This window comes from Hylobates moloch, unplaced genomic scaffold (genome assembly GCF_009828535.3).
Source record: "Hylobates moloch isolate HMO894 unplaced genomic scaffold, HMol_V3 SCAFFOLD_3, whole genome shotgun sequence".
Classification (NCBI taxonomy): domain Eukaryota; kingdom Metazoa; phylum Chordata; class Mammalia; order Primates; family Hylobatidae; genus Hylobates; species Hylobates moloch.
The window spans coordinates 122,719,256-122,791,344 of record NW_026652278.1 but is presented as its reverse complement, the minus strand read 5'-3'; positions in this window follow the sequence as shown (position 1 = coordinate 122,791,344).

The following is a 72,089-nucleotide window of genomic DNA, read 5'->3' as shown; positions in this document are numbered from 1 at the left end:
ATGTGAATTAAAAGAGCTATGACTTTACACTCCCATGTAACAAAGACATCGCTATAGCAGCAGACAAGTATCCAATACTAGACAGAGATGTTTTTCATCGCCAACTGGCGACAGTGGCTAGAGAGGGAGAGCTCAAGTGCTACAGGACTTGTCTAAGCAGGATACACAAAAATCCTAAAGTTTTTTCAAATTTGGAAAAAGTAAAATCTCTTCTCAACTTTTCCCTACTAAAGGCTGACCAACTCTGGATAAAAGGAAACTTTGGTACTTTTTAAGTTTGCCATTCTTATGCGTTTATCCTTTCTTCCGCATTCACTATACTGCCTTTTTAGGGGCAAGGTTGGAGTAAGGAAGGAGTAGGGCAGGTAAACTCTTACTTGACTAGCACATAGGTAATTCAGTGTTGTTTTACTCTGGATAATTCTAATTAAAGCTCATTTTATCTCAGGTTCTCTTGGGTGCTTCTTGCAATTATGTGAGTGTAGCAAGTGTGTCTTCTGGCTTAGGTAGTGTTTCTTCTTGAACTGGCTTCTTAATATTGCCCCTCAAATTCTTTAGTTATTGATGTACTCAAGCCTTTTTGGGTGTGGGTACCATCACGCTCTGATACCATTGATACCATCCAGATCACAGTTATCCCTTTTAAAGCAACTATAGGCTGATATTGGCATTGCAGATAAGCATCAGGTATTTCAACCAGTTCTGCATAATCACATAACATTGACCTCCTATCCATGGTAGAGCAGGTAATTTGCAAATGTAACCATCTATCCTCTTGCAACAGGCTCATTCCATAAGCATCTCACCCTTTACTTTTTCACTTTTTTCAAGAGAGTTAGCCACTAGCTCATAGTTTCACATATGCTGTAGGACACATACAATATCTTCAAAACCTAAAATGAGGAGTCACTACTCAGCAACCCTCTCCAACCTGAGATGGAAGAATGTTTCTAAAAATAGCACACTCTCTTCAAAGAAACCCTCCAGCTTCCAATAATCTAAACTCTTGCACCATCAAATTGTTGATGGATTAAGAATTGCAAACTGGTTTTAAAGATCTCTTTTAGTATTCTGCATAAATCATGTAATAACAATTTGGAATCTAGAAGCCCATTTATTTTATTTTTGGGTTTTTCTGTGGCCTAAAAATAACAAAACAAAACAAAACAACAACAACAACAAATAAAAACCAGAGTGTCATTTCGAGATGCTGACACCAGAGTAGAAGGATGTCAGACTAAACATTCTATAATATTTCCACACTGGAAATATGGATACTAAGGTGAAGAAGATTTATGTATATCAGGTATTAAATTATAAAAATAAGAGTATCACAGACACACTCACCAAATCTTTGTATGTTAAAGTTTGCTTGGAGGAAACCATTTAAATCTTGAGAAATCAAAATTTTGAACCAAACCTTAGAACCACATAGCATAAATATATAACATAGGAAGAGTTATCATTTGTTGCATACTTACTCTATGTCAATTTTTATTTGCTAATTTGGTATATTAAAATGATTTCATTGAGTAAATACTACTGTCTTTACTCCGTGTGGAAAAAAATACATGAAGCTTAAAGAAATTATTCTTACTATGTCCATTAAAACATAGCTGTTAAATGTTGACTCTGGAATTTGACAACAAAGACTAGACTTTTTCCATTTTCTACTTTCTGACTTCAAGAGTTGTTAGAGAAGGTCCTGATAAGTTCTAATGATATTAGATATATTGTTGGTTATGGCTTTGATAAAATACAATAAATATATGTTAGATTATTGAAAGGAGCAAGAATGGTTCACATTTCCTATTTGCCCTCTGAAGTTGTTATCTAAAGGAGTTAATAAAGTTTTCCTATGACATATCTATAATTATAACCTTAAAGTCAAAATCCTGATTTCCAATAGACTTGAAAATATACAGCTATCTGTGTCCTCTAATTTCTACCCTTGTGAGTGATGGCTTTGCCCCTATAAGACTGCATCAAGAAAACCAGTAGCCAGAATATAGGAATACACCAGGTTCTGAATAGCTAGGTTACAGGAAATGTGTGTTTATTTCATATTTACAAATCAGCATTACTAACATTATAAACTGAAGAACAGTTTTCATCTCCTTGGTATTCTGAGGCCCATTTATGTAAGCTGAGATTCTTTTTTTGTTTTTTTTCAGGTTTAATTATTTTATTCTATTCTTAATTGGCAGATAAAATTGTATGTATTTATCTTGTATTCAAAACAACAGGTGGTTTTGAAGTATGTGTTTTTTTATTTATTTTGCATATGTAAGCTAAGGATACTAATTATAGTTATTGAAAGTATCTGGGGGTTTTTTAGGCATGCTGATACTTAAATAAGAATGTGGGTGACAGATTGGGGAAATAGGTATATTTTTAGGTATGTTGATACTTAAATAAGGATTTGGGGGAAAGGATTGTCTTCTTTCCTTGAGGAAAGGAGACAAATGATTTGGAGTAAAGTGTCAATGATTGGATTTATAATTATAAAAAGCATTGTCAATTGCACTGCTAAACTCTGTTTATATTCTCAAGAAGAGTGTGATGTGAAACTCTACAGTTTTCATTTCAAAAAGAAATCAAGTAGAAATTTTTAGATACAGTATAGTTTCTGTTGTTTTTATTTGGCCCATCACCAACTTCTATTGAAAAAAAAGTGACAGATGCCAGTGAAGTTGGAAGCACCTTTAAAAACACCAAGTCCTTGAGGTTTATGTTTTATTGTCCCAGTTGTACCTGCAAACTATGGGAATAGCTAGGTTAATTTTTTATTGAGTTTATTCTGGAGGGGATGGCCTGAGTAAGACATAAACATTTTTATTTGTTTTTAAGAGATGATACGGTTATGAATTTAGAACTGATTGAGAAATTTCAGCCTACAGATGCCTGAATGTATTTTCTTTCCCCTCATAATTACCATTATTGCCACCATATTATACATTAAGCCAAATTTTCTAGTTTCTTAGCTGAAACTTATGTGAAATTAACACACTTTTGGAAGTGTTTGCCAGTTAAACTGGCCTCTATTTAAAATACTGTCAAATGCAATTTGTCCTAGTAGAAAAATCACAAACTTTGGATTCAGCCCAAGATTGATCCAAATCCCAGCTCATCCATTTACTAGTTGAATGAGCTTCATCAAGTCCAAAATCTCTGAATCTCAACTTTCTTATCTCTGTAATTCTCGTGAGAGTTAAATATAATATATGTGACTTGATGGGTGACTAGAGCATCAATAATTGGAAGCTGTGATAATTTTGAATATTGAGTGACTCAATTTTATTCTTTATTTGAAATTGTTTGGAGCTCCAAACCTTAACAGTGAAAATTATTTTCCTGACAAAACTACATAACGAGCAAGATTGACTCAAAGGCCTGTCTTTGCACCGTTGAGAAAGGAACTTCTGGTTAGATAAGAGACTCTTCGTTGCAACTCTAAGAGGACAGAGTTCATAAGTGACTTGCATTGCCTCAAAGGTAGAACAAACTTTCTGTTTATCATAAAATAAAATGAAAATTAAAGATTTAAATAAAGGCAAACATTTTACAAGATAATACTTTATTGAGAATTAGTAGGCATAGAAAATAAGTGTTTAGACATTTTAAGCAGACCACCTGAGTTTGACTTCTAAATGACACTTCTTAGCATTGTGCTCTGTAATTTTAAGTTACACACTTAAATGTTCTATGCCTCAGTTTCTTCATCTCCAAAATCAACAAAAATGAAATAGTATGAAGAAAAAGTCAGTTACTACTATAAAATCTTACACTAGTATTTTATTCCATATTTGTCAGTAGTAAATGTCCAATAAATATCAGCTATTATCACATTTGATATTTTATTTTTCTTATGTTTCTATCTATTTCTTCCTATTGTCACCTGTCTCCCAGCCAGAATTCATGATATAGAAAATACTGGTAAACTGGAATGTTAGTGATCATAAAAGCACAGCTTCTGGAGTATTAATTTGTAATGTTTCTATAATTTATATACAAAGAAATGACCATTTATGAGTTTATTCACTATCTATGGTGGTGTCAAAGTTTTTCTTTGTTAATTAAATGTGTTATTCAGATTTTTTTAAACCAGAGTGACACTTTATTCTAATCTTACTGTAAGACTGGAATATTTTAAAATTTTATAGAGTAGTCGTATGTTCAATTCTTGTTCATCGTATTTGCTAGTAAGATGAACACACTGAAGAACGCAGCCATGAAGAGAGGAGATGGGTAGTGGGTGCACAGGGAGAACCACCAACTCCTCCTCACCTGGTACACGTTGCCGTCTTGCCTAGTGTTCATGTGTTACCAAGTCATTAGGAGATTTTTCCCTCTGAGTTTCACTGCCCACTACCTAACTCTTTATTCTCATTAAAACTTAGAGTATGTAATAAATTTAGCATCAAAATCTATCCTCCACTAATGATAATGAGTGTAGAAGGCTTAATAGTCATTCCTAAGAAGTTATGTTTACATCTTAATCCCTGGAATATGTGACTAAAACCTTATATAGCAAAATGTATGACCAAATTAAGGATCTTGAGAGGAGGGGCTTTTCCTAGATTATCTTGGTGGCCCCACAATTCAATAAGTGTCCTTATAAGAGTGAGGCAGAGGGAGAGATGACGAAGAGAATAGAAGGAGACAATGTGACCAGAAAGGCAGAGATTGAAGTTATAAAGCCACAAGACAAGGAATGCTAGCAGTTACCAGAAGCCGGAAGAGACAAGAAACTGATCTCCAGTGGAGCATTTGGAGGCAGTGTGAACCTGTTGACACCTTGATTTCAGACTTCCTGCCTCCAGAACTGGGAGAGAATACATTTCTGTTTTCAGCCAAGGTTGAGGTCATTTATTCTGACAGCTACAAGAAACTAATATGAGTGACTGGATAATTGAAGAACTTTTCTTTGCTAAGACAACAATGAAAGAAGATTAATTGATAAATATATCAATTTATTTCATAATAGGCCATTTTTAAAATAATGACTTCAGACAAAAAACTTGTATTTATTGTTTAAGTGGTGTGTTTCTAAAGCTAATATATCACAACAAAAAGAAAGGAAGTGTGCATCACGGCATATTTAAATGCATGGAGAGTGTGTGTGTGTGTGTGTGTGTGTGTATTTTATCAGTGAGAATGATACATGAATATAGGAATGACTATAATCTTCAATTCACAATAACCAGAGGGCCACTTTCTCACTATGTAGCTGTTTTAAGTGCAGTTGTTGTGGCAACAGAATTTCTAGGTTACTTTAAAGGAAACAGCGGTTAAACTACTGTGAGTGTTCATGGAATGTTGAGAATATAAATACAACTAAAATTGAAATTTGGAGAGCATTCCAATGACCACAGGATTATTGATTTTTATTATCACTTTCCAAACATTTTGGAACTGCCGTGAATAAACAAACACTTAGTATATAAACACCCACTTGCATTAGTGGCAAATACCTCCAGAGATGTTAGGGATATGTACAAAGCTGAGTAAATAGACAGAGTGCAGTACTTTTACATGCTTAGAATCTCAACAGAACATCTTTTGGATGAAAATATGTAAAGGCATACTCACAGAAATAGCAATTACAATAGAGTATGCATCAGTGAAATACTAGTTTAATTGAAATATTATGTGGCTTGCAAGAATGTAATATGTTTAGAAAAAATCAAACAGGGTAAAAGCAATATGTCTTCCTATTATTTCAAAAGGTCTTATGAGGAATTTAGGAAAATTTAGAAATTGAAATAAGTAAGCATGTTGATCCCAGAACAATATTTTAGGCAAATGATTAAGGCAAAATACACACACATATATGTGTGTGTGTGTATATATATATAGGTACATGTGTAAATGCACATATTTTGAAGATAATTCAAATGATGATTGTAATGAATGATAGAAAAATTTTCCTTATATTTACCATATGAAAATTTCAACGCAGGGAAAACCGTGCTGAGTTTTAAATAATCTTACAGATTTGTCTTCATCTCTAGAATGAGAGTCATCTTGGTAGCAATAGAAGTAGATAGAATTTTTACCTAATGGGAAAATATTGATCTGAATATCAAGAACGTAAACCCTGCTTAACTCAACAACATGCGACTCAAATAACAAAATAAGGCTGCAGAGCAAGTAATACGACTCTACCATTACAGATATGAGTCCCTTCTTTCCCCCATAAATATCTCATGCTTTCCTTTTTCTTCTCAATCCTTTTGCTACTTTTCTTTACACTTTCATTTTCAATTTGTGAATTTTTTCATGCTTCATTGAGAAAATATAAATAAACCTAATATTTCTTCATTTTCGTATCATCATGTTTATACTCTTATCTATAGACTTTCCTTTACTGATACCTATAATCTCCTATGAATGATCCAGTCTTACTTCTATTAATGTTTAATCTCTTCCTTTGTGCTTTGGATCTTGTTTTCTTGACTTCTCAAGGACACCTCTTCTGCAATTCTTTTTTCCTTCATCCATGTCATTCATTTACTACTCTCCACCGGATTGCTTCCATATGATACCCACATACTATACTACCTTCTATTTTAAAGAAAAGCAAAATAATTGCCTTTACCATTCTGAGTAAATAACTGCTGCCCCCATTTCTTTGCTTTACTGCATGAAAAAGAAATCTCTAGAAAGAATTTTCAAAAAGTGCCAACATCAAGACTTTGTCTCAACCCACTTAAATTAGACTGCTCTCTCACATTTCCACTTAAATGACTATTCTAAAAATCATCAGTGCTCTCCATGTGAACAAATCTAATAATATTTGACTTTTTATCTTACTGATATTCTCAGAAAAATTTAACACAGTTGATTATTTTATATTCTTAAAATACTCTGTTAATTTTGGCTTTTATTACAATGCACACCTAGTTTTCCCTAACACTTCAGTAACTCTGTCTTCCTTTTCTTCTTTTCTAGCTCCTTCTCCTTTGATCGACATCTAATTCACACTGTAACTCTCCTCATGCCATTCCATTCACGGTTTTAAATAACATGAGTAACATTATGTAAAAAAAATTATATTTTTAAGCCCAATCTATTCCTTGAATTCCAGGGTATTTATATATTACCACTTAATATGCCCCAATTAATGAGCATGTCAAACTTCACATACACAAAATTAGCTTTTGCTATAAAACTCTACCTTAGCAGTGACCACTTCTCTGCATATAGCATTCAATTTAGCTAGATTCTCCAGTCAACAACCTAGGGATCATACCTGATTCTTCTTTTTCACTTAATCCCCAAATCCCTTTGCAAAGATTGAAGAGGTCTTGATATTGAAAGAGCCCACAAGCATACTTCCATAAGACTTTAATGATGACAAAGAGACTGCAGGCAAACACTGGGGGCCTGAGGGATATCCAGGCAGAAATTCCCTAGGGTCTTTCTTATTCTCACAAGGATACTCTTTTTCTCTAGATTGAACTGGCAAGATTTATATGACAAATTATGATTTCAAAATAGTCAAAGGCAGGATTTCCCAGTAGGATCTTTTCTTTCTCGTTGTTGATATAGCCAAACTAGACTGTCAAACCAATCAGTCAGGTGAAAGCCACTCAGGCCTGGGTGTTCCCAGAGAATATCAGACTACAAAAAGCACATCATAAATCATCCACTAGTTATTCCGTTAGTTGTCTTTATCTTTGCCAAATGTCAAAATCAGACATCCAATGTCCCCAGAGATGACCATAAGGCTGTTCCATTTCACTGTAAAATAACTCTTTAGTATATACCCATCTTGCAGAAAATTCTGTTGACTCTGTCTGTAAAATATATCCCGGTATTACCTGCTAATCTTAGTCAAAATGCCAACCTTAAAAATTTGGATAACCACCATAACCATGTAATTTATTCCATTTTACACTAATTTCCCCAGTCTCGTAATGCCCTCCACACATTTAGCAGCAATTGAATTTATTATTATTTTTTTTTTTTGGCACAGAGTTTTGCTCTTGTTGCCCAGGCTGGAGTGTAGTGGTGCAATCTCGGCTCACTGCAACCTCTGCCTCCTGCCTCCCAGATTCAAGCAATTCTCCTGCCTCAGCCTCCCAAGTTGCTGGGACTACAGGCACGTGCCACCACACCCAGATAATTTTTGTATTTTTAGTAGAGACAGGGTTTCACCATGTTGGCCAAGATGTCCTCGATCTCCTGACCTTGTGATCTGCCTGCTTTGGCCTCCCAAAATGCCGGAATTATAGGCGTGAGCCATCACACCCAGCCTGAAATATTTTAAAATAAAAATTAAATCATATCTCCCCTCCCATTAAAATACTCTAATGTACTTCCACCTCACAAAATAAACATTTGTCTTGTTTTTTTTAAATATTAAGATAATTATTAGAACAATCCTATGACAGAGGTATTCTTATTTCCTCTATTCTAGTGTTGATGAAACTGAGCCCCAGAGAGGTACAGAACATATCCAGAGTCACACAGGTTGTAAGCATTAGAGCAAGGAGTTGAATACAGGACATCTATCTCTGAAGATCATGCTATTTACTACTAAACTATGTTTTCTCTTGATAATGTGATTATACTTATATAAAATACGGTTTTCATGCATTCTTCATATACAGTGGAGTTATAGGGGACACTAGTTTGAATGCTTGAAAAAAATAAGGATACTCTGCTTCTTTTCTTAATGCTTAAAACTGTCTAGTGAAATTTTATGTCTTAATCAAGCTAGGTCTCACAGGCACAATAATATATGAATTTTACAATTTATTAGAGAAACTGGAGCTTCATTTTAAGCTGAATTCCCTTCAGAGGCAAATAATAGGCTATGGTTTTGTATTTTTAAAAGCTTATGCTATCTGAGTGCCACTACTGTTCGTCACTATGAATAGGGCATGGTTAAGCAGACACCCTGTCATAGTTGAAATACATGATCTGCTTTTTTTAAATGTACTTCTGCATCTTTAGTTTCATCACATCCAATTATGAGATTATATCTTGCCATCGAATCATTCACCATTCTTGTCTCTTGTTCTTTAGGTGAGATGACAACCAAGACACTAATATTGTAAAAGTCAGTCATGGAACAAAATGTAGAAAAGTTCAATAAGATTTTGAAATAAAATGAGATATTCTCAAAACTTAGTGAGGCAAAGTTTTTTTAAAGCCACTTTTTTTGCCCTTTAAAGTGTTCACATTGTGATTTAACCACATTATTACTAGGCAAGATAGGAGAATCTCATTTGATACACTTCATTGTATTTTATATTAAAATTCAGGGATTCTGAGGCTTTTAATGCATAGAACTGTAGCAGAATTTACATCTTCTACTTTAGTAATCAGCCATGTTATTGTCTGTTACCCTTTTCTGATTCCAATGTCAGAAATAATACTTCTATGTCTCACACTGAATTCATATGTGACTTAGGGTACAAATGAAATATTGCACATTCTTTTTTTAGCAGATATAAAATAAATAGAACTCAACCAGAAATGTAATTAATTGAATATAATTTAATAACACTAGCAACATTTCTCCTTAAAATGTTGACATACTATATTATGACAGAGTCTTTGTGGAAATACATATAACCTTCCTGGCAAACAATTAAGATAAAACTTTATTTAAAAAAATTACTTCATTTTACAATTGTAAAATGCTCACTCCTGGGAAATGAAATACACACTTTTCAAAACAGTTTTCATTACATTTGAATAATGAAAATTATGAAGTGACTGCATAGTTCTAGAAATGTATACTTGCAAATAAATAAATTCTGATTTATCAATATTAAAGCATCTTTGGGGTAGGATGAGCATAGTCAAATAGGTTCTTTGTGGTGTAAGAAACACTAGCACAGTCCATCTTTATTTTATTTTTTTCCTCTTGTTACAGACTAGGTCTCCCTATGTTGCCCAGGCTGGAGTGCAGTGGCTATTCACAGGTGCAATCATAATGCACTACAGCCTCTGACTCCCGGCCTGGAGCAATCCTTCCACCTCAGCCTCCTGAGTAGCTGGAACTACAGGCTCCTGCCACCATGGTAGGCCTATTTTTGAAGAATAAATATTTTAAACATTACGTTATGACTTTTACGTGATTTTAAAAGTTGATTTAAAAATTCTACTGTGATATATTATTGGAAAACTACTTTAAAAAATAGTAATAGTGATTATCCTACCTGATATCGAAACTCTAAATTTATCACAATTAAAATACAATGGTATTGGCTTAGGGATATATAGACATACCAGTGAACAAGTAGATCCAAAAATAGACCCACATAGTAAAGTTGGCTTATGATATTTGATATTTCAAGCTAGAGAAGGATAGATAAGTTAGAAAATACTTGCTTGCTAACTTGGAATCAATTTTGAAAAATTAAAGTCCCGACCTACATTATACTCAAATGTAACTAAATGTATTTCTTATGTAAATGTTTTAAAACACGTTAAAATAATTATCAAAAATCAGGAGAATACTTAGAAATCATTTTGAGTGTCACAAATCTTGTTAAGCAAGATAATATTTTATGATTTATAAAGGAAAGACTGCATATTTAATTACATATAATACTAAACTTAAGTAAAGCAAAAAGTTCTCTAAATCAAGTAAAAAGGCAAGTGAATGACTGGATTAATAGTATTTTCAGCATATGTAACCAAATAGCTTTTAAAATTAATAAGAAAATAAAATTAGCAATAGAAAAATAAGGAAAAGCATACAAAGAAAAATGTGACACGTACACATTCATAAACACATACAGACATAATAAATGCAGATTATCAGTTAAGCATGTAAAATGAGCAGTTTTGGTAGTAGCAGGGAATATAAACTTGAAAAAATAAAGCTTTATTCTCTCTCCTAGGTTAGAAAACATGCAAAAGATTGTTGATATCTAGAGCTGGAGAATGTGTAGATGTGTGGAGTAAAGACAGACTTACAATAGCAGGCTTCTGAATTTATAAGTGTATTGGGTTTTGGATGTAGATTTCTCTATTTTTCCCAAAATTTTAAAAGTCTATAAACTCAAAGAAGCAGTCTTTTCTAGCTGAACGAATATATATGCATAAAGGAAAATATAAAAGACTGATTACTACGAAAACAAATTTTCGAAACAACCTTAATTTCTATCAAAAGAGAAAAAGTTAATTAAGCCTTAACACATTGATAATATAAAATTCTATGCATCCTGGAGCCAGACATGGTGGCTTATGCCTATAATCCCAGCACTTTGGAAGGCTGAGGCAGGCGGATAGTTTGAGCCCAGGATTTTGAGACCAGTCTAGGCAACATGCCAAAACTCTGTCGCTACAAAAAATACAAAAGTTAGCTGGAAATAGTCATGCACATCTGTGGTCCCAGCTAGTGGGGAGGCTGAAGTGGGAGGTTCACTTGAACCTGGGAGGTCAAGGCTGCAGTGAGCCATGATGGTGCCACTGCACTCCAGCCTGCACAACAGAGTGAGGCCCTGTCTCAAAAAAAAAAGTAAGTCTGTGCATCAATTTAACATGCATAGATTAAGAAGTAATGATATGGACAATCTCAGCTATATACTGATGAATGTAGAAGACATAACACATTTGCATTGTGATCTGATTAAAATGCAGCAGCATGTTTGCCTCAGAATAGGTCTGTTTGTGCAATAAATGCAGAAAAAATATAAGTACAAATTATAAGCATAGAAATATTTGCATTGCTTATTGTTTAAGACGTGAATAATTTCAGTAATCACCTCCTATATTTGCAGTTATATGTTTTAGTTCATCCAGGAAAATCTGTGAATTATCATTCATGCAATTGTGTAAGCACTAAGTTCCTCAATATTTTATAATAATAATTTCTAAACATCAATTGTTTGTTCTGTGACAGGCATTGTACTGATAATTAAATTTTAATTCTCGTATTCTCCGTTAAATAGGTTCCACTATTCAGATTTTGCAAGTAAGAAACTAAAGCTGAAAATGTGAAGTAACATATTGAAGGCCATACTAAGAAGTGGTAAAGTAAGAATGCAACCTAAGTTTTAACTGGCTTTGAAGTGCACCTGAAGAATGCCCTTGACATTATCCCTTACAATACCTGTCCTCAACTTTCTTTTCTTTCTTTCATATCTGTCCTTTCACATTTTTTGAAAATATAAACCAAAAAAAAACAGAGAATTCAGTAAATAAATTGCAGAAAACTAAAAAAGTCAGTAAATGATTTCAGAATACTGTCTTAGAGACTTTTCACTTTTATTTATATTGAATAAACAATTCATTGGATAATATATACAGCATGATATCAATTATAAGGTGCATACAGGCACATGCACAAGCACTGCCATCACCACTTCTACCCAACTCTATGCATTTCTTCCTATTTATTTCTCAGTATTTATTTATTGCGTATCTATACTGTTTATTTTCTTCAATGTTCTTCAATTACATGTGAAATATAAATGAGTAAATACATAGATAAATAAAAATATTTAATTTTTACTTTTAATCTTTCTTGAATTAACACGTTAATCACAAAAGCTCTCATATATGGTTGAAATCAACCCTCAAATTTGTATATTTCTCTTCTAGTTATATGTATTTGTTATCTGTTTGATAATTATGAGCTTAAGAATTCAATTTCTCCGTATGTCATTGTGTTCTGCTTTTAAAGGATACTCAGGTAGGTAATTAATACATTTTTTTCTCTAACCTTCCTGCTCTATTATATTTATTAAAATTTCTTCCCCAACTAACTGCCTAAAACACATAGACTCTCTTTTTGCTCCATCTATTATTTTTTATGTTTAAAATTTTTTATGTTCTCATATTCCCCCTCTTGATTACGCCTCCATGCCAGAATACTAAACATATTGAGAAAACTCATATTTGGTATTTTTCAGCCAGTAGTTTAGAGAGTGTTAGGATTTATCATGTGCAATTCAGTATCACTTCTTTGGTGATTTCCCTGTATGGTGTAAGTAAGTTTTACCTGCATTTCAGGCAACTAATATTCACTTCAAACCCATTAGGTTAGTTGTATACTGTATATTATCATTTTCTGCTGGGATAAAAATGATGCACAGAGAACATATTCTTGTTATGGGCATACAGAGGCTTCCAGAGTACAATACATACAATTTTTAAACGTAGCTGACTTCATCATAATGTGTAAATCTCTACTTTTATAAATTTATTTATTACATAGAAATCCTACTTTTAATTAACATATAAATCTTGAATTTTTTGTAAAATTACTTATATTTTCAGTATAATTAGTACTTTTTGTTAAGGAAATTCCATAATACATAAGAATTTAAAAGACACCCAGTGGCACATCTATACTGGAATTCATTTGAATTTGTTATCTACATTATTTGTTAATGAAGAAAGCTTGAAGCATCCAAAGACTAGAACAGAAGGAAGAAATACCAGTATAAAGATATTTTTAATTCTTCTTTCTGTAGTTTTTCTGTGTTCCTTCCTGGCCTTGTCTTTACTTTTTCATACTCTCAAACACACTCAAAAAGACAGTCTCACAATCACACACAGGCATAGCAAAGCAATATATTTTTATCAGAGAATATGCCATCTAAATTGAGGCCTATTTATGCTCGAATCCAAAACAGATCAAATTAAAATACAATAAACTAACTGACCTATAGATAAAGCTGATTTTTACTTAATATTCATTAACTGATTTTGTAATTGTAGTATGATACACCCTTTAGGCTTCTCCATCACTTTCCTTTTGTGCATTCCATTCACATGTAATTCAGCTCTTCCTACCTTATAATGTGTAGATGGAAGGACTATGGACTTCCATTTTGTGGTTCAAGGCTGTCACTGCTAGCTGTGTGATACTACATACGTTATTTAAGTTGGCTGATCTTCAGTTACTCCCTATTCTAAAACTAAATAATAAACTCTAAAACTAAATAATAACTCCCTATTCTAAAACATTATATTGTAACAAGACATAGATTTTAGTATATGATAAAAGTTGATTTTCCTTTACTAATTATATGTGTATATGATGATATATAAAAAGAGAATAAATAAAACAAAGCAAGTATTGTTATATGTGTATAATATCTAGTACTAAAAGACATTTTCTTCACATATTCAGGTTTGTTGAAAAATGATGTATAGAGGAGAGCTAGGGATTTTTTTTTTTTTTGATACGGAGTTTCACTCTTGTTGCCCATGCTGGAGTGCAATGGCATGATCTCGGCTCACTGCAACTTCTGTCTCCCAGGTTCAAGCGATTCTCCTGCCATAGCCTCCTGAGTAGCTGGAATTACAGGCATGTGCCACAAGGCCTAGCTAATTTTGTATTTTTAGTAGAGACGAGGTTTCTCCATGCTGGTCAGGCTGGTCTCGAACTCCCGACCCCAAGTGATCTGCCAGCCTTGGCCTCCCAGAGTGCTGGGATTACAGATGTGAGCCACTGCACCTGGCTGAGCTAAGGATATTATAAGAACAAAGTATAGAGGGGAGTTAAGAATATTTTAGAGGATTATACTACATTAACATTGTACATATTTACATATTTATCCATATATTGATTTAAAAATGTGTTGAATACTGAGTATGGATTCCATACTGTGCTAAGAACTGTAAATACAAGATAGGCACAGTTTTTGGTTACACAATCAATATTTCCAATTATAGTCTGGTAAACAGGAGAGCAAGTTCCTATTAAAACTGTAAATAATTTTATTGCCATTAAAATAATACTGAATGAGAATATTCACATGTTAAAGGAGTCGGAAAGGCAGAAAAATGTATTATTTACAAATGTTTCATTTCAGTTGTTAAAAGCACAGTCTACTAAAATTTTATGAATTACATATTGCTTAAGAAAATACAGGAAAGAACTTCTTATATATTTAGACAATGAAACATTAAAACATCAACAGTATAACAAACAAAATATATAATCATACCTGATAGGTTAATTCAGTAATTAATGATTATAATTAACTATTGCTCACTCAAACTTGTGCTATTATTCTAATGAACTCAACTGCCTCTCGAATAAGGATTTTTGGTATCCTGATTCAGTCTATTTAATATGGTCTCAAAGTTAAGTGAAGCCATCAGAAGCCAGTGTACAATAGTATCCGAATAATTCTCTTCCAAAAGGATCTGAGACGGTTTTTTCTTTTTAAAGACAAAACATTTTGGCCTGTAGCTGATTGCAAGTTCTTTCAGGTTAGCATCAGAGTAAAACAGAAAACTATTTGTAGATGACAAAAACTTACAATAATTGTGGTTGTTATTAGATGATACTTCAAAAGAGAGAATGAGAGTTCATTACAATAAAAATGCAACTAATATGAAAATTTGTTTCTAAAGCTTAAAAAACAAGATACTACGAATAAAGTTAAAGCAAACATGATTTTAAGACAAAATGTCAGTATGTACTGATGTCTTTATTTTTAAAAGTGGGTATATATTGCATCTTATTTATAAAAATGTTGACCATATTATTTATAGAGAAAAAAATTTACATGTAACAAAATTGTAGGAGACATAATATCCCATGAGTAGATCAATAATTATTTAAAACAAACCAAAAATATATAAATAATATCAAATAAAGAAATTAAATAAATCTAGAGTAACTTTAAACGTCTATACATTAGTAACATTTTATTTACACAAATTTAACCAAAGTATGGCTAAGCAGCTGAGGTACAAGACACACCATTTAACATTTGATTAGGAAAAGGCAAAATTTTACAAGTTGTTGAGAAATTTGAACACATGATTAAAATAGAATGATAGGCTACTGAGAAATACTTAACCTGTTTAACAGAAAAATATTTTATAGTTAACATAGGAGGCAATATGATGCTAAATAACCTTAGTTCTCTAAGTGAGAAATCTGGTTTTTTGAAGTAATCAAGGCCATAATAAAGTAAACATAAACCTTAGATGGTTATTCTAATAGGACCAAATTTTTATTATTTTAAGACATAAGATAAGGAATAAGCATTACAACCTCTTATTAAGACCAAGCCAATAATCCAAGAAAATCTAAGCACAAGCACTTTTTTTAAAATCTTATAAATGAAAGTATAAAATTTAGCTAGCTTTGATTACAGCTAATAAAATGTGCCTTCTCCAAGCTTTCTACAATTTGTTTCCATTTAGATCCTATAATTTCCTTTTTATCATTTTGAAACAAGTAAATCTTTAGAAAAAAACCCTCATTTTTTTCTTAATAAAAATATAATCCTTATAGTACAATTTCTCAAAGCAGAAAAAAGAACACATTTAATAACAACAGAAATTATAGTCTTTCCATCACATATAAAGAAGCAAAGGTATATAAACTTTATATCTCTACTTACAAAGTAATGTTTCAGTATTATGTCATACTTAAAAATGAGGTAATCTGTTGAATATCCATTAATTAGTTCCATTTAGTATCAACCTGAGATTTAAAGTTACTGAATGATGTTAGAAAATGTATTTAAAGATAACATACTACAAAACATATTACTGAAATAAAATTCATCACAATCATGATTCTTTGGCTAAACATGAATGTATATTTTTTTATAATTTTAAACTTTAAATAGAAATAATATTAGCTTATTTAATTAGTATACTTGAAAAAATTTAGGAAAAAATAGTCAAATCAAATAAAAATGTATGTTACTATTTATTAAACTTAATGCTAATGTCTCAGAAAAAAGAAAGCTGTTTTCCTTAAACCAAACATATTAAATTAATCTTCTTGACAAAGATTTAACTATATGTAAACTTGAATTTTTTTGTTTGATACTTTTTATCACTCAATTTTTAAAAATTGTGATAAAATATATGTAACATTTACCATTTTGACTATTTTGGGGTGTACATTTCAATGACATTATGTACATTCACATTGTTGGGCCTCATTATCACTATCCATCTCCAGAACTTCTGCATCATACCAAACCATACATTTATCCATTAAAAAATAATTCTCCATTCATGCCTTCTTTTAGTTCCTGGTAACCATTATTTCACTTTTGCCTCTAGGAATATGACTATTCTGGGAAGCTCATATAAGTGATGTCACATAGTATTTCTTCTTTCGTGTTTGGCTTATTTCACTTAGCATAATGTTTTCAAGTTTCATCCATGTTTTAGAATGTATCAGAATTTCATTCTTTTTTAAGACAATTATGTTCCTTTGTGTGTAGATACCACATTTTGCTTCTCTGTTCACACATGTGAATAATGCTGCCTGAACATGTATATACAGTTATCTGTTCAAATTGCTGCTTTTAATTCTTTTGGCTATATTCCTATAAGCATAATTGCTGGATCACATGGTAATTCATGTTTAACTTTTTGAGGCGCCATCATATATTTTCCACAGTGGCAGAAGCAATTTACATTATCTTCAGCATTACAGAGAGCTTTCAGTTTCTCCACAAACTCAGCAACACTTGCTATTTTTTTTATTTTTATTTTTGAATAATAGCCAACCCGGAGAGTACAAAGTGGTATCCCACTGTGGTTTTGATTTGAATTTCTCTAGTATTTCCTCTTCAGGTCTCTGCAGTTCCTGGCATCTCCAAGCTTCTGAGTACCACTGCTTTCCCCATTGCCAGCTGTGGCAGTGGGTTGTGGTATGCCTGGTCCAGCTATAGCCTTGCAGGAGCTAGAAGCCATGCTGGCACCTAAATCTGCATGCCCTACCGCATGCAGCATGCCTGACTGTGTGCAGTGGCCAGACGCCACACTCACTCACACATCCCTTGCTGATCCATGCCTGACTCACCCTTGGCAGGCTTGGGATCCAGGCCAGTAGCATGAGCAGAGTGCAGCCTGCCATGCCAAGTGGGCGGAAAAAACCCAGTGGGCCAGAACAAAAGCCAGGCAAAGGCGCTACTGGCCATAGAGGTTTCTGGCTGGTGAAGTGATGCCCCAGTTCACTGGTTCAGTTCGGAACAGCAGGACAACTTAAGCTGGGGCTTCCAGGTCATAGGTGGATTGGGAGATTTTTTGATTGGCAATTGGTTGAAAGAGTTATTATTTAAAGGCCTTGAATCAATAAAAAGAAGTGTCTGAGTTAAGAAAAGCAGTTGTGGAGACCAAGGTTCCTATTATATGGATCTCATAGGTGGCTGTCCTTGGAGGCAATAGATAGCAAACAGTTTATATTCAGAACTGTAAAAGGTGCTGTACTCGCTCAGCTCATCTCTTCAGGATCAAAAGAAGACCTGGAAAGGGAAAGGGATTATCTACAGAATGTAAATTTCCTTTACAAGAGACAGCTTGGCCAGGCCATTTCAAAATATGTCAAAAAATATATTTTGGTGTAAAACATTTTAATTTCTTTCAGGGCCTGCTATCTGTAATGTCATGCTATATTGGAGTCAAGATGAAATTTTTTATTTTATTGCTACAGAGAGTTTTCTTGGTCAGTCTTGAGATCTCTGCTTTAATGTTAGTGCTAGTAAGTTGTGCCTGAATTCCAAAGAGAGGAGAGTATACACTCCAAAGGGTGTTTGACTTTGCATTCATGGCATGAACTCATTTTTCAGGGTAACTTTGCAATCCTCTTGGATGAGAGGAGGGGTCCATTAAGTCAGTTGGGGGCTTACAGTTTTACTTTTGGTTTTCAGGGGATTTGTCACTCATTACTTTTATCTAGGAGCACAGGGCTCACATAAATTTCAACACTGTGGGAGAAAAGATTCAATAAAGACCTAAGAATGGAATACAGTTTTATTTCTTTCCTTTGATACAGTGAAATTTTCAAGGAATCCCAAATCACAGTCACAGAACAAGTGCTAACAGAAATCTAACTCGTTTGAAAGGAAATACATCATCGCTGTTTTATATTTTTAGGCATTTACTTAATAAAGGCATACTTAAGATTTTTAAATTAGCTTACCATATTATGTTTCTTAAAATGATTAATTCATTTATCAATTTATTATATTTATTTTGAAATTTAACATTATTTATCCATCTATTTTAATATTCTACAAATACAGAAAATATTTTTAAGATACCACTGAATATAGTCATTCAGTTGTGCTTGAAGAGTTCTATTGGCAAGAAAGTAATTATTATTATTTTTAGATGCCTTATTTCATGATTAGGTAACTATAACATATTTAAAGTTATGTCTTATATTTAAACAATAATGATTTATCTATCTTTCACTCATTAGTCCAATAAAGTCTCCATAATGGAACAGAATAGGTGGGTCCAGATTTTAGAATATAATTGTTGTTTTCTCTAAAAGTACATAAAAGACGAAAAATAACATCAGAAGAAAAAATAGGGAAATAGGCATACATACACAGACTAAGCAGATTCTGTTTGATATGTTTATTAATGGAAAAGGATAAGTCTCAAAAGCAACCATATCCCCCAGTTTGCAAGAGAGGTCGCCATTATTTAGGAATCAATAACATTCTTAATGTAGTTCTTACTTCCGAGCTAACTTAAATAATATGTCTTTTATCTTAAACAAAATAAAAATTAGAAGCTGAGTTCCTCATAGTGCTATTAAAAAAAGAGTTAAGTATGAAAATTGAAATTTTATCTCATTTATTTTTTAAGATATGTTCAGATCAAACATTTTTATTAAGAATATTACATATGTGATTTTGTGTACATTCTACTGCATCACAGCAGGGGGCACATAATTTCAGTTTGTCTTTTGTTGGTGAGATTGAATGCATTAGTCCATTTTCACACTGTTAAAGAAAATTGAAATTTTAAATCCTAGAAATATCAAGCAATACAAACATAATAACAAACAGACAAATCATTACATACTGATTATTTTATTAAAATATATGGTAATTTTGGCAACAAATTTTTCAAAGATTTAAATAAAGAAAATGCTAATGAGAGAGGAAGAAGAAAGAAACCAGTTAGGCAGGCAGTTAGGGTGGGTCCTCATTAGAACTCCTCCAAACCAACAACAGCCTGAAAATCAAACTACAGGCACCATATAAGCAAAAGCCCACATCCATAAATGCAAACACCCACTCTGTGAGCCCAGATGAACAAACTTCACTCCTGCTTTGGGCATATTTCTCTCCCCTCAGCATGTCTTTGTCCCATTGTGCGCACTTCCTCCCTATTGGCTCTTACCTTCCACCTCTTTTACATATACCTATCCTTCTGTGATTGGCTGCCAAGTGAGTCTTCATTTGCGTAGAATGAAATGTCACTCCATCCCCTGATTGGTTGTAAGCCAAGCCTTCACTTCTGCCTCCAATTGGTTCTTTACACTTACATTTCTCTTTCTGAATGGTCCTTTTTCCAAAACGGCCCACAGACCAGTCTGCACGCTCCCTGTCCTTCCCAGTCCATAAAAATCCTGAACTCAGCCCATCAGCAGGCAAACCTCTTCCCTCTCTGCTGAGAGCTTTTTCTGTTACTCTGCCTTGTTCACCCTCTGGCCTCTGGTGTCTGTGTGACTTATTCTTCTTGGTTGTGGGACAAGAACCCAGAACTTGCCAAACTCCAGGAGCACAAGAACTGTAGTGCTCCAGCTCACTGAACGATGGGCAGTGGGAGTAAAAGAGCTGTAACACTTATTCTCACTCACAGAACTATGGCAGTGGAGAAGCCATTGGGTGCCATTTCCTCCCACTCACCAAGCACTGGAAGTAGGAAAGCTGCAACACAAATTCTAGTAATAATAAAATTAAAGAGTTTTTCTTTATACATAACAAATATGTTTTTAAAATTAACACAAATAATTAAGTTCAAAAAGAATCATGGGAGAAAACCAAATACTAATAAGAAAATAATCTCAGAACCAGAAAGAATGAATAGAATTAGAAGATTACTGTGATTAATGCTATACAAATAACTTTCTAGGAAAATACAAATGACCTAAAATGATGCCATAAGAGTTGGAAAGCCCCAAAGTATCTATAGAACATATGAATATTTATAAAGAGCTATATCATTTTTAAAAAGCTACCTATTTCAAATAGCTCTATCAATGACAATGAAAATACATATACTCCAAATATTTAAAATATGCATACTCTGTTGTGGCTCAGAAACCATTATCCTGAAATATGGCATTTGACAAAATGAACTAAAGAAGCCTCTGATGCCTCTTCTCTCCCCTCTCTCCCACAAAAGTTGAAGTTTCTTCATCTGCCTAAGATTTACACCCACCAAGAAGAACAATTGAGTTGTCTTCCCCTCCCTGTTATATCATTATCTATTACAGAAAATGAGACCAAGAATGTAAGCACATCTGAATAGATCCTTTTACAAGATTATAACTGTCTCCAAGGATCACTTAAATCCAAAAGAGGGGCCAGGAGGGTCACAACTGTAATCCCAGCACTTTGGAAGGCTTAGGTGGGAGGACTATTTGAAGCCAGGAGTTCAAGTCCAGCCTGGGCAAGATAGCAAGATCCAGTCTCTACAAAAATAAAAATAAAAATAAATTAGCCAAGTGCAATGGTGTGTGCCTGGAGTCCCAGCTACTCAAGAGGCTGAGGCAGAAGGATCATTTAAGCCCAGTAGTTGGAGGCCACAGGGAGCTATGACTGAACCACTGTATTCCAACCAAGGGGGATAGAGCAAGACCCCATTGATTTAAAAAGTAAACAAATAAATAAATTCCAAAAAGAACTATTTACAAGTTAATTTCTGTTTCCTGATCCAGTCATTCATCAAAGTAATCATTTATTGCCCCTCAATACAATTCTGCTTCTCCCTCCTCCCATAACCCAATTTAACAGGATCCAAACTGCCATTCTTTCTTTAACCTGTGAGCTTACATAGTGTGTAAGTTTCTGTACCTCACTGGGAGGTTGAATCTTCATTCTGAAGGCTCCAGTGTATATGCATTAAATAAATGTGTATGTCCTTTCTCCTATTAATTAATCTGCCCCATGTCAGTGATTTTTGGCAAACCTGTGGCAGGTCAGGTCTCCATTAGCAACCAGAGCAGCCTTCACCAACACATTACTGTAACTCTGATGAATGTATAAATAAAATATTAAAGAACTGGAGAAACTGGTGCCTTAGTACAAAGGCTAGAATGTAAAAATAAGTCCATTAAGACCCCATCTGGGCTTTCTCAGACCTTAGAGTTTAATTAAAATAATATTGCACACCTTGTACCAGGACTTACTTCAGATAAAGTAATTGTTCCTAGGCTCTGAAGTAGTTTTTCAGACTCCAGACCTACTTAAATATTAGAAAGAGGGAAACACTTCAGCTTGCAGGTGTACTCCACACATAGAAATATGGTTTGAATTTGAATAAGCACTGGAGAAAAACTTATAGCTTTGAGTTGGTCTGGTGAGTTACTCCGACCTCCTCCCTGTGACTGGTTGTAGAAGTAAGTACCCCATTCAGTACAGAAACAAATCTTTTAGGGGTCAAGAGCCTTGATCTCCACAACTTCAAATACCTTTAAAATTAAAAAAACATAGAAAACTGAGAAAAGGGGGAAAGTATTTCTAATTTTTTAAAAGACAGATAGCTTTATGTCCAAATGAAGATATCACGAAGAAGTTTCTTTAGTTAAACTAATTCAGGTTTTGAATAATAATTCAAAAATTCTAAATAAAGTAGTAACACAAATAATTCACATTAACTTAAAAAATAATAGTGCACAATAATCAAGTAAAGATCCTACCAAGAATACAAGATTAGAAATGCATTTTTATGATCAATTAAATAATCAGATTAAAATATAGAACTCTTTCTACAAATGTTGAAAAGCATTTTATAAAATGCAAAATAATATTAAATATTATAAAATTTGGAATAAATTGATAATTTTTTTAATTCTTGGACTATACAGAAATAGATAAAAAAGAGTCAGCCAAAAAGCCAACTTCAAAGTAATGAAGCAATAGCAGAAATTATCCCTTTTAAAATAGAAATAAAATAGATCCCCGTGATTGACATTATTATGTAACATTATTTAGGAGATAGTAGCTACTATAATTAGAATTGAGAATAAAGAAAGGTATCAATATGGGAAAGGATGTAGTAAAATGTTTATTACTTGAAAGGTAAATTTGATTATCTTGAAAGCTTAACAGGATTAACTTAAACATTTTATAAATTATAATTTAATAGATTACTGTGTTCCAAGTTAATATTTTATAGGAAAAGTATACCTATGTAAAACAATGTCCAGTTTGAAAATGAAATGGAATAAAAGATTACATGCAGGATTAAAAGCACAAATAATAAAATTTCAGCCACAAATTTAATAAGAAGTATAAACGTTAATATTGAAAAAAAAATTTTGTCGACTTTGTCAAAGATCAGTTGGTTGTTAAGTACGTGGCTTTGTTTCTGGGTTCTCTATTCTATTCCATATCCTCATGTTTCTATTTTTATACCAGAACCATGTTGTTTGAGTTACTATAGCCTTAATGTGATGCCTCCAGCTTTGATCTTTTGCTTAGGATTGCTTTGGCTAGTTGGGCTTTTTTTTTGGGGGGGGGGGGGGGGCGTTCCATATGAATTTTAGAATTTTTTTTTCTAATTCCCTGAAAACTGACATTGCTAATTTCATAAGAATTGCGTTGCATCTGTAGATTGCTTTGGGCAGTATGGTCACCTTAATTATATTGATTCTTGCAATCCATGGGCATAGGATGTTTTTCTATATGTTCTTGTCATCTATTATACAATTTCTTCCATCAGTGTTTTGTAGTTCTTCTTGTAGAGATCTTTTACCTCCTTGGTTAAGTATATTCCTAGCTATTTTATTTTATTTTTTTCTTATTGTAAATGGGATTGAGTTCTTAATGTGGTTCTCAGCTTCAGCGTTATGGGTATTTAGAAATGCTACTAATTTTTGTGCATCAAGTTTGTATCCTGAAACTTTACTGACATCATTTATCAAATCTAGGATTCTTTTGGAAGAGTCTGTAGAGTGTTCCAGGCACAAGATTATATCATCAGTGAACTGAGATATTTTGACTTCCTCCTTTTTAATATGGATGCCTTTTAATTATTTCTCTTGCCTAATTGCTCTGCCTAGGACTTTCAGTATTTTGTTGAATAGGAGTCATGAAAGTGAGCATCCTTGTCTTTTTCTAATTCTTACTGGGAATGCTTTCAGTGTTCCACTGTTCAGTGTGATATTGGTTGTGGGTTTGTTATATATGACTTTTATTATTTTGAGATATGTTCTTCGATGACTATTTTGCTGAGGGTTTTTACTAAGAAAGGATGCTAGATTTTATTATCAAATGCTTTTTCTGTATCTGTTGAGATGATCAGATGGTTTTTGTTTTATGTGGTGAATCACATGTGTTGATTTACATATGCTGAACCATCCGTGAATTGCTAGAATAAAACCAACTTGATCATGGTGTGTTATCTTTTTAATATGCTATTGGATATACTAGCAAAAGACACCCTATTCAATAACTGGTGCTGGAAAAATTTGGATAGTCATAAGCAAAAGCATAAGCATGAAACTAGACCCATATCTCTCACCCTAAACAAAAATTAACTCAAGATGGATTAAAGACTTATATTTAAGACATAAAACTCTAAATATCCTAAAAGAAACCTAGGAAAAAGTCTTCTGAACATTGGTCTACACAAGGAATTTATGACTAGGTCCTCAAAAGCGAACATTAAAATACATAGACAAATGAGCCTTACTTAAACTAAAAAGCTTCTCACAGAAAAATAAATAACCAATATAGTAAATAGACAACATACATAATAAGAGAAAATGTAAAATATGCAACTGACAAAGTGCAAATATCCAGAATCTAAAATAAACTTCAACAGCTCAATGAGAAAAAAAACATGTAACTCAATTAAAAAGTAAGCAAAGAACATAAACAGATATTTTTTGAAACAGAACAGGCAGGCAGCCAACAAACGTATGAAAAAAATGTTAAACATCACTAATAATCAGGGGAATGCAAAATAAAACCAAAGTGAGATACCATTGTGGCAGTCATTTATACCAGATGTAAGATACTATTTTATACCAGGCTATTATTAAAAAGTCAAAAAACAAGAGATGTTAGTAAGGATGTAGAAAAGTAAACTCTTATACATTGTTGGTAGAAGTGTAAATTAGTACAATTTATGGAAAATGATGTGAAATTTTCTCAAAGAACTAAAAATAGAACTATTATTCAATCCAGCAATATCACTACTAGGAATATATATACATATAAGCTGTCTCTCTATATATGTGTATCTATAAAATTGTGTGTGTGTATATATATGTATGTGTGTGTCTACATATGTATATGTGTGTCTTTATATATATATGCATATATATGTATCTATATGTGTGTATACCTATATCTACATATCTCTGTGTGTATTTATATGTGTATCTGTATACACATATATATGTATATATAAGGTATGTATGTGTGTATTCCATTATATGTACATAATGGAATACTACTCTGCCATAAAGGCATAAAGAAGAATGAAATCATGTATTTTGTAGTAACAGGGACAGAAATGGAGGCCATTATCCTAACTGAAATAACGCAGACACAGAAAGTTGAATACTACATGCTCTCACTTATAAGTGGGAGCTAAACAATGGGTACATTTGGATGTATAGAGTGGAAAAATAGACCTTGGACACTCCAAAAGTGGAGTAGGGGAGGTTTGAAAAATTACCTAGTACAATGTTCACTATTTGCGTGATGGGTACACTAAAAGCCCAGACTTCACCACTATGTAATATATCCATGTGACAAAACTGTACTTGTACCCACTAAATCTATAAAAGTAAGAAATGTAAAAAAGAATAATAAATTAAAAAGTTAATACATTGTCGAGAAAAATACATGGAAAGAACCTTCTCAATGAGTAGAAACTGGAAAGGAGGGAGAGCAACAGGACAAATAGCTAATGCATGCAGGGCTTAAAACCTAGATGGGTTGATAGGTGCAACAAACCACTGTGGCACATATAGACTTATGTAATAAACCTACACGTTCTGCACTTGTATCCCAGAACTTAAAGTAAAATAAAAATTGAAAAATAATAATAAAATAAAGAGAAATTATAGTCAGGTCTATTGAGTGCCATTGAAAAAAAATTCAGCCTCTACTATTTTCATAATAAGAAATTATAAATTAATAATCTGTACAAACATATATTTTATACTACTGGAAGAAAAGTTTGACATTCTGGGCATTTACTATGTTGGATTCAATAAATGGAGTGGTAGGTAGGCATTGTATTAGGTATGGTAAGTAATGTGGAAATGATTTAAAGTATATGGAGGATATGCATAGATTATGTGCTAATACTATTCATTTTCATTTTATAAAAGAAAAGATCACCTGTGATTTGGGATCTGCAGGGGTTTGGGAATGAATTCCCTAGAAATACCAAGAGATGGCTGTATACAAATTACTTAGTATCTAGCTCATTGTAGGTACTCAGTAACATATTTACTAAATGAATGAATGTATATTATTAGAAATGCAGGGCTAGGCTGGGCATGGTGGCTCACACTTGCAATCCCAGCACTTTGGGAGGCCAAGGTGGGCGGATCACGAGGTCAGGAGATTGAAACCATCCTGGCCAACATGGTGAAACCCTGTCTCTACTTAAATACAAAAAATTAGCCAGGCATGGTGGCGTGTGCCTGTAGTCCCAGATACTAGGGAGACTGAGGCAGGAGAATCTCTTGAACCCAGGAGACAGAGGTTGCAGTAAGCCGAGATTGTGCCACTGTACTCCAGTCTGGCAACACAGCAAGAATCTGTCTCAAAAAAAAGAAAATAAATAAATAAATAAATAAATGAATAAATGCAGGGGTAGCAGTTCAGAAAATAGCAGTGACTGAGAGATGCCATCAAGGACCCATGACTCAATTTTTCCATTGTCTCATCCATAGGGTGTTAGAGGACTGCTGCAACTCCAGGCATCATGTGGCCATTAAGAGCATTGAGAAAGGAATAAGCAATGGCTTTTAGTCTGTCTTTTTATCAGACAAGTATATATTTGCAAGTCCCCCTTAGCAGAACTGTACTCTTTTTGTGTATAACTGGGATATATCATCTTCTAGCTAAAATAGATCTGAGATCATAATTATTTAGTAGTCTGTATATCTAAACCGAAGGAATCAAAATGAAAATCAGACATGGAATATAATATTTATGTTCAACAAGTAAAACTTCAGCAAATTAAAATTAAATGAATGCTAAATATAAACATATTTTATCTTATATCAAGTCAAAACTCTGTTTAGTGTAAAAGTACTATTACAAATCCAAAAGAAGAAATACTAGAACATTAAGAAATAGACAAAAAAATTATCCCAATTGATCTTCTGTCTTCCAATTTTGTCACATACAACTAGTGCTCAACTTAGCCTCAGACTGATACTTTTACAAATGTAGCTTTCACTCCAGTCCTCTGCTCAAAACACTACAGTGACTTCAGCAAAATCCTGCTAAAGATAAGTTAAAACTTATATAATCCAATGCCTATATTCTTTCTCTTTGTCTTCTAGTCACAAGAGAGGTGCTTCACCATGAAAATTTATAAATCTCCACTTCTCTCTTGTTGGCTCCCATTTGTCTTGCATGATGGTTATAGCCTTAAATTCCCTGACAAAACATGAGCAAACTTGCTGTGTGTTATTCAGACCAGGGTTGTAAAGAAGTAATCATTGCTTTCTTGCCTTTTTACTGTCTTCTAACTTAATGCAGATGATGATAGGCATGGGCAGAACCAAGGAAAGAAGTGTGCTTCAATCACTTCCTGGAAAAAAGCCAGCCACTAGAGAATGAACACACACACACAGGCAGGAAAACATGCTTGGACTACTACATGAATACAAAATAAACTTGTTTGTTAGTCTTCTTAAAATTGTTAGATCTTAACTGAGACATTCTTATGAATACATCTGATGAAGAGACTATTCATTCCATTCTACTGAGAATCCCCTCTTCCCTCTTATCCCAAATGATATCCCTGTAGTAGCCATCTATATATGACAATTTAAGATGTATTCTTTTTTCACATCCCATATCTTCTAAGATATTTTCTCTCTTATAAGGCTCAGGGTTATAGAAAACCTCTCCAGGCTGAACATGGTGGTTCACACTTACAATCCCAGCACTTTGGAGGCCAAGGCAGGAAGATCAATTGAGATTCGAAGTTTGTGATCAAGCTGGGCAACATAGTGACACTCTGTCTCTACAAAAATTTAAAAACAAAAAATGAACTGGGCATGGTGTTGCATGCCTGTAGTCCTAACTACTTGTGAGGCTGAGGTGTGAGGATAACTTGAGCCCAGCAGTTTGAGACTACAGTGAGCTGTGATTGGTTGCTGCACTCCAGCCTGGGCAACAGAGACCTTGTTTCCTGAAAATGAAAGAAAGAAAGATGAAGGAAGGAGAGGAAAGGAGGGGAGGGGGGGGGGGGGGGGGGGAGGGAACAGGAGGGGAGGGCAGGAGAGAGAGGGAACCTTTCCAAGACATGCTGATAACCAGGGGTAGAGGGTATCAATCTTTACGATATATGGCCTCTGTTTTTAGTAGCTTAAGTTCTTTCAAAATAATCTTTAGGGTATCATTATTGCTACCTCATAGTTGCCATTATCTTGATCATTTTTTGTGAATGCATAAGTGTGTGTGTGTGTGTTGCTGTCTGCATTGCTATATTGCTAATTTCCACTGAACTTTGCAACTCCTTTTGCATCTATTTCCTCAATAAGAAAAAGTCTGTTAATCACTAAGCAATATGGAATGTTTTATTATATGCTATTACTGGTTCTAAATTTTTAGAGATGGCATCTCAATTATTGCTTAATAAAAAACTTATTAGACATTTAAAATATTTTTCTTATTTTAGAGGTAATAAAAGTAAAGGGCAAGGAAGTTAAATAACGTGCCAAGGTCACATGGCTAGTAAATAATGAAGCAAAATAGAATTTAAACACTATTCAACACTGTTTTTTTCCAATCTACTCTATTGGCCATTGTGAAAATGAGGAATGGCTTTCTTAATTTCTGATTCAATTAGTGGTGCTCAGAATGACAGTAATATTTAGGACATAACATGGAGACATTTTTATAAATTACAAACAGGTGTTTTTCTCAGATTTAGGATATTGGAGTGATTCAATACTGTAAACTGTCCAGCTCAAATATTAGATATATTAAGTCTGATCTCCTCTTCCTCCTTCTCCTCCTCCAACTCCTTCTTTTTCTTCTTTCTCTCTTTTTTCTCCTCTATCCCCATCTATAAGTTTGTCTCTGGCTTTATTTACACTCTGTCCTCAGCTATGCCACCACCATAGATACCTACATATTGTTTAAGTAAACTCATTATTTCTAGGAAGATAATTGATCCCAGATAATAATAAATTTTTATTTTAAATTTAAAAGATATTGAGGCCAATAAATTAAATTTGCAAACTTTTTACTATAGCATAATGATGATATTAACATACAATGAAGTATTATGCTGTAATTGAGAATCAAAATTTTATAAAAATGTTGTATTGCAGATAGCTTTAAATATAAAACAAGAACTAAATTAGAAAAGGCTTTGAATTTTTGAAAGAAAAGACAGACACAAACATGACTTGCTCACGCTTTATGTGAACATATATTACTTAGGTTATTTTCATTTGCCACTTTATGAAAATCCAAACCATTGCTATATAGAAGTGTGAATTGATAGCTGGTATTTAATATTAAAAAATACTTGTAATTTGTCACACTGGGATTCACTTTATACATATATTTGTGTTGCACCATGTCATAAGCCAACAAGATAGTTTCCAGTTTGACACATCAGAAATGCAATTTAATTCTGTCAAAAGAAATACAGGAAAGATATAGCTATTTCTGACTTCACAGTATAAACAATATACAAGTTTTTTTTTAGTTGTTTAAATGAAACATTTTTTAACTGAGGGCATGAAATGCTGAAAGAAAAATAAAACAGTGAGAAATTATTTTATTCTTTCAAAATTATACACTATATGTTTGGAATTTTCAATTAGATTTTTTTAGAGTAAAAAAGTTTGTTATGCTTTTACAATGAAAATAAAATTAGCAGATTTATAATGCCAATTAATAGTCTCAACTGTTATATCACATCAGTGAATTTTTAAGACATTAGCCATTATTAGTGTTATCATATGATTATTTAAAAAGTAAATACTAAAATACATATCATAAATTTTAGTTTTTGAATTTTAGGACCTTAAATTTGGTTAAATTCAAATTTATGGATTTAACTATATCATGCATGATAAAATATGCAAATAATATTGTTTAAATAGGGAAATTAAGCTTAAATATATTTTAAATAGGGAAATTATGCTTGAAGACACTCTTTAGGTGGAAATTTATCAATTGTATCAATTGTAAGTATAGAAAGATAACTAATTATAGGCCCAAACAGGGAAAACTCAGAAAACTTTGGGTATCTTACATTATCAGATAAGAAATACTTGTATTTCTCATTATTAGATTAGGGATACTTGAATTTCTAATGTGTTCTATCTTCAGGTATTAAGAAACATCACAAACAATAAAAACAGAAGCAAAAATCAACCACATTTTATTCAAAGGAGAGGATTAACACATTTTCTAAAACAAATCTCTTTTATTGAAGTCCTGCTATTGTGGCTGTACTGGTAAGGCTGATTTTGGTAAACTATCTCCTGGAGGTTATGAGTATGACTAAAACATGAAAAGACATCTCATCAATGCATAATCACAGTTACAATTTGACTCCAACATTGGGACATATATTCTGAGAGATATTTGTTTCTTCTATGTCATGTGCTTGGGAGATTAGTTTAAGTGGCCCACTTATGTGCTATCATGATATAGCAGTTTCCATGTTACACTTCTGAATCTGCTCAGAATGTCTTCTTTTAATAGTTTAAATTTCTAACATGGTTTTTGGCAGATAGTGGGCACCCATATGTGTGTGTGTGTGTGTGTGTGTATATATATGTAGTTGTTAATAAATAAGTAAATAAATGTAAAAATTAAATTTTCTATCTCATTATATAATGAGATACATTGAAGTGGAAACCTTCATAAGATGAAAATTGAACCAATCTTTTGATTTTTTAATAGGGATTTTTCTGTGGATTTACTTAATGATCCACTCATATATCTAGAAAACTACATTATCAACTTTTAACTTTAATAAATTAATTAAAAGTGTGTATTTTTATTGTCATACTGGCATAGAATCTGCCCTTGAGAAATAACACTGTTTTTCTGAAATCCTTTTTCTTTGTTAATTTGTTTTGTTTTATTCTAATATAATGGAATGATGAAATGGGGTACAAATTCAATGAGTGACCAACAAGGTACCGGAGAATGTAGTCATTACTTTATGTATGTTATTTCACTAATTTCTTATGATCCTATGAATACCTGTTATTATCTGTTTTTATCTGTGAAAACAAAGTTAATCAACATAGCTTTAAAAAGGTGGCAGTCTATTGTAGTGCTAAATGAACAGAAACTTCACAATTGACAAATTGAGCTAAGATATCTATGTGAATTCTAATTTTGTACTTCCATGAAATCAGAATAATAGTACTCACAGCTTAAGGTTGTTGCGAGAATTACATGATATTATTAATGAGACAAGTATAGCACAGTGCCTAGTACCTAAAAATGTTCAATATTTGGTAAGAGAGAGCAAGATTAAATAATGTGTCAAAGATCACAAAACCATGAATGAAAGCAGGGAATTTGATCATTTTATATTATCCTTTGTCCATTTATTCCACAAAATCTACACTGGTTTGAAATTACATAGAAAATAAGAACTTTTAAATAATCTTTAGGTTTTCTAATTATCTATTACTTTTTAAAATTATTTTAATAGTATTAAAATAGTATTAAATCAGTTGTTTTCACTGATTAAGTTAACCATGTTTATGAGAGTTAGCATTATCTTACCAAACTTGAAAAATTGACAACTCTTCGCATACCTGTTTAGATTTAGTAGTTCACATAGAAAATTCTCTAAACTGACACTAAAAGGATATTTGTATGAAAAGATTGTAGGACAGTGTGGTAGAGTAGACATACAGAGATACGAGTAAGTGTAATTCGGATGGATAGATTGTAATTTCAAGGGTTTATTGAGACAGACAAACAGTTTTCATCAGGTAAGTTGGTATCTCTAAGTACTCCTTAGGTTTTCACCATCATGCCTGCCTGTCATTACTATTGAAGTTTTCAAGGTTGATTTATCTTTCAACAGTCCTGGTTTAAAAAACAACTGAATACACTGTTGATTGTTTGTGTCCTGCTGCAGTGTAGACCCAACATGAATTAGCAAATGGACTCAAAATCAGATAGCTAAGGATCAGGTTCCCTTATTCCCCAAATTCCATGATGCTTTTCAAAAGAATTCGAAGTTTATATTGTAAGTGGGATGCCCTAAAAAGCAACAATACTTCAAGGAAACAAAAACAAAAGCTTCTTGGACTATAGACATAGGAGTTGGCATGGTAATTTTTCATGTAGTACGTCAGACTAGTTATTAATATGTTGGTCTCCCAGCTCAACACCCACCTTCTAATTTCCCCTGTGCATTGCTGGGCTGGGGTTGTGCAAACTATATTTCTCTTGCCAACTGACATTCTGTTAGGTGCTTCCAATAGAAGGTGCTGGTAGGTAATGAGAATGTAGAAGGACAAGCAAAACCTGTTTCTAACACCAAGAGGTAGCATTTGCTGTGAATGACTGAAACAGCATGGGGGTGGTATGATTTGTGTCCATACATAGCAGTCCAAGGAGAAACGAGAAACAGTATTTGTCGTTGCTACTTCTGTCATTATTTTTGTGAATCTAGAATAGAGTACAATAGCATTTTCAATCATGTTTTAGCAAGTTTGGGTACACAGACTCCTGCCTGGGAAATTAATATCTTGTGTGCTCTAGATATTATCTTTTCTTTTTTTATGGTCTTCTCTTGGCTCATCTTCGGTTGTACTTAATAGCCCTTGTGTGTCCTTTGAGGCCAGTTTCCTATAGTAAATGCCCAGTATTTGAACTATTGACAGTGGCATCAATTTTCTTTATCTGACTGATGTATATGATACAGATTCTCAAAGCTCACATAGAACAGATATTTTCACATTTAATTTATGTCAGATATTTAATAAATCTGATCCTAAAATATATATTTTCTTCAAAATTATTCCAGTCATATACACTTTTTGCTGTTGCTAATGACTGCATTCATCTATACATATTATTACGAGATATATAAACCAGTTCTCAGACTGTGGTTCTAATGAGACCTACTTAGCCTCTTAACACCTCATTTTATGAGAAGAAATACTGGGTTCTCATGACATAGATAATTTCCTTTCCTAAACACTTTTAAGAAATAAAATGCTATTGATCTCAGAGTGGCATAAGTAGAGAAATGGAATATTTAGCATAAATCCATCTCTCTAGATCTAAGACCATAATGCTCTGAAAATGAACCAGAATCATTTTTATTTTGAATCATGAATATACATTTGCTTAGAGATCACTAACAAATACACATTTTTCCTCATGAAATTTGAATTTATGATTAGCTGCATCTTTAAATTGGATAATAAATAGTATGTCTCATCCAGCTGATTAAGAACAAAAGCTCTGGCAACTTAATAGCTATTTTTGAAAGCTAACTTCTCTAGTCACTACCTCCTTGACTCTAGTCAGACTATTAAATACCTCTGGATCTTGGTTCCCACTCTGTGAACCAGGTAAAACAATACTGTCAGCATCGCAGGACGGTTTTAGTGATTAAATAAGGTGACACTTGGAACAGTGCTTGAAACATATTAAATCCTCTATAATTGTTAGTTAATATTATTATTACTATTGTTATTTTCTCTAAAATGGCAGACAATGGTTTTAAATAAACAACACTAAAGGAACATTTTCACAGATTATCATTTTGAATCATAGTATATGATTTTTTTAAAATAATTTGCAAATTCAAAGTAAATATTAGTATTCTTACAATTAAAATGTCACTACAGAGTACACTTACAGTAATTATTTGAAACATAATTGGCAGATGCTACTATATATAATTTATTTTTGATTTCATGGGTATTATATACATGTTATGATTGTTTGGTGCACAATATTATATCAGGTTTAAGTTTTACTAAAATAAGTCAAAGCTTTTAGTAATACTAGTTTGTTGGGCTGTGACTTTGTATTATACCATAAGTTAGGACCTATGATAAGAGGCAAATAAAGAATGGGAATATAGTCCACGCCTTCTCAAAACTCATGATATGCCTGGGCTGGATAGACATATTGTCTAGCAATTATAACATGATATGATGAACATTACACCAGAAATATGCTCAAAACTCTGTGAGAACATAAAATCTTGATAATAACAACGATATCTAGCATGTAAAGGCATTTTTCAGAGATTTCAATGGGGGGATGATTTTTGAGTTAATAAACGTAAAAGAGGAGCAAGATTTTAAGTGAGAGATGGCGGTAGAAAATGCACAGAGGTATTCAAAATGGCCCTTTTCTTTGTAAATCTTCAAGCAATATTATAGTTCAATTGCATATGTGAAATTGATGAGAGCTGTGGTGTAAATTTTAGGAAAGTAAAGAGAGGAGAAAGAAGAGAGAGAGAGAAATATTCAGCTAGTTGCATGAAATTCTGACCAGTGTATAAGTGTGTTCCATTCTCATCACGTTTCCCTTTGTCTTAGCCATAAATATATTCTTTTGGAGAATATTATTTTAATCTGTCAGAAAAAAATAATACTTAAATAATATTTCTTTCTAATTTATACCTCTAAATGTTACTCATCATGTTGGATGTATTCAAAATTTATATATTAAATACATGTGTATTATATTATATATTCTGTGAGCTATTCTGTAAATTCACATCTAAAATAATTACCAAGGCTCCAGTTACATGGATTCAAATTATTCTCAATTCAGAAAACTTTTTGGAAAATTTCATGTGATTTTTATCTTTAGTTTTGTATGTGGAAGTTAGAAAACAAAACTTTTACTCTTAGTCTTTGAGTTTAGGTGAGTTAAAAGCAACAGCTTCCTGCTTCAGAGTTTATTATTTGTTTTGGACAAGCATGCTATTAACGAACAACTGAAACCTACTTTTAAACAGAGATTCCTCCCCAGAGCCTACTATGAAGTGTATGATCAGTATTCACTCTACTGACAAAATCTGGTACTTTTAATGAACATCCAGGGTTAACCTATAGCTGTGCAACTCCCTGGCTTGTCTTTTTGAGATGAGAGTTCCACAGCATGTCGAAAGACACTCTTCTCTCTAACTAATGAGAAACAAAAGCCTACTGTCTGGGCAAAAATAGTGCAGAGAATGTGCCTCAGAGGGATCGCTGAAACTATCCAGAAAATTACATTCAGGATCGTTACTGATCTCATTAGAGTGTTTTTCATATCTTTACTTGGAAAGGACATGAAATAGAATTTGAAAGCACATGGTGGAAACTCAAATCATTGACTCTAACACAGATAGTTATCTATCTAGAAAGAAAGATTTCACATATTATTTAATTACAAATCTCATAAAACATCTGTGTTATTTGCTCTATTTGGTTATCCAAGCACAGATTTTACATTATTTTCCTAGACAAAACAGATAGCTGTATGAAGAAAGGAACCTATAACAGGACAATTCATTTTGGCCAATATCCCAAGTTGGACAGTAAGGAATTAATATACCTACTTTCTAATGCAGAGCCTTTTAATTATAAGTAGAATTTGCCCTTCAACTTGATTCACCAACTCCTGGGAACATTAAAGGGTATCCCATCACTGTCTTATTCTCCTCCAATTCATTCCCTATATTTTGTTCAAAGAGATCTTTCTATGAGTCAATTCTGAGAACTTTCCAGGAAATCTGCCGGAATAAGTATAGTCAGAAAAATGTCTTCCCTGAAAACCCCTCCCACCTTTATAATCCACAACAATGAACCATAGCAAACTTACTAAATAGTATAATATAAACTATATATCTAGTTATCTAGCTATCTTATGCAGTATAATTTGGATCAATTTGAAAGAGCAGAGCGAAAGTGTGCATATCGATCCTGCGAGCCCAGTATAAGTAAGTGGAACACATTCTGAAGGGGTCACTGTAATATAGCCTAATAAATAAAGATCTATCTTCTTAAATCCCTTGGTACATCTGTCTATTAAAAATCAGACTATTTCAAATTTAAATAGGTAACACTTTCATAAACAATACATGGTGTAACAACTCCAGTAGAATTTGAAGTAATAGTTGTAGAATAAATAGAGAGAATATAAAGTCTCATGTAAATTAAGGTCTATATAAGATATATATGATACATTAATGAATTATCCACTTCTCTCCCACAAAAGATTATTCTTAAGATATTTATGGATCTCAGACATGTGGATAAAACACAATGAAAACTTTAATAACAATTTCTAAAAACTAAAGGTTTGGGAAGGGTATTAAAAATATTGAAAATATCCACTTCAAAGCCAATGTATCTCAGTGGATGAACAATAACTTCAAAACTAAAGAAACGGCCTTGCAGACACATATGGAATATTTTTGCATAATCCTCATATGCTAACAGGAAGGAGGACTAGAGACAGGATAACTAGTGCAAGCAGGAGAGGCACGGGAAACCTAATCTTTGTAGGAAAATCTTTAGCCTGATTAACCAGAGATACACAAATTTGAGGGGTTTATTCTAATGCAACATTTCCTGAACAGGCTTGTTCAGTCAGAATTGGGCGAGCAAACTGAAGTCTGAAATCTGTGTGGTACACCTGCATTGGGAAAGATATATTTCTCAGGACACTCGAATGCTTCTACTTGTAGCACTTAGATTCTTCCATCATTCTTTCACAAACCTAAATTCAAGTAAATAAACTCAGCTATTTAAATTTAAAATCTGATCTGATGAAAGTATTAGAAAATGATAAGCTGAGAATTTTATTTTCTTTTATGGCCCTATTGAAAGAATATATTTGTTTAAAAAATCAAACATGCAGCTATTGAATTATTTATGAATCAATTTTGTTATCATTTCAAGCCCCTGATTTGAAGTTTTACCAAAAATATAGTGTCAATCAATTTATCCCATGCTGTAGATTTGCATCTAAGTCTGGGATGGGGGATGATGTTTAAGTGCTGTCATGGTTTCAGAGAAACACTAGTGTTTTCTTTGACGTTATGTGATAACAGAAGCTCCTACTGATCATCCAATACTCATCTGGTTCTAAGCTGGTGATCCCCAAAGTTGGCTGCATACTTTCCCTTCATTTCTGTTCAATGGGACTTTCAGGCCTGGAAACTGTTTCTTCTGTGTTAATGCTATGTTGGAATACGCTAGAATGGTCCCATTGCAGCCCCCAAGAAAGTTAAACATAAAACTCACCAGACTATGAGGCTTTTTGAGGCCTTTCCTGCCTGTACACCCAGACATTATTTCAATTTTGTTTATCTCAACTTTCCTTAGTCTTTACTTGGAAAATTTGTCATGTAACCTTTCTGTATTCAGAGCTGGGTTGTCAAAGTAATTAGAGGTGTTTCCCTAATTGCATACCTACTGTGGGATACAGAGTATAGAGTTCAATTTTTAAATATTCATCACTTTTCCTTCTACCAATCCCTCAAAACACCCAAAGCAGAAATTATTCTTTCTAGTTAGAAAAATGGGAAAAGCCTGCTTATACTTATCATGTGTCTTTCAGGACTTTGATCTCTCAATTGCTGTAATGGTTTAGGTTTTCTAATCATAAAAGTCAAAGAAAGACACTTTCATTCTATTATGTGTGATACACCATCCTTTGAATTAGGGCACATAAAAGCATATCTGCTTGAATAAGAGGAAGAGAAAAATGTTTTCCTAATGGGAAAAACAATTTTAGAATAAAAATAATCTCTAGTTAAAAATGTCAAAAACATGCATAAGAGTAACATATAAAAATGAAAAAGAGTAACATACAAAAATAAAAAAGCGTAAAAGAAAAGGTGAATTATTTTACCCCTAATAACTGGAAAATTATATACATGAAATAAAGACAATGTTAATTGAGAGACTAGAAAAAGATATTATGTTAATTATGACATAAAATGTATAAAATGTTAATATTTTAATATAAACATTTTGCTACAAGTATATAAAGAAAAGAAAAACTGGAAAATTAAGGGACAGTCATAAAAAATCAATTTAATGAATAAATAATAAATGCAGACTTTTTAAACACAGTAATCATCAAACAAATTAAATATACATAACTTTTATTTACTTATTAGTTAGACAAAGGCTGAAAAAGACTATATATACCTTGGGGATATGAGCGTATAAAAAATCAGACCCACTTATATGGTTCTGGATATATATGAAAACTGCTATAATATTTTTAGGACAACTTAATCGTATCTATATCTATGTCTGTATCTCTGTAGAATATGTGCATACACTGCTTTATAAATCAGACTTTAGTTATACAATATTATCTAATGTATTAATTTATAGTTGTTCAATCTATATGTATAAGTCACATAGTTATGAGAGCTAAAATTAAAATATCCTGCATTAGGGAGTTTATTAAATTCTGATAATTCTATAAAATGGAAGACTTTTTTGCCATTAAAATGATGATGTTGATCTACCTTACATGTATTTGCATATACATATATATAAGAATCTTAAGATTTGTGATTTTATAAAACTACTTATAGAGTACAATCATACTAATGAAAATCTGTTTGCTCAACAAATATTTTTCTGGAACTGCTATGTATTAGAACCTGTGTTAAGAACTGGGAAGAAAATGTTGAACACAGTAATTGTAATCTCTTCCTCGTGCAGTTAACAGCCTAGTAGAAAAGAAAGGGAATCCTTAATGAACCGCCATAGAACCTCTACCCTGGCTTTTCTTTGTTTCAATTCCGTCTAACTGAATTAACACATTTATATCAAACCTGGCTCTATATTCCATGTGTTCATTCAAGAAATATTCTCCTAGGCACTGAAATGACAGCATTGAGCAAAGTTTACCTATCAATACCCTTGTGCATAAAAAAAAAAATGTAACAAAGTCTCATTTAAGATCAAGATTATGAACTTTTGGAGGCCATAAATGCATTTATTTCATGTATGTCCAACACATCTTTTTTCTTATTGCATATGTGTATAAAATAGCTTGTCATAATTACGATGCAATTTGATGGCCCTTGGTAACTTCCAATGTGCTGTGTCACTACAGAATAAGTTGGAACTAATTTCCCCCCATAAAAGCCCCCTAAGATTTTATCTGAACCTCTTTCCTCAGTATTGTTTAACATTGTTCATTCTCACATATTCTTGAATTTTCCAAGTTGCATTTTTTGCAGATTTCTACGTGTTTCCTATTTTTCCCATTTATTAGTTGATCTCTCAATGTAGATCCTCAAATCCAACCCAGTCTTCAAATTCTAACTCTAATATTATCTCCTAAATCTTGTGTTCCTGATAAATGTTCAATCTCTATTTCTATACCCTCAATGAATTTGGCCAGCATCTCTATTGCTCTCTTGTAGCTTTTTCTATGCTGTATTATGGAATTTGTACACATGCACACACACACACACACACACATGCAGAGATTCATGTGTTTATATATAGGTAATATATATCATATACAGAGATATATATATATTCTTTTTTGAAACTATAGTTTTCATGAGAAGATTCATGTTTTAATTTTTATGTTCAAAGTACCACAGAAACAAAAAATTATTTTAAATATTAAAAAACATTTATTGTCTAATACATGATAGATACTATTCTAGGTACTGTACATATATAGCTTCATATAATCATTCCAAATGTATGTGGTGTTATTATTATTAGAGAACATTAACTGAATCACCTAAGACTCATTTTTAAGGAGTTTATTGAAAATAGTAATACACATAAGGGAATGTATTTTCCTTGACTTCAATTCCCTAAAGCAGAAGATATGTAATAGCATTTCCCCATACAAGGACGATTATTATGTTAGTTATCATGGATTATACACTAATGGAATAAGCCTCAGTTGACCATAATCCCAGGGCTCTGATTCTTCCTCTGTCACTCCCTTTGGTTCATGAATATGCTCATGTGATATACTGTTCATTTGAACTTGCAAACTTGAAGCATTTGGAATAATACAAAATTTCAAAACTATCAAAATCAGTTTTGTTTTACCTCAAAAATATTTTCCATATTTCTAAATTTCTTATTTGTATTTTTTATACTATTATACTCCATGTTTCTCTGAAAACAGCATTCTTTTTCTTATTTTTTCTCTTTTTTCATAAATTCAAACATTGAATTTTCTTGATTGTTTTCCTGTAATACCTACCTTTTGTGTTCCCTTCAGGCCTCTTAACTAAAACCCCAGGTCAAGGAGGTGACAACTTTCTGTGTCCTAAGCATTCGAATAATGAGGCTGCAATTCCTTATTATAGTAAATGGTTGGAAATCAGTCTTCAGGGATAAGAAGATCTATTAGTCACATAATGAAGCAGGACTAAGGAATGGTTTTTCTTCTGTTGGCTGTTGCAGTTTGTGGAACAGTGTTATCAAGCTCCCTTGCAGGCTCTCTTAGACATAACTGTTCCCTTTCTTTCACAGATCAACTGCATTTATTGTATTATTCTTACCTAACATAATCCTCTCCCCGTTTATTGTGGGAAAATGATTTTGCTACATAATTTTCTGGCCTTCTTTCTTCTTTTGTTTTGAAACAGCAACTGCAGCTGTTCCTTGAGAGCTTTAAAAACATCAGTTTCACAGCCAGAGGTAGAATGAGGAAGACTCAACCTTTCCTTTTTTTCCCTCTCATTTTAACTTGGTTCTTCTATAACAACCACTTTTTTTTTTTTTTTTTTTTTTGCATAAAGTGGAACGTGCTGGAGAAGATAAAGCATGAAATTTTAAGAGGAACGGGAGTTTTACCTCTGCCTGTGATCAGACACAGAGGAAGTAGGGAAATAATTCCCTTCTCTAACCCCAATTACTGCAGCTTCCTAATCCTCCTTGATTTGGTTTTTTGATCACTTATTCTGGATCATTAGATGACTATTATTTAAAACTCCAATGGCTTTCCACCATTTGAGGAAATAAATTTTTTCAAATGACATTGCAACATCTACCCATTTCTTCTGCATTTGGTCAAACCCTAATATTTGAAAATAAAGTATTACTATGATGTTGCTTATCTAAATCATTTTGTTTTGTCTGTAGTGATTGTAACATGAAAATGACTGTCTTCTTCTTTGAGGAAACTTCTTACCTGGTTCTCACTTTTGTAAGTCCTTAAAATAGAAGGTAAGTCTGAAATAAGTCTGAAAACGGAGGGTAGGGTCAAGCTATAGAGTTCTTTAAGGATTTCTCACCAAATTCTGCTGGTGATGGGAAGACAAGTTTTTTGTTTACCAAATCTCCACTCAAATGCAATGTTGACAAGTACAATTCTGTGACAGAATCTGTGTATTTTATTATATGTAAAATATCTCTCTTTATCTTGAATTATTTCTCAATTGCAGAACTTTAATATTTATCATTTATCATTTTCAGTCTGACATATGCTATGTGCTCAACAGACATGGATGATGCAGTATATTTTAAACTGATTTTTTGGTTAGTACATAATCAGGGAAATACTTTGAATAGAGCTCAGTTTTAAAAATGTGAATCCACCACAGTACATAGCATGGCTTGGGCTTGGGAGTGAGTAAAAATATATAACTGAGGAATCACTTAGAAGCTGCTTTTTGTAGTTTTTGGCTAAAGATGGCACAGGTGAGATTTAGTAAGTTTAGGGACTATTGAGTTGGGAATAATAACAGAAAAGAGGAATAAAGTGCATGGATATTGTGCTAGTAGAAGCTATGGGACTTAGTAAATAATTACCTTTGTTTGGAGAGAAAGAAGTAGGAATAAACTATTTTTAGTCTAGGCTGAGAAGGATAAGTGTGAAAAATAAATTTCAAAAGATAACAGCATGGGTGACAAAATAAAGAAAGCTGGATTTTATTTTTAAAATCTACGCACAATTCTCAGCCATGTAGTAATGTGACATTGTGCAAATCTTTTCACTTATAAGATCTTTATGTCTCATCAATAAGATAAAAATGTTGAAGAAGACTATCTTCAAGGTTGAACTAAAATTATTAAAATGTCTTTAGACGTTATTCCAAGAAGTTTTATAAGACATGAACTATAAAAGGCAGGGACAGAGAGTGAGAGTGAAATGACATTGTTTTCAGATTCATGGGAAAGTGCTTATTAATTTGTTTTTGTTTTTAAGTAAGAAAAAGATAATGTATATGTAAAGAAGAGGAGATAAGTGATAAGTTTTAGTGCACAGCCCTGCAGGACATGAGTAAGGAAAAGTATTAAAGTATTAACAAAACACACATGCACATAGTTTAGGGGTTTAAGATTTGAAAAAAAAAAGACTACAGTCTAACAGTATGTATAATTAAATCTTTGTATATTTTACATGTATCTTATAATATATTCTTTTTTTTTTTTTTTTTTTTTTTTTTCAGATAAAGTCTCACTCTGTTGCCAGGCTGGTGTGCAGTGGTGCAATCTCGGGTTGCTGCAGCTTCTGCCTCCTGAGTTCAAATGATTCTTCTGCCTCAGCCTCCTGAGTAGCTGGGACTACAGCCACGTGCCACCATGCCCAGCTAATTTTTTATATTTTTCGGTAGAAACAGGGTTTCACCACGTTGGCCAGGATGGTCTCTATCTCTTGACCTTGTGATCCCCCACCTTGGCCTCCCAAAGTGCTGGAATTACAGGTGCGAGCCACCAAGCCTGGCCATCTTCTAATATATTCTAATTAGGAGGTTATATATTGTATATTATATTTTCATAAATAAATTTTAAAAAGTTATAAAGGAATGTATTTTCATATATATAAATAAAAAGTTATAAGGGAATAAATTCAGGGCTGTTTTCTCAAGTTTCTGAAAAAGGTAAAAAATGAAGCTGCTTTCTGAGTGAGAATACTAGGAATAAGGTTAAAGACATCATGGCTGTAACAATGTTTAGAAGCAGTTTGCATGAGGAAAGAAAGGATCCAACGAGCCAAAATTAAATGATTAAAAAGAAATAGAAATCACTTTTGATAGTAGGTAACATGAAATTTAATTAGGTGAATAAACACACTTTCTCCAAATATTTCTCACCACTCACTTTACAGATTTGGAGATAATAGAGGATATATTCTTGAATTGGCTAACCAAATTGTCTCAGATAGAGAATTGTATGAAGTCATTTGGATAGGTGATATTATAAGTCAGGGAACAAAGATTTGTGAAGGAACTTGAAGAAGTTTTTAATCAGACTAAAGAGAAGATTCAAAGGTACAGCTGGAAATTAGATTTATATTTCAGATTTTAAGATAAAAAATGGTAAAATGTGGAATGATGACAAAATGTAAGACATAGTCACACCAAGGTAAATGGTGAGAATATGAGGTAGAGGTTACTGAAGCAGGTATAGGATGTCTGAGGTCAAGGTTTTTTTAGGGACATTAATATAGCTGTTAACATACCTGAAGTTTTCTTAGAATAAAACAAACTATGTTAGATACTACAGTTACATATTACAGTTTTCACAATATAAAGTATACATTCAGGATATTGAAAATTCAGAATCCCAAAGATATCATTATGACTTTTCTTCAACTTTTTAGAGCTGAAGTCTAGTAGAAGAAATGGATAATAAGTAAACATTGAACATATGTATAGTTATCTACAACAGTGAAGATTTTTAAAGGGTGAGAATTTGATACTAAGTGAAAAACACAGGTAGCTAATGTAGATATGGATTTGTAACTCATGTGAGAAAAAATCCTCTCAAGAACTGACAATTTTAATCTAAGACATGAAAAAATTGTGGGAATTGATGAGATGAAGGCTCAGTGAAAGTATATTTGGAATTGGATGTAAGAAAACCTGGAACTGTAGGTTCCCTCTTTTTGGGGTGGGGTTGAAAATGGAATCAAAGAATACTGGTCCTTTATATTTCAATAATATTAACAAATTCTAACACAGTATAGCCAACAATGTATATAATAGAGCTGGTAAGTCTATTTTCCCTTCTTTATAATTTGAATAACTATAGATAAAGAGTTATTAACATATTTTCAATCTATAAGATGTAGAAATTGAATGTCATTGATTTAGATGTTAGTAAAAAAATGGAAGGAAAACATATCAGTTACGAGAGTACATGGCATTTGCATTGGTATTTTTAATATATACTTTATAATATATTTGTATAAACCCACAAATCCATAGCTATAATCAAGATAGTGAGCATACTTATAAGCATCAAAAGTTTTTCAAGTGTTTCATTATAGTTACTACCACCTCCTTACTGCCCCTGCTGCCCAAATCCCAGGACTACTCTTATAATTTATTTCATTATAGATTAGTTAGCATTTTATACCATATGAAATCATAAATATGTACTTTTTGCCTGGAATCTCACATTCGGCATAGTTATTTTTATATTCATCAATGTTGATAGTTCAATTGTTCATACTGTTTTGCTGTTAAATGAAATTTTTATTATATATACCATAATTTCCTTATCCCTTCACATTTTGATGATCTTTTAGGTTATCTTTACCTTAGAGCTGTTATAAGTAGAATTACTATATACATTATTGTACATGAATTTTTAATGGAAATCTGTCATATATCTTGATTATATACTTAGTAGAATGACTGGGCTGTAGAGTTAGTGCATGATTAACTTTTTTGAAAATGTCAAACTGTATCTTATATGGCCATACCATTTTACGTTTTCATCAGCAACGTGAGAATTTGTTTCCCCACATTCTCATCAACACATGGTATTCTTTCTGTTAAATTTTAATCATTCTAATAAGTACCTAGTGGTATCTTGTGGTTTTAATTTTATTCTAATGATAAATAGGTTTATCATCTTTCAAATACTTACCTGTCATTCAGATACCTTCTCTACTGAAGTGTCTGTTCAAATCTTGTCCACATTTTAATTTAGAAGTTGGGTTTTACTACTGATTTTTGAGTTTTTATATATTTTAGAAGCAACTTTTAATAATCAGACTTATGATTTGCAAATATATTCTCTTAGTCTGCAGTTTGTCTTTTTATTCTCTTAGTATGTTTCGAAAAACAGGAGTTTTTAATCTTGATGTAAGGCAATTTATCAATTTTCATATGGATTTTGCTTTTGATGTTGTATAAAAAATTTGCATAATCCAAGGTTATAAAAATTTATTCCTATGTTTTCTTATATAAAAGCATGTAATTCTAAGTTTATTTCAGTCCATGATTCACTAAAAGTTAAGTATTATACATTAGGTGATGTATGGGTTGATGTTAATCATTTGCATATAGATATCTAATTGTTCTGGCACCATTTTTTGAAATGGAGTTGAAGGATTATAAATTTCTTGTAATTTACAAGAAGAAGAAAGTAGAATCATTTAAATATTGGTAATGGTACTCATTTAAACATGTTGTAATCTCTAGAACAACCACATGTCTCAATAAAGTGTTGAAATTATTCAGGGTATTTCATATGATGGGGTAAAATTAATTTAGAAATTAAAAATATATATTTGAAAATTAAGAATGTCTAAATAAACCATGTGTCAAAGAAATAATAACCTATGTGTCAAGTAAGTAATCAGAATATATTTTATGAATATTTCACATGGTAGAGAACATGCAAAATTTCAAAACTTATGAAATACAACTAAAGCCATGATTACAAGAAAATTGTGTAATTATTAGAGTAATCTCAGTTAATCTATTGCAGCTCTGTGTTTTTCTCTAGAAATACTTGGAGACACAGTGCTAAAACTTGACCAAAATGAAATGGAATTTACTAGTTTATGACTCATGCTTTTGTGTCTGATACAATAAGGGGTAATCTGTAGCAAATTTCAGCTTTGTTTTTCAATAATGTGCAGAATTCTGCTTATGTTATCATGGTTTCTGTTATTGATACTGATGAAACAGTCTGGCTTCAGTTAAGTAAGCAGAGGTGTATAAAAGACCTATTTGTATCCTGGGGGGCTGAGGAAGTACTCTGAAGACCTCCCTAACGCTGTTCTAGAGTTGTATTTGTTCTTCCTGCTATGTATTATTTGTTTATGCTAAACTGTTTTATGGATATGTAATTTGTTTGCTCCTATGAGTTCTTTCAAATATCTGCAAGGATAAAATTAGTGTAGTTGGTGTTGTTGGTATAGTTGGCAGAATAATAGAATAATCAAAATCATGCCTGATTCTATTTAATAATGTAGCAGGTGTTATTTTGAACAGAGAAGAGAAAGAACAGGAGGAAAAGGAACCTATACCTAGATTGCTTTCAAGATATCTATGGTTGGAGTTTGAGCAAATATCTGTCACTGACAATCAGAAAAGTTTCTAACTGTCACTGACAATCAGAAAAGTTTATCAGTGGGACTTAAAAGTGGCAGACCCAACACTTGGATTCAATGTTAAATCAATTTTAAAAAGTAATTCAGACAGAAAAGAAGTCAGCTAAGAATTTCAATAGCTATTGCTGAGGTATATATTAATTGCTAGGACCAGGGAGTTACCGCTCTAGGTTAAGACACAGTGATCTGAGTGTATGTTTGGTTTTTCTCAGCATCCTCACTTAATAACACCCTGTAAGAAATGTAAACGAATGGAGAGATGTTCAGTCTATAGAGCTGGTTTAGGTTAAAGTTATGTAAAGATTACCTTGAGAGGGGAAGTTGACCAATTACACCTTTATATGTTAAAGAAAACATTCCTGAATCTGCTAAAATTTTGAGAATGTATGCTGTTTTGGATTGGTTATATGATGATGTTAAAGTATCTCGTAAGTGTGTGCCTTTAACGGAAGTCACAACTGGTGCCATAATAAATGGAGTCTTGCTTCTTTGAGCATCTCGTTTTACATTGTGACTGGAAATTAAGACAAAATACGGGAAGCTATCTAAAATCTACTAGCTAAGCTCCACAAAATGGGACTGCATGACAGAGAGAAGATACAGATTATTACAAAAAAAGTGGCAATAATTTAAAAAGGAATAATAGGCCGGGCGCGGTGGCTCAAGCCTGTAATCCCAGCACGTTGGGAGGCCGAGGCGAGTGGATCACGAGGTCAGGAGATCGAGACCATCCTGGATAACACGGTGAAACCCCGTCTCTAATAAAAATACAAAAAAATTAGCCAGGCGTGGTGGTGGGCGCCTGTAGTCCCAGCTACTCAGGAGGCTGAGGCAGGAGAATGGCGTGAACCCAGGAGGCAGAGCTTGCAGTGAGCCGAGATCGTGCCACTGCACTCCAGCCTGGGGGACAGAGCGAGACTCTGTCTCAAAAAAAAAAAAAAAAAAAAAAAAGGAATAATAAAGGGCAAGATGCTCAGACCAAATGTTACTGGCCTGGAGACTAGTCAAATGTGGCACGAAAAAGGAAGAGAAAATTGAAGTGGCAGCTCAAGTGATTGAGGATTATTACATGAGATCAGTTGGCCAGGATGCTCTAACAACTCCTTAGAGGAAAGGGTAGTAACAGATTTGCTCACTTGCTCTGGTCATGATGAATTTAAAAACCTGATGATGACACAAAAGCGGAATCTACAGCCTCTTCAGAAACAGTACTGATTAAAATGGTATGGACTGAAAAAGAAGACATGAGTATGGGTGACCAGGTAGCTAAGGTCTGTTAGTACAACCCCCAGAGAGAGTCTGAGATATTGTGCACCAATGTGGGTAAAATAGACTGAGAATAGTGAAAAAAAATTAGTGTTTATCAACTATAGCTGTTTAATACACACTGATACCTAGACCTGCAATCACAAATGTGAAGGTTAATATGTTACATTTAAAATATGTGGTGGCTGCGCACAATGGCTTTCATCTGTAGTCCAAGCGCTTAGGGAGGCTGAGGAGGGCAGATCGCTTGATCCCAGGGATTCAAGACCAGCCTGGGCAACATGTGAAACCCCATCTCTACAAAATACAAAAAATTAGCTGGGCGTGGTCCTGCATGCCTGTAGTCCCAACTACTCGGGAGGCTGAGGCAGGAGAATCGCTTGAACCTGGGAGGTGGAGGTTGCAGTGAGCTGAAATCGAGTCACTGCACTCCTGCCTGGCAACAGCATGATACCCTGTTTCAAAATATATATATATATATATAATATATATATATATGTACACACACACACACCCACATATATGCACACACTAATATATATATATATACATATATACTAAAATATACACATGCATGTGTGTGTGTGTATATATAAATTTTAAACCTTTCACATATATATGGTGATGCTACTGTGGAAGGTTTAAAACTAAAAATGTAGCTTAAGATGTGAACTTATGCATAAATATCATGTATGATTATAATGTCACCTATAATTTATGCATTATTGGAATAGATGTGATATCTAAAAGGAAAACTCTTGTTTTACACAAATATTCAAGGAAAGAGAATCTCATGAAAATTTGTTCTTCATCCTATTTTTTAAAAAATATTTGTCTAGGTATAATTGACATACAATATACTCACAATAAACTGCATATTTTTAAAGTATACAAGTTGATAACTCTTGACATATGTAAAAATGCATTGTATGAACATAGTGAACAAATCATTCAGTATGGACTTTTTTTGAGGGGAGGGAACTGCCTGACTCATTTTTCTCACCACAGTTCTTTGAGATTATCAATGTTGCAAAAGGGTTTTTATATTATTGATGAGTGCCCTTTCATTGTACAGCTATATGCTGATATTTGCTTCACCATTCGTTTGTTAATATGTACTTGGGTTGTTTCCAGTATTGGGCAATTAAAAAATACTCAGGGCCGGGAGTGGTGGCTCACACCTGTAATCCCAGCCCTTTGGGAGGCCGAGGCAGGCAGATCACAAGGTCCTAGAGTTCAAGACCAGCCTGACCAATATGGTGAAATCTCGTCTCTACTAAAATTACAAAAATTAGCTGGGCAAGGTGCCATACGCCTGTAGTCCCAGCTATTTGGGAGGCTGAGGCAGGAGAATCGCTTGAACCCAGGAGGTGGAGGCTGCAGTGAGCCAAGATCACGCCACTGCATTCCAGCCTAGGTGACAGAGCCAGACATTGTCTAAAAAAAAAAAATCAGTAAAATCAATTGGGAATATTAGTGTAAAAGTCTTTGTATGGACACATGTTGTTGTTATTCATTTTTGGTAAATACCTAAGAGTGGAATGGCTGGTAGGTGGTATGTTCAATGTATGATGATACTACCAAACTATTTCCCAAAGTGGTTGTAATATTTTATATTCCTCTATACATTGTGTGAGGGTTCCATTTGTTCCAAATCATCAACACATGCTATGATTATTCTTTTTAAATTTAGTTCAAATAGTGTATAGAGTTTCCTTATTGTTGCATTATGTTTCCCTAATATTCATCATTTTTTGCAACTTTTCACAAATTAATTTAACGTCTATATATTTTGTAGTGACATTTCATTCAATCATTTTTATTAGGTTGTTGGAGTTTTTATTGAGTTTTGAGAGTACTTTTTTAGAAATATAACCTGAAATTGTTTCCATATAGCTTATTTTTTTAATGATTTATTTGGAAAGAATACTTTTTTAATTTTAAAAAATTAAGTACAATTTATAAAGTTTTTCCACTGGCAAAATTTAAGAGTTGTCATATTCCTTATTTAAAGTCCTCCTAGGCTTCCCATGAGACTCAATTTAATTAATTTAATTTAATATCACATATTTCCTAACAGAGATTTAAATGGGAATGCAACCTAAATACTTGATATAAAGACACAATGGAAAATATGCATTTTGCTTCCTTCAACAAGTCTACCATTGCCCGTCCATGTCATGTGTTCCTCCTTGAGTACCTTACCCCAAACATAGTTACAATTGATTCCAATGAACAATGAGTCAACAACACATAGTCCCCTATATTTTTTTTCCCAGAAATACCTAAAGTAGTAAGGTGGGTTTTGGATCAACATCCTAACAATGAATATAATACTGTTTTAAGCATTTCCATGCATTTTAACAGTTATCTAAAGAAAATTAGCTCTCAATTGTGTAAGCCTCTTCAAATTATTTTGTGTAAGAAGAGGACATCTTACTCTTTGTCATGTGTTATTTATCCCAGTCAGAGCTGTGAGGACATGATTACCCTTGGCTTATCAATTTAAATTAGCTAGAAAAAAACAAATATAAGAAACATTCAACATCAATATAAAACATAATTCAGGAATAGCAATAATAAAAGGCAGAGCAATTATTATATATTTAGTACTTAATACATGGTGGGCATTGTATTTATCATGTTATATGTCATATACACAGAGCCTCTTCAGAAGTAAGCCTAACTCAAGGATGGGTGTTTAGAGCACAAAGTTCATTGTCGTCGATCTCAATCTACTGCCTATTGGTTTTATTTTAGGAAATGAATTTCTTGTCTTAGAAACCTTGCTTTAGGTACGAATGCTCAATACACCAAGATTTTAATAACCATGAAATTTAGGGCAAATTTTTGTCTCTTCTCCGGTAACATTCAGAATTTTAACATCAGCGGGATCTCTCACACATAGAAAATTGTTTTCCTTTTACCAATCTTCATATGTAAACCTTATTTTATTTGTTTTTACTTGTCACTCCGTATAACAAAGCCAACTGTACCGAGCAAGAATGTTTTTCTTTACTCCCTGTGTGACATTAGTCACTGAACTAAAATAAACTCGATTCGTTGTATAATAACTAATAATGAACTGAGTTTTAATGTCCAGTTTTGACACTGAGCAGTTCCTTTAACCTTTCTATAATTTATCACTAAAAACAAAAATAATACTAACAAATCTATCATAGGCTACAGAATAGAGTTTTGCCAAAGGCTCAGATATGTTTCTACCACCCTTAAGGTGGCTCATATAATGCATTGTACAATCATAAATCTGTTTGGTTAGCCCCAATATCTACATGTATTTATATTAATCTGAAAGTAAACATATTTTTGGATCAAATAAAGATTCTTATTACTTGCAGCAATAACTACATCAGCCCATACTGCCTTCTCACCATTTGAGGATGATGCCATAAGAGCCAAATGGACCATGAGCATGCAAAAAATCGTTTGTGCACCACCAGAGAGAAACCACAAAGTTAAATTATGAATCTTGGAGTTTCTATACTACATATAGCCCCCTCTCCTAAAAGGTGAGAAATACTTGCTCCCTAATGTTTTAGAATGCTTTGTAATGTAAATAGCCAGCTTAATGACTCAGGTTTCATTCTGAATTGAAATATAAAAACTTTTTTTTTTTTTAAGAGACAGAGTCTCGCTCTGTCGCCCAGGCTGGAGTGCAGTCGCAGGATCTCAGCTCACTGTAACCTCCATCTCATGCGTTTTAGCAATTCTCCTGCCTCAGCCTTCCAAGTAGCTGGGACTACAGTTGCATGCTGCCATGCCCAGCTAATTTTTCGTATTTTGTAGAGATGGGGTTTTGCTGTGGTGCCCAAGCTGGTCTTGAACTCCTGAGCTCAAGCAATCCACCCACCTCGGCCTCCCAAAGTGCTAGGTTTACAGGCGTAAGCCACTGCACCCTGCCTATAAAGACATTTTTAAGATAAATCCCTAAATCTCTCTGGAGGTCTCTCTTTCTATCTCTTGTCAGTCATCTTTAACTTCCAAGGCTTGCCCTTTAAACTAGGTTCCAGTTTCTTTGCTTAGAAAACTATACCTGAGCAAAAACATAAGCTTACTCGCCTCCTAACCATGTTAAATTTAAATTAAAACATATAAAATTATGAGGGCTAGAAATCTACATCAAAAAAATCAACTCTGAAATTATTACCTATATATTTTCTCAAATCTGACCAAGGGTAGCTCACTGTTAACATATTTGCAAATAATACAACCAAGCTGTGTTACTTAGAGCCTTTTCTACATAACACCAGAAAGTCAAAACATTTTTCAATGAAAATTAAATGTAATAGGCTGTTTTCATCTATCTAATTGCCAATAACACGGGATAAGATGAAAATATTGCATTTCATATCATTGTTCATCATATGACACTTCCTCAGAGACTTAATCCACATGCAACATTTTTGGAAGCAACCAAAGCTTTAATAAGTGAAAGTCAATGAACCTCATGTACCTTTTATAAAACATGACATAAGGCAATATAATTAAAACTAAACTTATTTCCTGTGGTGAAATTAACTTACAGAAATGAAGGTGTTTATTTATTAAATGGGATCTCTGGAGCTCTAGCCTTATTCTTTCCCCTCCTGGGAAGGTTTTGATTGTTTGCCTCCTTTCTCTTACCTGCTTGCTGTGTAATTTAAAACTGATGCTTTCCTTTGGGAAACAAAATTTGATCGGAGAACAGCCTGCACCACCAGCTAAACAAATTACCAATGTTTTACTCACTTTTCTTTCTGTATTCCTTTTTTTCCCCCCGCAAGAATCAAAGAATTGTGTGCAGGGGTATACAAGTGCTGTTGTACAGTTCAGATTTAATTTGCAATAAGGAGGACATATCAGTCCCTTTAGTGACATATAGCTGCTTGATGAAAGCAAACTTAGGAGCAAACAGGTTATTATTCTCTTTTTTCCTATTGCCTGAATTTCTCTGACAAGCTTTTGGTTTCTAAGGAACTGGAGTTTGGTAAGTGTTTAAATTACAAATATAAAATAATTAAAATAGAAGCAACTTTTAAATTATTTTTTATACAAGCAAAGACCAAAAAAATTTTATAGTGCAATACTTTAAAATAGATAAGATATATCATATAAACACCTTTTCATTAACTTGTTAAATACAAAAATATTCCTGGAACACTAATTCTGTCTCAAGAATTATGGAAATGACTGCTATTAGAAGGTATAATTTTGAATAATATGCCATGTATACTTGGCAAAACTTATGTAACATTCTATTTACTTACATTAAGAAAAGCATGCTTAGAAATACATTTATCATGCCTTTGGATGGCACTAAGATAAGCTTTATTATTCACATGATTACTAGACAATAATCAGAAATCTTTTTAGAGTATAAGTAAATTTAGTCAGTAAATCATATGCATTGATGAATTATTTTTCACTTAACCTCATATTTGTTTGTGAAAGATTCTGTTCTAGTCTACAGTGACATACCAAGAAAAATCTAACTTTAATGCACAGGTAACTATTCTTAACTTCTTATTTTCTTTGTAATCATTGAATATTTTCTGAAGTTAAAATTAGTATGAACATTTTAAAATAGTATCATTTAATAAAATCTTTATTACCACCGTTTATGAATTTTACTTTTAAATTTGAAGACAGTTTATAAAGGCACAGAAAAACGCTACAAATGACACAGGCCTAAGAAATCTGGAAATACCTTAATAATTAAAATATTTTCATGTGGCTTTAAGAAGAGTTAGTATCAGTGTCCAGAAGGTAACTCAGGCTTCTTTACGTGAGTCCAGTGTTCCTCCCATAGAGAAGCCTACACAAATTAAATATTTCATCTGTTCATTTATTCAGTGAACAAATATGCATTAAGTACTCTCTACGTGACATTTTTGTAAGTGCTGAAGTTAGAATAGCAAAAAGATCATGATAAAGCCTGTAGTCTAATAAGGAGATAGCCATCACCAATTATAAAGTATATATTAAAAATACCAAAATTCAAGTCTCAGTAACTTCAATCTACAAAAAAGGAAAAATATTAAATTTTAATTAATAGTATAAAGGAAAGAGAGGACTAATATAAAAATATCAGGGTTCTGGAACTGTGCGTATTTTTTAGGGGTTCTATAATATAAGAACCAAAGTGGACATTTCTAGAGTTGTGACATTTAAATTGTGAAAATAAGATAGAGCTAAAAATGTGAAGAGGATGTAAAAAAGGGTTTTAATATGGAAAAAGACCGCAAGAAATGGCTTTGAACTCTAGAGACTGACTGGAAACCAGTGAGGGCTGGATTGCATAATATGAGGATGAATATGATCATGTGTGCCCTTGTATGTGTATATATTACACGTAATATATACACATACAAGGGCATTGGATTATTTTTTAAGTGTAATGGAAAACGATGAAATGATTTTAAGCAATTAAGGGTTGTAATTCATTTCCTCACCATGCTGCCTTGTTGGGAATATATTGGAAGGATATAAGTGTAGACACAATTCAGGATATTGCGGTAATCTTCCAACTGGGTAAAGTCAGTAAGTGGATTAGAATGTTACTCCTGGAGATGGAGAAGATTTGAGAAATACGGGAGGTAATATTAACAGGATGTATTGGCAAAACAGATACCATTCATAGAGTTATGAAATAAAGGGAGGTATATGACATGTCTCTTAGGATTTAGGTTTAGGAATGAATGTTGAGTGTGATTTCCTGAGACTGATGAATTTGGGGATGGGTAGTATCTGTGGAGGGAAGAAATTAAGATTTCAGTTTTGAACATCAGAAGTTTGAGATGTCTGCGAGAGATACCCCAAAAGAAAATGCCAAGTGCAGAGTTGGCAGTGCATGTAGGAAATTATAGAGCTCTAGGAAAGAGAAATAAATTTGAAACATGACATTAAGCTGATCTTTCAAATCCTGGAAGCCAGTAGTGTAATTAACTGGGGAATTCTAAGACAGACAAAGGACTAAAATGATGCCTGTGAAGTCCATCATTTCAGCAACCAGAAACAGGAGAGTGAATAAAGTATGTCAAAAAGAAGATGTGAGTAAAGAAGGAGGTAAAATGAATAATAAAGGTGACATAAATACCATCATGTATACAATAATGCTGAGCTCACCTCTCTAAATGCTGTCTAATTATCTTTTAAATATGAAGACAGAAAAGTTTCTGTTAGATTTCTCAATACTAAGGCCACTGGTGACTGGAATAAGAGCAGTTTTACTGGAATTTTGCAGGTAAGAGCTGATTTTGCAATTAGTTTAAGTGAACAGAAAATGAAATATAGATACATTGTGTATGTGTGGCTCTTTAGAGGTATTTAGCTTTAAAATGAAGCAATGAATTTGGTAGTCTCCATATTATGTTATGGGAAAAGGAATTGTTAATTAGAGTATATCTGTACACACATGAAATTTATTCAGTTGAAATGGAAAGAATGACGATACTCGAAAGATGGATTAAGTAAAGACACAGATATTAGAAAGTCAAGAGTGGAAGGAATCCACAGCACAAGAGTATAAATTGTTTTTTAGTAAGAAGAAAATGGTTTTCACGAGGAAAAGATTTTATCAGGAGAAAAGAAGATATGAAGATAGGTATTTAGATGTCAGAGTGCATGGTGAGAAGATGTATCACTGTTTGTTCCCTTTTTAATAAAATGTAGACAAGACCACAGCTGAAAGTGAGAGGAGATGAAAAGATATGCAATGTTTGAAGAGAAGTCAAAGAGTAAAAAATAATTTTGTATAGTGAGGAAAAGAAACTCTTTTCAAATAAAAATGATTGAAGATGGTTGTATTTGTTCATGTTAAACTACGAATAACGAAAGAATAATAGTGGCTTAAATAACATCAGAGCTTTATATTTTCTTATGCATGTATATTTACAGACCAGAGTGAGAATGAAGATATCATGATCCTCAGGAGACCAAGCTCCCGCATGTTTGTTGCACCAACATTAACAACAATTCTTCCTCATGAATCAGGTTGTCTGCTTACGCTCCTGATTCCAACATTTATAAGCCTTCTAGGCAACAGGAAGAAGAAAAGAGAAAAAGAGAACGAGAAGAGTAAGTTTTTTTCTATTCAAGTACAATTCCAGTTAGTTTCTTGCACCACTTTATGTTATACACACCGTACCCCAAAATCAATTCAAGATGAATTAAAGACTGAAATTTAAAACCCAAAACTGTAAAAACCCTGGAAGACAATCTAAGAAATCCCATCTGGGACTTAGGAATGGGAAAAGATTTCATGACAAAGACACCAAAAGCAATTGCAACAAAAACAAAAATTGACGAATGGGATCTAATTAAATTTAAGGTCTTCTGTACAGCTAAAGAAACTATCAACAGAATAAACAAACATCCTACAAGACTGGAGAAGATATTTGCAAACTATACATCTGACAAAGGTCTAATATCCAGCATCTATAAGGAACTTACAAATTTACAAGAGAAAAACAAACAGCCGTATTAAAAAGTGGGCAAAACACATAACATACATTCTCAAAAGACTACATACATGCATCCAACAAGCATATGAAAAATAACTCAGTATCATGAACATTAGAGAAATGCAAATCAAAATAACAATGAGATATCATCTCACACCAGTCAGAATGGTAATTATTAAAAAACTAACAACCGATCTTGGTGAGGTTATATCAATAAAGGAGCACTTATATACTCTTGATGGGAGTGTAAAATAGTTCAACCATTGTGGAAAGCAGTACGTCAATTCCTCAAAGAGCTAAAAGCAGAAATACCATTTGACCCAACAATCCCATTACTAAGCATATACCCAGAGGAATATAAAGCACCAGGGATCCCATTACTGAGCATATACCCAGAGGAATATAAAGCATTCTACCATAAAGATACATGCACATGAATGTTTATTGCAGCTCTATTCACAATAGCAGAAACATGGAATCAACCTAAGTGCCCATCAGTGACAGATTAGATAAAGAAAATGTGGTACATATACACCATGGAATACCATGCAGCCACAAAAAAAGAATGAAATCATTTCTTTTGTGGAAACATGAGTGGAGCTGGAGGCTCTTATCCTTAGCAAACTGACACAGGAACAGAAATCCAAATACTGAGTGTTCTCACTTAAAAGTGGAACCCAAATGATAAGAACTTATGAACACAAAGAAGGAAACAACAGATACTGGAGTCCACTTGATGGCGGAGGGTAGAAGGAGGTAGAGGACCAGAAATCATAACTACTGGGTACTAATCTCAGTACCTGGTTGATGAAATAATCTATACATAAAACCCATGACACATATAACAAACCTTCAAATGTTAAAAATCACATTAAAAATCAACATTTTTAAAGAAATGTAGTTTCCTTATGTAGGGCTCAATTTAGTAACATACACTCACTCAGAATAAGATAATGTCTAATTAATTAAGCAATACAAATTTGTGATTATTATACCCACATTTGTTTCTCTAATAGATATTTTAAATTGAGAGTGAATGAACCCTGCTATTGAACACATTCTTATTTATCCAGATAATTTGCCTTTCTTTGCTACAAAAATTGATTTGTGCCTTTCTTATTCACTGAGCAAATTAAGAAGAAAATATATGTGCTGAAATGATAAAAATTCCAATAATTCAGTATAAATGTTATCATATTGTATCATGACACTTCTAACTCATGTCTCTGACACCTGTCTTTAATTCTTACTCTCCCTTTCTTTCTAATATTAAAAGTCTGCTAGATTTATCATCCAAAATTAATTATGATTTTGGCTGCCAGAATCATCTCACCAATAAATCAAAATTCTTGAGGGCTATGGAAAAAACTACTGAGGCAATTTCTTAAAAAAAAAAGAAAAGATATTTGATTAGCCTCATGACACCATTCATACTGTGAAATCAGGCAAAGTATTAGTCTATCACTAAAAGAGAAACTTTCATAAGCAATTTTTTAGCTTAAGGTGGCAATGGTCTTTAATTCTCTCAGCATCTAATAGCCTTTAAAAATTTTTGATAGTTCAAAGTGTGATAAACCAATGTATAATTTAGATAAGTTGTCTGATTTTTTTTTTTATGGTAGAGAAATAAGTTGTGTGATTTCGATTGAAGTTTACCTGAGATTGCATACCATTTGGTTGGGACTTCTTTCAGGAATGGTGGAAAAATTTAAAACTTAATTGGTGTCCGAGAAAGAACAAAAGAATGCCATTTTACAGTTGCCGGGATGCTCAAATTATTCCCTGTAGAATCAGAAGTGACTGAAGTAACAAATGACCCCAATTTTACTGTGGTTTAGAAACAGAACAAAACAAAAAACTTCTTTTTATGTTTTGTTCATGCTGCATAGTCAGTTAGCATGGGTCATTAAAGAGCTGTCCTCCATACAGGCTTTCAAGAACCCAAGCTAACAAAATCTCCATTGTCTTACTTCCCTGAGTGAAATATAAGGTTTTCTCAATCAGTCAGTGAAGCAGGGGGAAAAGATTAGAAAATTATTAATAAGATTTTCATTGTCTAGGCTATGAAGAATACACCATCTTTCTTCACAGCCCTTTGGCCAGAGCAACACATGACCTCACATTAAAGGAAGGTTTCTGGATAATGTAGAAAAGCAATGGCAAATGAAATCTTTAGTGGGTATTAATGTCTGCTTTAATTGGTTATTTTAATTACCAAATTCCCTCTTTCTTCCTTTTTCTAACTCATCAAAAATGTTTGATATGTTCACAAGCTATTTAACTTTCTGAGGGATTCTTTCATTTTCCTTATCCTACTTGGTCTAATATAAAGTAGGCTTAGGAGAATATGTTCTTCCTGTTGTCTGTACCTCTTTTTCAGTTCATTACCTACCTGTAGAAATTTTTTGGGTCAAAGCATAGTTATGATTCCATCCAGTCACTGCATCCAGTAGTATGGTCATAATATGATCTTTCAAAAAAGTCAAAAAAAATTTTAACTGTTAGATTTCAATGTATGTCCATGATATAATACTGGAACAGTAAAAGTCTGCAATAATTATTTCCATTCATAACACTGAAAAATGGTAAACATATTTAATATATCATCGACTGTTCCAAAGCAGTTATAAAATCCTGCTGGATAGATATTGAAAGAGCCTGTTACTCCTTGCTTCACTGGGAAGTCTTGGTTTCACTTCCTGGATGGAGCTATCATCTAGTTTATTATTCATTGTTTTCTAGTCCCACCCTCTGAGAGATTCTGCAATGTTCCTTAACCTATTCAGCCACATCGGAAATAGGCCTAGGAGAATATGTTTTCACTGTAGGCTATGCATTTTTTTTTCAATTCATTACCTGCAGATAGATATTTGGCAAAGGCCAAAGCAAAAGTTTTGTCTTAAACACTAATGGTGCTTTTAAGAACTGACTCTTGCCATCTTTAATAGAATACATTTAGTAAACACACTCATGTATGGTTTAAGATGTGTTAAATTTGTTTTGGTTTGGTTTCTTACATGATAGCTCCTAGTTTCTGTTTACCTCTCTTCTCAACTTAATATAGGATGCCTTGAGAGTATTATATTTGATAGGAAATCCACATCCTCAATTTGACCTTGCTCTGAGTAATTTGGATTGAGATGATGTGTGGGTGGGGAGGGAAAATAGGGTCTGGAGGCAGGGAACATAAGGCCGGTTCACATTTCACCTATGACAGGAAATATCTTCTCCATAGGGCATAGACCAAGTAAACGACTTTGTAACTTTACTTCATCCTCTCCTTTTACATAGGGCATACCCAGAGTAACTAATTAAATCTTCTATGGGGTAAACTCCAAAATATTCTGTAATGGAGCTTTCGAGCCCCTACGCTCAGGCCCACTCCCACACTGTGGAGTGTACTTTCATTTTCCACAAATACCTTCATTCCTTCCTTGCTTTGTTTGTGTGTTTTGCCCAATTCTTTGTTGAAGATGCCAAGAACCTAGACACCCTCCACCATTGACATATTTTGACGAGCCGGCCAGGAGGAAAAGGTAAGCCCAAAGATTGGGATTCATTCTTCTTCTTTCTCCTTTCCCTTTCCGCTCCATATAGGGAATCTCTTTTCCTTTCCCACCTAAGACACTTAGTGGGAAGTGCCTAAACATGGAAGCAACAGCAGGTTTCTGGCTGTGGCTAGTGAAACTGAGAGGTTTCCATGTGAAGAAGCCTGACTACCACCACCCAGTTCACTTAAGGAATCTGGACCTGTTTCAATATATATATTTTTTTTTCTTTCCTTATTTTTCAGTCTTCAGCAGCTGTTTCCTCGTAGCTTCTTGGAAATTGAGGGCAATTGGTTGGCGTCACTCCCTGGTACTGCCTGAAGGCCTAGAAATGAATGAGAATAATTGCCCTGCCCCAAAGGTGGGGGGACTTTTTTTTAATCTTTTCCACACATGGTCCCTGATCCCTACCTGTGGTACAGCTTGAAGCAAACTCGGCCATGTTTCAGGCAGCTTAAACCTTCTTTTCTCATGCTAAATTCTTCCCTTCCCCTATTCAACTGGCTAAGGGCAAAGAAACCCACCAAGATCTAGTTCCTATCATTAAAGTTCATGGAATGCGAAGCATGGGAAAGTGTGGCCTTATCAAATTGTAAGGATGCTAGAAGTCAGGGATTACACCCAGGTACCAAGGGAAAGCTCATAGCAGGCTCTGGAGGGAATGTATGCAAAGTGGCTTGGGTGCCCACCTAAGTAAGGCCAGAGACATCTGGAACTCTAAGATTGGACCCCACAGGAGGACGCTCTATTGGTCCTGCAGATCTCAGCCTACCCAAAGGGGACACCCTTAGCAGAGGTTCTGAGGTCTCGTATTAAATTCTCCTTAGAATTTTCTCACAATTGCAATGCTGCTTGACCCCAAAATTGTTTAAAGTCTGAGGTTTGCTGTCTAATGGGAAAGTGGGATGGCATTGCATTTATCCAGGCTTTTGTGATGCTGTTGTAAGCAGGGTGCCTGGTTAATGTGTGATGCCCGCCTTTGGTACTGTTTGGCCCCAGTGCTCCTTGGAGTCTGGGGAGGTTTACTTTAAAAATCAAACTGCCATGGAGACTGCGTTACCTGAAATTTTGGTTCCCAGCCTTCCTTTGATTATCTATTGGGTCAAAATAAAACCGGCAAGCTTGTATTGCTATCTTATGGCTAAGGTTCCCAGCTATTGAATCTTCATTTATGTGTGTGAATACATGTCTAGATGTGTTTATTTTTATGTACACTTACTGTTATATGCTGTGTGTACCAAATTGGCTTATAAGCAAAAGAGCACTCATAAATTAAGTAAATATGTCTAAGCAATTTTCAAGTTCATGTGACCTAAGTATACCTTTACTAAACAGGCTAGCTTTAAAATTATTGGTGGAATAAAAATAGAAAGGCCTTCAGAATTGTCAGCATACATTTTGTCTGAATTTTATGTTTGTCTTTGCTAGATATTTTTAAATGTCAGTGTTAATTCAAGCTGGGAGCTGCTTGGGACGAGCCTGCCTTCCATTCTATTCAAAGTCTCACTGAGATAAATGCATATCTGATTGGTTCCTTTGGGAAGGGTAATCAGAAACTCAAAAGAATGCAACTGTAGGTCTCCCACCTGTGATCTGAGAACCCCCAAGTCCCCTCCTCACCTTGAATTGTCCTGCCTTTCCAGGACCAAACCAATATTTGTTTTACATATGTTGATTGATGTTTCAAGTCTCCTTTATTAAAAGTAAAAAACTAAGTACAGTGAATAGGATAATTGTTTTAGGTAAACCTTTTGTGTAAATTAAAATCTTAAAGATATTTTTAATGCTTGTTTTGCATCTGGATCATTTCCAATTAATAAAGAGTTGTAATATAGATAAATATGTTTCTAAAATTGTGGAATTGTTCTTATCTATAAATGCCCTTATCTTCATAGTTCAAGATTTCTTCCTTTTTGGGATTTCACTAAAGTTTTCTGTTACTAAGGATAAAAAATTTAGTTAACACGTAATTCTGTATAGAAAATGTGCCAGAAAGGCTTATGTTATTAGTGAAAAAAAAGGAATAATTTTGTCTAATTCAGAAGTTATCTAAAAGTTAGTTCAAATTACAGATTTGAAAAGGTTATTTATGAAACAATGTAGTGAGGAATCATTAAGTAGGGGAGAAAGATGTGGAAAAGTTTAAATAATAAAATATTCTTTAAAATCGGATAGCAGTTTGGAGACATTTGGCTAATTAACATTTTCATAGTTAAAGCTCTTAGTCTTGATTAAAGTTAAATAAGAAGTATTGTGAAAATGCATCAGCAGTTTGGCAATTCTTTTTCTACTATAATTAAGCATGAAGCTGGATTTAGTGTTGAGTCAAATTTCACATACATGTTTGCATTACTTCACACTATCTTTACAGTTTTGTGTGGAAAGTGCTAGAGTACTTATTAGTCATGTGCCTAAAATGAATTTCTTGATTGCACAGAATGTATAATGATATTGGTAAACTTAAGGATATTGAATTAAGTATCAGGAATAAAATATCCATTACGTGGGTTTTTTGAGGTCCTAGGTAACACTGTAACCTCCAGGGTAAGTTGAGTAGGATAATTTAGGGTTAGTTTCCTGCTTGTTTATTTTTGCTTTGAGTTTTTATTCATTTGCTGTTTATTCTCCTCTGGCTTTGCTTGTGTATGCATGTATATATAAAACCATGATTATTTTAGTTCCGAGTTTCACTCGCGTCCGTGTGAAGAGACCACCAAACAGGCTTTGTGTGAGAAACAAGGCTGTTTATTTCACCTGGGTGCAGGGGAGCTGAGTCCAAAAAGAGTCAGTGAAGGGAGACAGAGGTGGGGCTGTTTTATAGGATTTGGGTAGGTAAAGGAAAATTACAGTCAAAGGGGGTTGTTCTTTAGTGGGCAGGGGCAGAGGACACAAGGTGCTCAGTAGGGGAGCTTTTGAGCCAGGATGAGCCAGGAGAAGGAATTTCACAAGGTAATGTCATCAGTTAAGGCAGGAACAGGACATTTTCACTTTTTTTTGTGATTCTGTGATTCTTCAGTTACTTCAGGCCATCTGGATGTATACCTGCAGGTCACAGGAGATATGATGGCTTAGCTTGGGCTCAGAGGCCTGACATTCCTGTCTTCTTATATTAATAAGAAAAATAACATAAAATAGTGTTGAAGGGTTGGGGCAGCAAAATCTTGGAGGTGGTATGGAGAGATAATGGTCAATGTTTCTCAAGGCTGCTTCGAGCGGGATTAGGGGCGGCTTGGGAACCTAGAGTGAGAGAGATTAAGCTGAAGGAAGATTTTGTGGTAAGGGGTGATATTGTGGGTTGTTGAAAGGAGCATTTGTCGTATAGAATGATTGTGATGGCCTGGATGCGGTTTTGTATGAATTGAAAAACTAAATGGAAGACACAAGGTCCGAATAACAGAAGGAGAAAAACAGATATTAAAGGACTAAGAATTGGGAGGACCCAGGACATCCAATTAGAGAGTGCCCAAGGGGGTTCAGCGTAATTACTTGCTTGGTTAGTGAGTTTTTAGGCTCTATCCAAGTTTTTATTAAAGTGGCATTAATGATGGAGGACACTTGCATAGTGAGGAAACCTCTTTTTGCCCATATAACAGCATGGTGGTGCAGGATATGGAAGGTGTATTTAGAGTCCGTATAAATATTGATGTGTAGTCCTTTTGCAAGAGTGAGGGCTAGAGTTAAGGCAATGAGTTTGGCTTGCTGAGAGGTAGTGGAGGGGGGAAGAAAGTGTATGTGTCAGATGTGAGGAAGAAAATAGATTTTGGAAGTTATGAGAACTGTAGAGAGTGAGTTGAGCATAGTTTGTGATATTGAGGGCCTCTAAAATTAAGGCAGCATCCGCCGCCACACACACACGAGGGCCAGGCTAAAACAGCAAGGTCAAGTTGTTTGGATAAAAAGGCCACAGAGTGTGGTCCCGGTCCTTGTGTAAGAATTTCGACCGCACAGCCCTGCACTTTGGCTTTGTGTGATGAAAAAGGGTTGGGATGAGTTAGGGAGAGGTAGTGTGGGAGCAGTCTCTAAAGCTGCCTTCAAGGAATGAAAAGAGTAGTGGGGAAAGGATTTAGGATCTATGGGGCCAGCTAGGTTTCCTAAAACAGAATAATGAGTTGTGGAGGGAGGTATTAAGGATAGGAGAGTATATGGGTTTGGCACCACGAGGTGGATAGGCAAAACAACTTGGTTGATAAGGCGCAGATCCTGAACTAACCTGTAAGGCATGTCCAGTTTTTGGACAGGTAAAATGGGGGAATTGTAAGGAGAGTTTATAGGCTTTTAAAGGCCATGCTGTAGCAGGCGAGTGATAAAAGGCTTTAGTCCTTTTAAAGCATGCTGTGGGATGGGATATTGGCGTATAGAGGTGGGAAGGCCAAATGAGGAATTATGTCTTACGGAAGGGAAGAAATGACTGCGGTGGCCTTTCCAGACCCTGTGGGAAAAGCCTCTACCCATCCAGTGAAAGTGTCTACCCAGACCAAGAGGTATTTTAGTTTCCTGACTCGAGGCATGTGAGTAAAGTCAATTTGCCAGTCCTGGGCAGGGGCAAATCCCCAAGCTTGATGTGTAGGAAAGGGAGGGGGCCTGAGCAATCCCTGAGGAGTAGTAGAATAGCAGATGGAACACTAAGAAGTGATTTCCTTCAGGATAGATTTCCATGACGGAAAGGAAATGAGAGGTTCTAAGAGGTGGGCTAGCAGCTTGCATGGAAAATTACAGTCAAACGGGGTTGTTCTTTGGCCGGCAGTGGCGGGGGTCACACGGTGCTCAGTGGGGGAGCTTCTGAGCCAGGAGAACGAATTTCACAAGGTAATGTCATCAGTTAAGGCAGGAACTGGCCATTTTCACTTCTTTTGTGATTTTTCACTTCCTTCAGGCCATCTGGATGTATACCGGCAGGCTTGGGCTCAGAGGCCCGACAGTTCCATTTATCTAGACTTCCTCAGCTGCCTTTGTCAGGCCTGCAGGAATTAATAGAGCACACCAGCTTTTTATCCTTAAGCTAACTTTTGGATTTGAGTCTTCCTGATACTTTAGGTGTGTTGAGTATATTCTCACAAATAGAAGTTGAATCATATTTCTCTCTTTTCCTTGTTTTTCCAAAATTTGTAAACTATCTATGAATTTTCTTAATTCATGGCAATGTGTCTGTTTGCATACAGTCAAGCAGGGTCATCAGGGCTGTTCAGGGAGAAAGAACCCAGAAATCTGGCCTGTCAACAAAAAGGTAAGAATTTCTTAACAGTCAGTGTCTGGCCTCTTTCTCTCAGTGTAAACTGGTTAAATATAAAGTAAAAGTCACTGTATATTTTCTCTGAAAGTTTTAATTAATTAGTTCAATAATAATAGCTTAAAGCAAATATTTTGTCAGGAAAGTAGAAAGTATGATGTCTTTTAGTTCACAAAACTTTAGCAATCTCTGGGAAATGAAGATGGTTTTCAAGATTATTGGTAAAATACAAATGTCTTCAAAATGTAAACTTGTGGTCTAAATTGTGTTCTAATATTAAGTTTGCTAAACACTTTAAGGTCATAAATTGCCTCTTTGGATTTTCAAAATTGTTTTAACTTGCCTGCTTTCCAGCTAGGTAAGGCCTGGGGACATGTGGAGTTGGCCATGCCCTAGCTATGCTGGAAACAGTCAAACCTTATCAGAACATAACTTACTAGGTTTTATGTTAAAGTTAAAATTTCTGAGTCATCATTGTAATGTGCAATTAAGGCTACTAGAAACAGTTTTACATGCAAGGTGTGTAGGAACAGTAGAATTTTTTTTTAAGGTTATAAGAGGTTTTTGCTTCTTTGAAATTTCTGAGCCATCATTTTGGTAAAAAATTAATTTATTGTAATCTGGAATTCCAAAATCAAACTTCAGTTTCAAAATTGTCTTTCCTAATGCCTGGCTTTCTGGATAGATCAGAGGGCCCCTGAAAACATCCAGAAAAGAGATAAACAAGATTAGTTTATATGTTTAGGTAGATGGGATTGCCAAAATGATAGTCAATCTTCTTCAGGTTATATTTTTGTGAATAATACTAATATATATTCCAAAATGGTATGGGGTTTCTAAAATTCTAATGTCTAATTGTGTGCTACCAATCACAAGTATAGTTGTCATGTTGTTATTATAAACCATATAAATAACCCAATTTCCTTGTATAAAGCTACTAACCCAAGTAAAACAATAAATTAATTAAATCTCAAGAAAATACTTTCATGTTAAACCAGCTAACACTGAAATTGTTTAAAATAGTTTGTAACCAAAGCTTGATCCCATATTACCAGGAAAACAATTAAAGCTTCAGGTACATTTGGTCACCTGGTGGGCCATTTAAACATTTTTATAAAGGAATTTTATTCTATTTTTATTTTCAATGCATATTTTCTGGTTGTATACAAGCTTTCCCATGCAAGAGGGTTGATGTTATAACAGTAGATTATTATGCTACAACGTATTTTTGCCAGGTAAAGAAAGCTTTTTATCATTTGAATCTTCTGGAAACATCAGAGAAAGACTGTCCTTGCAAACCACACTATAGCAAAACTTTGGGACTTAGGGCTTTGGGTTCATGGTCTCACAACCGAGAAGGGTCCCTGCACACTTTTGGAACTGTGCACCCATTGGAACCCTTGATGTAAAGCTAACCAGGAAATTTTGACCAAGAAGATGGCATCCTTTATGTGAACAGCTTTTCCCAAGTTCATATTAAGGCTTCTACTGTCGTGAAACTTTTATCTTTAAACACTTTTTTCTTGTTTATGCCTCTATGACAATAGAAATGGAAAAGGGGTCTGTTATGTGCACTAATGGGGTGTACTTTTATTTGTGAAGGAGTTTGCAGCCAGCCTTATACATGAATAAACTTATACTTTTATAGATAAAAGATAAAGGCCCAATGTAGGTAAGAAACTTTAATGGTATATATGTTGCCTCATAATCAATCAAAACAAAAACATTGGTCTACTCCTCTTAACCCATACGATGGGTTAAAAAGAACATTGCCAGAAGGTCTTCACTCTTCTAAGAGGGCATCATTTGTTAGGTCCTTTTTCCGTGGTTTAAAGTAAAAGAAGCAATGATTAGAAATGTATCCCTCATGATAGGTTCTACAGCAAATTCTACTGTAAAGGCTACAGTTACACAATAGACTCCAAATTCTCTTATGAAAGTTATGATAAAATTGGCTAAACAGAGAAGTATCTGTGCAGCTGCTGGCACTTGTGGCCTATGGGGAAGTACATCAAATGAAGATTATAGAAATTCAGTGGCAGGGGATTAACAAAGAGACTGCTTAATTAAGTGAATAAACTCTTTATCTAGCTCATTCTTTGATCTATTTGATTTTAGGAGGTTTTGTTTGTGAGGACCTTGGGTAAGGAGCAACTCCTAACTCTTGATATTATCCTCCCAATGATAATAATAGTAGTCTCCCTGGTCCACTGTATTCTCTCAAAGGTTTTAAATGCTTGCATGCAGCCATCTCTAGAATGTCATATGGTCTCTCTTCAACTGGAAAAACAGGAGCTGAAAAAAATGTGCAACCATGAGAACATCATAACCTATAAATGAAGTGCTGAGACAGGAAACCCAAAATGATGGTAACTGAGAGTGATGCTAAGCCTCTAAGTTTTGGTTATACTCTCACCTATGTAAGAGCCTGACCAAACAGGGGGAATTTATTAAAACAAAACTATGGGAGGTCATTGTTTTGGACCAGGTTCATGCACTAGGCCCCAACAAACCATATCAAACACCAATGGAGTCGCTTATGCTAAGACTTTAAGGAAACACATAGAGTCTAGAACAGAACAGGTTTTGTGTTTTCTCCTGAAAATCTCTATAGCAAATATTTTTGACAGGATAGGTATCCACCCATTGAAGTTCCCATTAAATCTTTTAACCAAAGTCATTTCCTCTCGCCTAGAGACCATTAAGCTTCAGATGATCATGCAACAAAGGCTCCAGCCAGTTCCAGGTAAAGACACCACCCCGGCCATCAAGAAACTACCCTGCCTCCACTACACAGAACAGGGTGAGAGTTCTGTGGTCCCCAGTAGGTAGGGATTATGCCCCAAGCCAGCATGAAGCAGTTACTGAAAAAAGGCCATTGGTCCCTCTGCCTCCCATAAAGATTTATGGGAATCACATCTCTCAGATGGTAGATGAGGCAGGAAAATCGGGTTTTGAGTCAGGGAACATAAGGCCAATTCATACTTCAGCTATGACAGGAAATATCCCCTCTACAGGGCTTAGGCCCAGTAAATGATTTTGTAACTTTACTTCACCCTCTCCGTAGGCCAAGCAAACGACTTTGTAACTTTACTTCATCCTCTCCATTTACATAGAGCATACCCCAAGTAACCAATGAAGTCCTCTAGGGGTTGTTTAAACTCCTAAAATTTCTATAATGGGGCTTTGGAACTCCTATGCTCAGCCCTGCTCCTGTACTGTGGAGCGTAGTTTCATTTTCAATGAATCCTTTCATTCCTTCCTTGCTTTGTTTGTGCGTTTTGTCCAATTCTTTGTTGAAGACACCAAGAACCTGGACACCCTCCATGATTAACATGGGAATCACACATTTTTTAATGCAATTTAATTATTGAAAGGCTCTTGGCATTTTACATACTTCCTCAGTCATTATTTTTTAATTTTTGGGTTAAGAAGTGGTAGAGATTTTATATTATTATTATGATTGTAAATACTGAAAGCCAAAATTTTTCTAGAAATTCTATATTCACTTTCTATTTTACATTCAAACGGGCATGTTTTTCTGAGATTTTCTCTTTCTTTTAATACCTAGCAAATATAGACAATAGACACCAACATGTGTTAAAAATCATTCTGTGTTTAAATCTTTTATCCTAAGGATCTAAGTTCACTAAGCAAGTTACTTTTTTCAATTGAATTTCACTTGACAATTTTTCTAAACCTTTTGCCACCTTGTATCATGGTTTCCAGGCTTTGATATCAGTTTTCTCACTGTATGGAAATATTTTAGATTTTTCTTTAAGCGTCACCCCACTTTTGGTGCCAATTTCTTTACTACTCAATATTGGCTATAATAACATAAATTAGTAAATTACCTTTCAACATTATGCTATAGTAACACAAATTTTTAAAATTTCAGTGGCTTGACAAGTGCAAATTTCTTTTTATTTATTTATGTATTTATTCTTTTTTTTTTTTTTTTTGAGACAGAATCTCACCCCATCACACAGGCTGGAGTACAGTGGCATTATCTCAGCTCACTTCAACCTCCACCTCCTGAGTTCAAGTGATTCTCCCTCAGCCTCCCAAGTAGTTGGGATTATAGGCTCTCACCACCATGGCCAGCTATTTTTTTTTAATTTTTAGTAGAGATGGGGTGTCACCATGTTGGCCAGACTGGTCTTGAACTCCTGACCTCGGGTGATCCACCTGCCTCAGCCTCCCAGAGTGCTGGGATTATAAACATGAGCCACTGTGCCTGGCCAGCAAATGCAAATGTAAATTCATGCTCAGATTCAGGGCTAGTTAAGGTCTATGAGGTACTTCATTTCTATTTATTAAACATACTTGTCTGCAACATCTGGTTTTTGAATTGTGATGAATAAATGCAATGGTCCTTGGAACTCCCTTTCACAAAATATTCCGTTGCCTCTCCTAAATTAAAATATGCAGTACAAATGCATCAGCTAAAATTCAAGGTCTTAAGGTGTAATTCTCATCTTTATTTTCAACTACATTCTATTGGTATCAATAGATATAATCTGTGTTCTCCAAATATAACAGTTTCATTTCCACATAAATATTTTATTCATTTGTTTATTCATTCATTCATTCTTATTCTATTAAAATTATCTAAATACTAGCACATTCTGGAATATTAATGCTTGGGCCTTGGAATAAAAGTGAAAAAAAGTGTTAAGTATCATCTTTGAAATTTACTTTAACAAATTATTTAAATTTTTGAGTTTTTATTTTATTATGTGATTTTTGAAGGTCTACACTGTTGTTTTATAACAGAATTTTCAAAAGACATTTATGAAAGAAGTCCTTAAAATATATTAGTGTTTCCTTTATTCACAACCACCATTCAGTGCTCAGCATCTGAGTGTCAGTAAAGAAGTTTAGCTATGGAAAAACTAGATCCTGAACCTACTTAGAGGCTTCCTAGTCTAAATATATTATCTCTGTCCCAATTCTTGATTTGTCATCTATTAAGAGAATATAACAGTATTTTCCATGTTTTTACAGAATTACCAATGTAAGTCAAATTTCTGCAATAAACATGCTTTTTGAAATTTTAATATGCAATAGAAATATCATGTTATTTTAATTAATATTACTACCATTATTGAAGGTTAATTTAGACTAATGTTAGAGTAGAAGTCTAACAGTCTCTCTGAAAGTTTCCATGTATTACCAGGCTATGTATAGTTAGTTCTTTTCTTCAGCATTTATTAGTTATAATGATTTTGTAGTTAAAACATTAGAGTAGTCCCATAGCTCTTTAGGTTTTCTGTCTGTTTTCCTTAACACCCATTAGCTTTCCTCTAAGCAGGGCTTGGGGTTAAGCATGATTTTTGACAGGCTCAATACTTGGTAACTGTCCAAAAATACCTAAACTAAATTAACACTTTCCCTCTTCTGGCTTGTTTACATTAATATTATCATAGGAAAATGTCCACTAAAAAGAAAATTTGCTAAGCAAACACATTGAAGTCTAGTTCAAAAGATCTTTTTGTAAATCATCAATAATCCCAGCACTTTGGGAGGCCGAGGCGGGCGGATCACAAGGTCAGGAGATCAAGACCATCCTGGCTAACACAGTGAAACCCCGTCTCTACTAAAAATACAAAAAATTAGCCGGGCGAGGTGGCGGGCACCTGTAGTCCCAGCTACTGGGGAGGCTGAGGCAGAAGAATGGCGTGAACCCCAGGGGGCGGAGCCTGCAGTGAGCCGAGATCGTGCCACTGCACTCCAGCCTGGGCGACAGCGAGACTCTGTCTCAAAAAAAAAAATAAATAAATAAAATAAAATAATTTAGAATTACTGAGTTTTAGAATGAAGCATTTTACTCTGTTTACAAGCAAAAAAAGCTAAAGTTTAGGGCTGTTTATAAAAAAAAGGTTTTTTCAGTTTGGTAATTTTTTAACTACAAAATCATTGTAAGTAATAAATACTGAAGAAAAGAAGTAAGCATACATAGCCTGGTAATACATGGAAACTTTCAGAGAGACTGTTAGACTTCTACTCTAACATTAGTCTAAATTAACCTTCAATAATGGTAGTAATATTAATTAAAATAACATGATATTTCTATTGCATATTAAAATTTCAAAAAGCATGTTTATTGCAGAAATTTGACTTATTTTACATTGGTAATTCTGTAAACAAAATGGAAAATACTGTTATATTCCCTTAATAGATGACAAATCAAGAATTGGGACAGAGATAATATATTTAGATTAGGAAGCCTCTAAGCAGGTTCAGGATCTATATAATTACCATTTAATTTTGAAAACCCAAGAGAAGTCAATCTTTTCTCACCTCAGCTACTTCTCCCACGTTTTCAGTAACTAGTGTTATTAACAATGATTTTTCGGGCTTTTATATTTTGCTATAGTGGAAATGAGAATTAAAAATGTGGTAAGTCAAAATCTTCACTGCTCTATTTCAGAATTATGAATGAGAATATAAAATTATGGGCTCATAATCCATTAAAACTAGACTCATCATCCAATCAACTCCACAAGACACCTGGGGTATTTGAGTGAACTTTCCGTGTCTATACTGCTTTGTAGTATCAGAAATCGATTCAGACCTCCTGCCTTGTGATTCCCACAAAGATTTTCACTATATTGCAGCAAGTCTAAGTTTTCTTATGGTACATAAGTGATAATGTTAAAGGAATAATATTTTAAAAGATTAAAATATGATAAAGACTCATATGTGCCTTTTATTGGAGGCAATATAAAATATGTTCTCACATAGAATTCCACTAAATAAATCTAGTAAGACAAGCAAATTGTTATTTTTATGTGTGTGTACTTAAAACATATGGGACATTTAGAAAATTTTGCAAATTCATAGTGCCTGGGGCATTTCCATTAAGTTAGGCAAGGGGGAGAGAGATAGGACTTTGATCATACAGAACATTTTTTGCTGCATTAGTAATTCAGGACTTGATTCTCAAGGTATCTGTATTCCTTTTGACCTTTATGTCTTCATATATGTGGTTTTTCAAGACTGAAACAAAGTGCCTTTTCTTTATCTGATAATTGAAGACAGGATGAGAAGGGAGTTGCTATAATGTATATGTTAAAAGAAAGAAAAGAGAAATTTCATATAATTTACATTCTATTTAATTTTTAATCTATCATAGGGGATA